General features: G+C 35.6%; 1 protein-coding gene across 1 annotated transcript; it reads left to right on the top strand.

Annotated features, from left to right (window-relative positions):
- The first annotated feature begins 23,553 nt into the window (after positions 1-23,553).
- On the top strand, positions 23,554-63,893 carry LOC131044033 (WAT1-related protein At2g39510-like). Its single transcript, XM_059217665.1, has 8 exons — positions 23,554-23,771; positions 23,841-23,903; positions 23,992-24,108; positions 24,545-24,782; positions 24,859-25,020; positions 25,438-25,589; positions 25,694-25,769; positions 63,681-63,893. The coding sequence occupies exons 1-8, from the start codon at positions 23,554-23,556 to the stop codon at positions 63,891-63,893; spliced, it is 1,239 nt and encodes a 412-aa protein (XP_059073648.1).
- Positions 63,894-72,089: the final 8,196 nt, after the last annotated feature.

Genomic DNA, 72,089 nt, shown 5'->3' with positions numbered 1-72,089 from the left:
AACCGATTGAAATGTGTTACCAAATTCATTGAACCTGGACACATATGTGGAAATGTGTTACAAGATCGAGGAACAGGGAACCGTTATCACATAGGAAATTGCACCTTAATATTTTGTATGATTTTGAGGACATCTATCCAATGAAATAATTTGTATGGTTATTCATTCGATGAATCATGTTTGTAAGATAGAAGCATGAATAGATCACCGTCATAAGAGATCTATTTATACAACATGAAATGAGGATCAAAAAGTATGAAGCAAGACATGTGTGATAGATAAGCTGAAAGGCAAAATCATGAGAAAGCACAATGTGTTGTGACTGTTATGACTGATAGAGATATTCAGAGGTCACCGAGAAATATTTCAGAGAACAGTTAAGGAACAGAGTAAACAAAAGGGTTTACCGAGTTGATTTATCAATTACCGACGTATGCTATGAGCAAGGTAATTTCATATTGAGCACATAGAATCTGCTATAACATTTCAGATGTGAAGTTGCAAATATTTTGTAAAGATTTTGATTGTATTATTTTGAGTTGTAAGAGAAACCTTTAACAGGGTAAAAGACTCTAACAAAGTCTATAAATTGTAAAGCCTTTAACCAGTACATCATTTAGTATAAGTGTTGTAAAATCCTTTAGTAAGGTAGATCTAAAGATCTTGATACTCCTAACAGGGTAAGCTATCAGAAATAGCTAAACATGTAGCTCTAACCGAGCAACCTTTATTATTACAGTAGTGAAGTTGTGGGTGCCATCCCCACTGTAGTTTTTCTCTCTAACAAAGAGTTTCTGCGTAACCAAAATATATGTGTTATGGAGTGAAACATGTATGAATGTTATTTATATGTTTTAGCTTTATATTATGTTTCAGCAATATTCATTTTATGCTTAACAGTAAAGTTTTTGTTGAGGAAAAGGTTTTAAAGTACTGATTCACCCCTCCCCTCTCAGTACATTAGCTTTCCATATTGGACCTAACAATTGGTATTAGAGCTTCAATCTTGGAAAAGGGTTGAACTGCCTAAAGAGAAAGATCTTATCAATGGAAGGCTACAAACAATCTCGAAGAATTGTGAATCTTCAAAATGAATTGGATCATGCTAATCAAGTGATTACAAACATGCAGAAACAAATGCAAAGATCACTGAAAGTTAGAAGAAGATTGTCTGATGATTTGCAGGACTCACAAGAGCTGGTGGAACAAATTGAGACATCATTTGAGAATAGTATATCTGAAGAGACTGAAGAAATGATTGGAGAACTGAAAGAAAAGAACAAAACATTGAATGAACAGCTAAAAGAAATGAAAAGAGATCATGAGTATTTTAGCACATAGATGATTGAAAATCTTGATGCATTGAGAACAACTGAGGATAACATAAGAGATATGGAAAGGGAAAAACAATAGCTAGAAGCATTGGTGTCTGAAAAGAATGATGAAATCACAAGGATGACTGGAATTCAAAGTAATTTGTCTGATCAATTGGGTTATGCACATCATGAAGTAAATATAAAGGAAAATGAGAATCAAGCATTGAAACTTGAACTATCAAGATTGACTAATGAACTTGAAGCAGAAAAGAAGTCAAAAGAAAAACTAAAGAAAAGTTATGAAGCATCAAGGATGTTGGATGAGCAACTAACTACAAGAAGACCCAACAAAGATGCAGGACACGGTTACAAAGGAAAAGACTCTACCGAGAAAGGAATCCACATCACCGAGAGAGGAGAATCATCAAAATAAGCTAGAAACAAGAAGAACATCAAAGGAAAGAAGCCTATTTGCAACTACTGTGGAAAACAAGGACATATTGCCAACATGTGTTAAATCAGAAAAGGTAAGCAACCGAATGTCACTAGGTCTAATGGTTATTGTTACAATTGCAATAAGTATGGTCACACATCTAATCGACGTAGGACAAAGTTTGTTAGCAATTATCAGAAGGAAAAATTCAAGGGGTTTTGTAAAAACTGCAATAGATATGGACACAGTACCAAGAAGTGTTGGTTTAAGCAGAAGAACTATATGTGGTCTACACACCGAGAAAATACTAGAAGCTATCGAACTTACACAAATCCTAACCGACAGTATACTACAGTACCATGGGATTACAATACAAGGATATGGTGTGAATGTTGTGGAAGATATGGACATATAAGTGCCAACTGCTTTATAAGGTTTGGAATGAACAACCGAAGATCATGGAGAAATCCTGGTATGACATGTTTTCATTGTCACAAAGTTGGACACTTGGCCAGAGATTGCAGAGCAACCTAGAGGAGATATTGAGGAAATGAGAAGCAAATTACAGATGATTTGGAAAAAGAAGGAAAATGTGTCAACTAATGAAGAAAGCACCTTACCTACCGAGTTAGGTGCATCTATTTCAAATTAATCGGTAAAGGTATGAAGGGACTGCATTCTCTCAAGGTTATATCTTAACAGTTCCTATTTTATCATGTACTTAATTCCAAAATCTGCATAGCTAAGATGCAATAGCAAGTTTGAAATTTGATCTAGTCTTTTGGAGTACTAGAGAAGTTGGTAAATGCAGGAAGCCTGTCTAGTCGGTAAAAGCATAAAAAGGAAGGTAATTGGTTTAAAGGAACTGAGTGCATTTAATGTTTTTTGACCTAACTACACGAAACCTGATAAGGTAAAATGTGTACTTAAAGCCTTTTGTGTGGTCATTTTACACTTACCAAGTTTTCAGAAAGCAGAGCTAAGCGATTCAAAGGCGATCAAACTCCTCCTGAGCAAATTTCAAGGTATTTATTCATCAATCTCAATGCATTTTTCAAGCAAGTCAATGGATCATATTAGTTGAGAATACCTGCTTTATATTTACTAAGTGGAGAGCGGTTGTTGGTTAAGTTTCAAACCCTAAACTTTTTTTCGTTAGTAATTATCCAAAGTTTGAAATGGCTCCAAAGATTTAGAAACCTATTGTTGTTGAAACCATTGAGAAGCCCTCACTAAAATATTCCTTACCTCCCAAAGTAGCATCCGAACCCGATGATAAAACAACATTTTCTCTCATTCCGGATAGGGTTCTATTGGTTGAGGATGTCAGATTCTACACTAAGTGTCATGTTGAGGAACTAGGTCATATTGAGATAAAGGACACGTATGATGAATTATACACCGATGGAAATCTGGATAGCAAATATGAGCATATCAAAGTCAAGGGATTGACCAAAGCCCTAACCTACCCGCGAGTCTTCAAACCCCAATGGGTTAAATTTGTTTTGAGCAGAGTTCATGATGACTTTATGTGGTTAGAGAAGCAACCATTCAAAATCACTAGGGAAATCATCCACTTAATCACCAGATACCCCATATTCGACCATTCTCGAGGTCAGAAAATGATTTCACGGAAAGAATTGATCACTTTAACCAGAGTTGAATCTGATTGCAGAGGTCTAAAATTGAATAATGTTACAGATGCAGAGCTGAAGTTTGCAGTTAGAGTCATAGGTTATTGTTTCTTTCAGTCGGCAAGGGAAAATAGTGTACCATGTGCAGCTATTGATTTAGCATACAAAATTGTGAAAAAGGGTATGAAGATTGACCTATGCAAAGTGTTGTTGAAAAATCTTTTTGAAAATATCAACACCATAAGGAAGCCGAAGAAGAACAACTCAGCAAACACGCTAAAGTTTGGGTCACTCTTAGTATGCATGTTTTTCTATTTTTAGAAATTCTTACCATCAGTCGGTAACATAGTTTGGGAGCTACACCGACCAATCACCCATCAAATAAATGACTTCATCAATTAGCTAGGTGATAACTTCAATGAGATAATGGATGATTACTTTAGCAAATTTCAAGAAAAGATGCATAATAGGCACAAAATACCACCCCAGTTAGTGGAGAAATACAAGGATAATATATGTTTTGAAGTGGACACCAACTACTGTTATGTCAATGCAATAGAACCAAGAACTCAATCCTTCTCGCCTATGGGTTATGAGACTGATTCTGACATTACACAATAGCAGATAGATGCCTTTCTTGTACTTCCAAGGCATGCTACCAAGATCAGGTACAATACCTATGAAGAGGTCAAAGAAAAAGTTAAGATGAGCTTTGTAGTTCCTAAGGCTACAAGGAAAGCAACCAAAATGATCAAAGTATTAACGGAGAAATTTGGAGAAGGTTCTTCCTCCACTCCTATCAAGAGCGATCAAGTCATCACTGAGGAGGAATCTGAAGCCCAAGAAGCAGCAATTACATTGAGCACCGAGTTGCCAAAAGGCAAAATTTTGAAAAGGAAGAAACAGGATACATCACAAGTATCACTTACTCCTCTAGTGAAGCGCCCCAATACTAGATCATCTGCAGTGTCACCAAGTAAGAAGCAGAAAAATGTTGCAATGCCTAAGGTAACAAAAACTTATAAGAAGTCTACTCAGAGACTTATTTTGAATAAAGATTCAAGTGACACCGAATATGAAGACGTAAGTAAATTTCAGATTGTTAAGAGCACAAAGAAAGATGTACATAGCATTGATAATTTTTCATGCAAATCTGAAACAATGTGGTGGATTTGGAGCATTCAGATATGTAAAATATGAATCCAGAACTGATGTAGAAAAGAGGCAAATTGAAGAAGTTGTAATTTGCACACTTCTTAAATTCTGATTAGTCCCTTTGGAGGTAACTAATTCTCTTCCAAAAGCATTGTACTTACACATTGATAACAGGTGGAAATATGTTATGGACTCAGAAAAGCAGATGAGAGAAAGAAGTCTAGTACATCTCTTTCCAAACATGTCGGTATATGAGATAAGTGAACATCTGAAAAACTACCAGACAAACTTCCTAGTCAAGCAAAGAGCCTTGAAACTAATGAATGGCCTTTATCTTGAAGTAGAGAAAGAGACAAAAGAAAAATGGCAAGAAATTTTTTGAATCGAGAGTGCTGATGAACAAGGTGAAGTTGAAATAGTTGATATCACTGAGCAAGATCCTGGTGGTACTATACAACTTGATGAGGGTATCATGGTTACTGAGGTACAAGAACAAGAAATGATAGAAGAAAATGCTTATGCCAAACTGGTATCAAGTGAATCAGTTTTGGAACAAGTTAAGTCCTATGCTCCGGTAACCCAACAAGTGATCACCGAGCAACCTCAGGACACTGATCAAGGCAAAGAGGGTCAATAGTATACAAAAGGAGAAGCTACTTCTCAGGCCATCGAGGAACAAACTTCTCAAGCACCTGCATGCACTAAAACTATTGCTACTGAGACCCCAAGCATCGAATCACCGAAGGACTCATCTGAGGCTAAAGAAACTAACAAAAGTGTTGCCTCTACTGAGCAACCTACTGAGGGTGAACAAGCCTCCCAAGCCATTGTACTGGTTCAACCAATGAAAGCCTCATCATCTAAAGAGAAGAAAATGAAGAAGCATAGTTTCAAGCTAGATCTGTCAAAGTCGATTGTGTTGCCAAATGTAGACATTTCAAAACTGAAAGGGCAAGCACTCATTGAATTCGGGGAACTATGAAAAGCCAAAGCAGAACAAGAGAGACAAATGGCTATACAGAAGAAAAACGGAGTACTTCAGAAGGTTAAAGCATTATTAACAAAAATGCTACTTGAAGCTACCATGACAAAATATGCAGCCATCCATACTCAACTGGATGAACTCCTCACTAAAATAGAAGCATCTAGAGTAGACGCATCTGAATACCTGAGAAAATTGAAGGACAAAGAGCTCACTACCAAAATGAATGAAGAGGTACAAAAAGCCATTGCTATCAGTAAAGTTAAGCTAGCTGAACTCATTGTTGAGTTGTCCCCTCAACTCAAACATATTCTTTATTTATTTCAAAAGATCTGTACATTTTATTTATTCATTAAAGATATCAAGAATAAAACCGAAGTTATTGAAAAAGAGATCACCGATCTCTCAAATAAATTGACCACCAAGTCCAATTCTATTCAGAATTTCTATACCAACTTACAATCTCTCATGGCTCAATAGTTGGAACTTTGGAATGAAGAGCACAAAATAAGAATGGATGTCATGACTCTTCCAACCTTATTCATTCCACACTAGTCCTCTGTCCAAGAGCAGATTAACTGAGCTACCTATTTATCAACTCAATAAGAGGGAAGCACTTTAGATGGTCTGATTTCACTGTTAACTGATATTACAGCTCAGAATTCCCTAATGGACAGTGTCAAGAGTGCCCTTACCAATGATCTCACCGATGCTCAAACTAAGTACAAATCTATTTTTGATCAATTACCTCCACTGAATGGTAACTATTTTTGATGTTTGTCAAAAAGGGGGAGTATAGTGTATACAAGAGGAAGTATGCTGAGCAGATCAGAGTATCCGGATGTACAGGTAATTTTGACAGGGGGAGCAGTGAATACAGAATAGTAAAGCTACATGCAAAATCAAAGTTATGTATAGTATATTGATAAGGGGAGTATATCTGAGTATACTATTTATTGACAATTGTATATACTATCAGTTTAGTCCAATTTTGTAAGTATATAGATTTTTGAGTTATGACTTTGAAAAGAGTTTTGTCAAACATACCAAACTAATGTCAAAACGGGAGATTGTTACTATATACTAAGTTGTCATTAGTTTTATGTCCAAAGTCATCCTATATACTCTAGTCAGTTAATACTACCGAAATACTCAGTCGGTAAGCACTAAAGAAGTTGGTTATAGAAGAAAGAAGTCACAGAGTTTAGTATACACCAAGTTGTCTACCGAGTAATGCTCTATGTCTACCGAGCAGCAAAGATGGTATACCGAGTTAATATGAACTGAGTGAAATGTGTTACCAGATTCATTGAACCTGGACACATATGTGGAAACATGTTACAAGATCAAGGAACAGGGAACCATTATCACATAGGAAATTGCACCTTAATATTTTGTATGATTTTGAGGACATCTATCCAATGAAATAATTTGTATGGTCATTCATTCGATGAATCATGTTTGTAAGATTGAAGCATGAACAGATCACCATCATAGGAGATCTATTTATACAGCATGAAATGAGGATCAAAAAGTATGAAGAAAGACATGTGTGATAGATAAGCTGAAAGGCAAAATCATGAGAAAGAACAATGTGTTGTGACTATTACGACTGACAGAGATATTTAGAGGTCACCGAGAAAGATTTCAAAGAACAGTTAAGGAACAGAGTAAATAGAAGGGTTTACTGAGTTGATTTATCAATTACCGAGGTATTCTATGAGCAAGGTAATTTCATATTGAGCACATAGAATTTTCTATAACATTTCAGATATGAAGTTGCAAATATTTTGTAAAGATTTTGATTGTATTATTTGAGTTGTAAGAGAAACCTTTAACAAGGTAAAAGACTCTAACAAAGTCTATAAATTGTAAAGCCTTTCACCAGGTACAACATTTAGTATAAGTGTTGTAAAATCCTTTAGCAAGGTAGATCTAAAGATCTTGATACTACTAATAGGGTAAGCTATCAGAAATAGCTAAACATGTAGCTCTAACCGAGCAACCTTTATTATTGCAGTAGTGAAGTTGTGGGTGTCATCCCCACCGCAGTTTCTCTCTCTAACAAAGAGTTTCTATGTAACCAAAATATATGTGTTATGGAGTGAAACATGTATGAATGTTATTTATATGTTTTAGCAATATTCAGTTTATGCTTAACAGTAAAGTTTCTGTTGAGAAAAATGGTTTGAAGTACTGATTCACCCCTCCCCTCTCAGTACATTAGCTTTCCATGTTGGACCTAACACATGGACCTAAATCAAATCTCCAAATATGCAACACCACCAAAAATCAAGCCAAGATCAATTGCAACACGCTACACCACCAGGAAAACCGCATAACATGAAGAACATCACCGGATCAACAAAAACACCAAGAACTCGCACAACGATCAATGTGGATCATTAAAAAAAGGACATAATTAGGAAACACTAGCAAGGACGTTGTATTCATCTGTAACAACTGCACCAACACCACTTATCAAATCTTCATCGATCAACATCTAAACATCAAGAACACTCGAGCAACAACAACTATCACAACAAAAAGATAACTTGCAGAGCACCAAATCACAAACCATCTAAAATGAGGATACACAAGATCATCCCAAATGATCTCCCAAAGACACAATTCAAGATATGATCACATCGGAATATACCAAAGGAAATACTGAACTCTACAAGGCACTGATAAGAAAAACAAAGTAAAAAACCGGATCATATGATATGATCAATTAAGCTTCCCAGATCACCAAAACCAATACAAAAGAATATAGTGATACTAGAAATACTCCATACACCAAATCATACACCCAATAAACCAATTTGCAATCACCAGAACTATAATATGTTAAAATCAATGACAACAACATATCCTAGCAGCAACAATGTCCAACAATCTCCCCCTTTGGCATTGATGGAAACATATGAATGTGAAAAACAATTAATGCAAAGAAAGAAAATAAATCTAGCAAAATCCCCCTAAAATTAAGCAGATAAAACAATTTTTCACTGGCTTCTCTACCCCTTTGACAACAATGCCAAAGACAAAAAATATATTATGCTTCTCTCCCCAAAACACATCCTCTAAGAACGAAAATCTCCCCCTTAGGATAAACTCACAATTGATCACCTAAAACACTCATTGACTACTCCGACAGATTAGCAACATCAACTCATCAATCCAGATAGAAAGATAAGGCTTTGAATTCTACTGGATTGATATAACTCAATGCATCTAGTTCTCATTAGGAGGGGTGGATACCCCTAACTTGTCTCTCAAATAGACAAATGTATCTGCAAGAAAAGGCTTAGTGAAAATATCAACAATTTGTTCCTTTGTAGACACATATTCTAGCTTCACTTATTCTTTGCTGATTTTTTCTCTCAAGTAATGATATTTGATTTACACATGTTTGGTCTTTGAATGTTGCACCAAATTTTTTAATATGTTGATAGCACTGGAATTATCACAATATATGATAGTAGGCTCATCATAGATAACTCTGATATCCTTCAACATTTTCTTCATCCAAACCACCTGAGTGCAGCTACCAACAACAACAATATACTCAACTTTAGCAGTAGATAAGGATACTAAATCTTGTTTCTTACTAGCCCATGAAACCAATTTCTTACCCAAAAAGAAAGCACCACTAGAGGTACTCTCCTGGTCATCAACATCACCAGCCCAATCAAAATTAGTGTAAGCACATAACATGAAATCATCATTCCTCAGATACCACAAACCATAATCCATAGTTCCCTTTAAATATATGAATATTCTCTTTATAGCAGTGACATGACTTTTTTTCGCGTCAACTTGGTATCTAGTACCCATGCACACAACATGCATAATGTCCATCCTAGTTTGAGTAAGATATAGCAGTCAACCAACCATAGATCTCTACAAACTCTGATTAGCTTTCAGAGATTCATCATTCTTAGATAGTTTACAGCCAGTCACCATAGGAGTTCCAACTGGTTTGGAGTCATCTAACCCAAACTTCTTCAACAATTCCTTCACATATTTAGTTTGGGATATAAAAATATGTTTTTCAGTCTCTGAAATTTGCAAACCTGAGAAAAAATTCATCTCACCTATCATAGACATCTCAAATTCTTTCTACATATCATCGAAAAACTTCATGTTCAATTTATCATCTCCTCTAAAGATAATATCATCAACAAAGACTTCAACAATCAAGATGTTATCATTCTCAATCTTAAAATATAGACTACTATTAGCAACCCCTTTATTAAATCCTAATTTCAACAAATACTTATCTAATCTAGCATACCAGGCTCTAGGGGTTTGTTTCAATCCATAAAGAGCTTTCTTTAGCTTACATACCATGTCTCCATCACTAGATAATGAAAATCCATCACGTTACTCAATGTAGACTTCTTCCTCAAGATCACCATTCAGAAAGGCTGACTTAACATCCATCTAATACACCTTAAAATCTTTATAGGCAGCATATGCAAGCAATAGTCTAACAACTTCAAGTCTGGCTACCGGAGCAAAAGTCTCCTCATAATCAATTCCTTCTTTCCGTGAATATCCTTTGCATACCAGTCTTACTTTATTCCTGACAACTTCACCAACTTCATTTAATTTATCCCGGAATACCCATTTAGTACCAATAACATTCTTATCTTTAGGTCTAGGAACAAGCTCCCATGTGTTATTCTTTCTCATCTGATCTAATTCTTCTTCCATAGCTCTCATCCAATTTTCATCTTTGCAAGCCTCAACAACATCTTTAGGTTCAATTTTAGAAATCAAACATACCTTTTTAGCAGCTAGCCTTCTTCTAGTCATCACACCTTTTCTTTTATCTCCAATAATTTGATTTTCAGAATGATTCAATCTTACATACCTCAATGTCTTTTTATTGTTCTTATTTTTCAATTTCTTGCACCTCTCCATCGACAGCAACAACATCCAGATTAATTGTCTCTATCAGATCATTCTGCTTCAATTCTTTAGTTTGAATAGGATTTAGAACAACATGTTGACCATCATCATATCCACAAGCTTTGATTTCTTTTCCAATGTTATCATCCACCTTCACATTTGCACTTTCTACTATCTTTCTCGGTCTCTTATTGTAGCACCAGTAGGCTTTGCTCTTAGTTTAATATCCCAAGAAAATTCATTCATCACTTTTTGCATCAAACTTTCCTATGTCGTCATCTCTCTTGATATAACATTTGCTACCAAATACTTTGAAATATCTCATAGTAGGAACATGACCAAACCATAGCTCATAAGGAGTCTTACCGGTATCACCTTTAATATGAACTCAGTTGAATGTATAAACAACAGTGCTAATGGCTTCTCTCCAATATATCTGAGGAACATTCCCTTCAATCAACATAGTCCTAGCAAAATCCAAAACAGTCATGTTCTTCCTTTTAATAACTCCATTTTGTTGAGGGGTTCTAGGAGCATATAATTGTCTTCTAATCCCATGCTTCTCATAGAATAAATCAAACTCACTGGAACAAAATTCTCCACCTCTGTTTGATCTCAGACATTTTATCTTCAATCCAGACTCAGTCTCAACCTTTGCTTTGAATATCTTGAATTTGTCTAATGCTTCTGATTTCTCCTTAAGAAAGACAACCCACATCATCCTGGAATAATCATCAATTAGCAACATAAAATATCTATCAGTCTACACACTTCTAACATTTGTAGGTCCACACAGATCAGTATGCACAAGATCTAGCAATCCATCAGATGTATACTACTTGCTCTTGAAAGAAATTCTTGTTTTCTTACCCAATTGACATTCCTTACATACCGAATTAGTAGGCTTAACAATCGTAGGAAGATCTCTAACAACTTGAGCAGAACTGATCTTAATAATTGAATGAAAATTAACATGACACATTCTCCTATCCCATAACCAACTTTCATCAATCTAAGTAATCAAACAACTTTTCTCACCAGCATTCAAATGAAAAATATTACCTTCAGTCTTAGTTCCAGATGCAATCTCTATACCAGAGGCATTTAGGATCTTACATTTACCATTTGTGAATTTCAAATCATAATCTTTTCCAACAATATGTCCAACACTTAAAATATTATGCTTCAAACCTTCAACATACAAAACATCATCAGTATTATTCTTACCGTCAAAGGAAATAGAACCTCTACCACGGAACACACAGGCTTTGTCACCTCCAAATATCACTATTCCACCTTCATACCTTTCCATACTCACAAATTTGCTTTTATCACCGGTCATATGATGTGAACAACCATTGTCAGTTACCCATTCATCTTTTTCTTTAGCTTTAGTAGCCAAAGCTTTTTCCTCAATAGTGCAGCTAGTGTCCAATCAATAGGCACATCTTGTTTAATGGCAAGAAATACAACTTCATCTCCTTTTGATTCTTCATATGTAACACCTTCATCAACAACCTAATAGAAATTCTTCTAATGCTTATTCTTCCGGTTAGACTTGTAAGGCTTATCATACTTCTCATATCTATCATTTCTATCATGCTTATCAAATTTATCATGCCTATCATACTTAGCCATTCTCTCCAGGAACCTAGAGGCAAAATGTCCTACCTTATTGCAAGAGAAACATTTCAAGGGTAGTTTTCCATCATACTTACCAACTCCTTTAAGCAATCTTCAAGTAATCAATGCTTCAAGCTCATCCAGTTCTCTTTCTTGCTCTTCCATCTCTCTTCTTTCTCTTTCATATCTGGATATTTTGCATTCTTCAGGTTCATACTTATGCTTTCTAAATATAGATGCTCTAAATGTTATCTCATAATTTCCATGTGATTCACTAAATTCACTCAACTCAAATGCAACAATATTTCCAACCAACATATCTCTTGTTATAGTAGTCACACTCCAGATCTCATCAATATCAGCTACCTTATGTTTATAAGAAAGAGGCAAAGATATCAGCATCTTAGCAATAATTTCATCTTCTTCAAGGGTTCCATCGACACATTTGATACCTAGGACAAGGTCATTCACATTAGCGATAAAGGTATTTATGTTATCATCTTCTCTCATCTTCACCATCTCATATTTCCCTTTCAAACTCTGCAACTTAGCAACTTTCACTTACATTTATCTCCTTCATACAGGGTCTCAAGCTTCGCCCAAATCTCATGTGTGGTCTGAAGCCCCATTACATTTTTCATCTTAAAATTAGTCAGGGCACTTAGAAATGCTTCCTTTGCTCTAATGTTATGTTCAACTTCCTTGATCTCATCAGCAGTAACCAGTCCATTAAGAGGAACATAATAGGAATTCTTAGTAATCTTCTAGTAATATTCTCCAAGACATCTCAAGTGCACTTCCATCTAATTCTTCCATATAGAATAGTTACTTCCATAAAAAATTAGACTCTCCTTCTTAAAGATAACACCTCTAGTTCTAGTTGCCATCCCAGATCTCCTCAAGCAGTTAAGCTTCTTCTGGAGGATCTAGCTCTAATGCCAATTGTTAGGCAACAATGAAGAAGGAAAACTGAGAGGGGGGGAGGTTGAATCGGTTTTCACTGAATCTACAAACATAGTCAGAAATATAGATCTGATAAATTGTAGCAATAACAAAGATAAGAAAATTGAAAGTACAACACACAACACCAAGATTTTGACATGGAAAACCCAGTTAAGGGGAAAACCACGGTGGGAACCTACCCACAATAAGATGATACTCTACAATACTAGTATGTGTAAATATTACAATGGGGAATGCACATGCATTTAGGCTCACTGCTCAAAGATAATGACTCGTAAGGCTACAACCCTTAAGGAAGTCTCACTGACTTACAAAATGATTTGGGCTACAATCCAGAAGGAATGAACTGCAATAATAGCATCTATACATGCCTGATGACAGTTTCAGTTAAGCATAATTATCTTCTATGCAACACCAATCTCTGGTCAATCACAATGTCAAAGGATGAATCACTTGTTCACACATACACAATTCTCTAATAATGCAGACACAACCTCAACACCTAAATTACATGACAACATCACATATTTATATAATTCATCAACCTTGATAATAAGGTCAGCTAAACCCTCAACTCACAATTACAAAATTACATCAGACGATACAAAGATAGACCACCAGACCAATATAATGATAGAAATGACATAACATGGACCTAAATCAAATCTCCAAACACACAACACCACCAAAAATCACGCCAAGATCAATCGTAACATGCCACACCACCAGGAAAACCACATAACACGAAGAACATCACCAGATCAGCAAAAACACCAAGAACTCACACAATGATCAATGTAGATCATCAAAATAAATTGGACACAATTAGGAAACACCAACAAGAACGTTGTAATCATTTGTAATAGCTGTACTAACACCACTTATCAAATCTTCATCGATCAACATCTGAACATCAAGAACACTCAGACAACAACAACTATCACAAAAAAAAGATAACTTGTGGAGCACCAAATCACAAACCATCTGAAATGAGGATAAAAAAGATCATCCCAAACGATATTCCAAAGACATAGCTCAAGATATGATCACATCAGAATATACTAGAGGAAATACTGAACTCAGCAAGGCACATATCAGAAAAACAAACTGCAAAACAGATCATATGATATGATCAATTAAGCTTCTCAGATCACCAAAACCAATACAAAGGAATATAGTGATACTATAAATACTCCATACACCAGAACATACACCCAATAAACTAATCTGCAATTACTGAAATAAGAATATGTTGATATCAATGACAACAACATATCCTAGCAGCAACAATGTCCAACATTTATATCTATCAAAACTTTTCCATTTTCAAGAAATGATTTGTCTTTCCATAACGGTTTTGAAAATGAACCTCTTGAACATGATTTTCAGATAAAATAAAAATTAACAGGACTAACATAACCTTATCATAGATAACTATTGTCTCTACACCTCCTCCTCCTTAGGTACCGAGTTCTGACTAGCTATTTGTTTCTCGATCATTTCTGCTTCCATCTCCTCTTCTATAAGGACCCAGAGTACTGCTGAAAATTCATCTTCATCTTCTATGAGTTATTAGGAAAGGTCAGTTAGGTCAAAGAGAATATCATCCTGCATGTGTTCGACATCAGGATGTATGAGGGGACCTTTCCTTTTAAGCACCATTTTCTTCTTGATGTCTCAAGAACTAATTATCGAGATTCCTTCAAGCAACTATTTCTTCATGTAGGAGTCGTTTGTGATTTTTGGCTTGCTCGACAATATTTCTCAATAAGGCAATAGTCTTTCTATACCTGACAAAATTGGTCTGTTTCTTCCATGCAAGAACATGCAATGTTTCCTTGTTGGTTTTCCGCCCAATTCAAGTCTGGATTATCAAATAGAAATTCGTCATGAGGTAAGACCATTATGACAGGGGGAGTCTCATGATGACATGTTACTTCAGTCAACTTTCAAAAGGAATGCATTTATTTCAATTTGCAGAGAATAACAACATCAGGAATTGTCACTCGTACCACCACCCTTGCATGCCTTTAACCATTTGATCTCATTAATAATGATGGTACTTTACAAATCTCCATTGGTTTGCCTTTTTGGAAATTGTGCATGGCGGTGGATGGTTTAGAGGATAATAGGAAGATAGTTGAAAATCCCTGATACTTTGATATTAGCTTATGAGAGGATATCGAATATCGGGAAGGAGAGAAAATAACACTTTGTGGTCTTCTGGATATCACCTGATAAGCATCGACTCCTTCGATAACATTGGTCCTTCCTTCAATATTGTAACATTGGGTTAAAAGAGAACTTGACACTCCTAACACAAACTTCTAATATGCTAAGGTTTGACCGATAAGGTTTTATCCGATGAGTGGGAACTGATAAGGATGGTCGATTTAAAAAGGGACAGGAAGTAGGAAATGTAAGGTTTGTTGCTTACCACCCAACGAGTGCTAACTCTTCACTTTATCGTGATATCGGGTGAAACCTAAAGTCAGGAAAGACAAACATAGTTCCAATGTGGCAAGAATTCTCTGATATATCAACAACGATAAGTAAGAAAAGGCCTCCCATGGATGAGCAAATCTTGAAAAACAAGATAGGGGATAACAATAAGAATGCGTGAAAACACTCTAGATTTATCGGTTATAGTTGAAATGTAGGTTTGCCTCTTGAATACTGATCTAGGCTTCTCCACAACATCAATAACCATAGGTGTAGCAATTTTAACTTTTTGAAGCTTAGGGTCACAAAAAAAAAAATGAAAATGCCTAGAAATCTGATCGTTAGGGTATGCATGCAACAACAATTTAAAAACCTTCTTCACTCTTCAACTCTTTTTCACTCTTGAATGCATATAATGAGATAAAAAATTATCAAGTATCCCTTTAATAACCTTGTCATATACCCTAGTAGATCCATATTAAATACATTTGGGTTTCTGGTAGCTTTAAATCATTCTGTCATTTCAAAGCTCCATAAAACATTCAACAAACCTCTACAAAGAAAGTTTCTCCACTGGATATTTGGCCAAATGACATAATATCATTAGCTACACATATCCATATCACTATTAACCAATATGATAAAGATTTCAACATCTTCTCTTTACAAGGGGCCTAAAAAATTTACATAGTAATTTATAATTCCCTCTTAACCAATACCTTTTCTCTTTAGTTTCTAGAAGAACCATTTCCACCATCTTGAGGTATAGATCCATCCTTCACCTCACTTCCTTCCTTCTTAATATGAACCAAATCAACCTTCTTCTAAGGAGTAGAAGATCTCAAATTATTTTCCTTACAAAACTTAGCAATATGTCTTGGTTTATTGTAGCTATAGCATGTGATACCATGCTGCTAACCATTTACACCTCTTCTCATATTAGATCTACACTCAATAGCCTTGTGACAAAACTTGTTGCATGTATAACAATAACCATAGAAGGATTGGGCATTCATAGCATCATTCTTATTCATGAAACCATTTCTCATCACTTTACTTTGGCATTCATTATCTTTATGACCAAATTTTTTGCAAGCATAAAACTGGACATTAAATGGTTGAAATTTTAGAGTATTGTACCTTGGAATCCTAAATGAATTCATGCATATTCTACTCCTACATTCAACAACCTTATGTCTAATCTTATTGCAAGAAAAACAATTACCATTGAAGGATTGGGAGTACTTCGTTTGACTAGTTTGATTAAGGGATAGCTTTTGAAGTTCTTCTTCTTGTTCCAAACTTGAGTGAAATTGTTCTTATCTCCTTTTATCTTCTTAGATTCATCTTGTGACTTTTCTTTTTCTTTCTCATTCTTGTCATCAATCTTAGAACTCTACCCCTTGATGAATCAATGATGAACAGTTAGTACCAAACTGGTACTAAGAGGGGGGTGAATCAATACTGGCAAAAACACTTTTCCTTCAACCAGTTTGATTGAAAAACACTGCACTTGACTTGCAAGCAATAACACCGGTCTAAACTAGATTACTACTGGTTAAACACAGTGAAAATGTGAAAGACATAAACCGGTAACTCTTAGCTTTCCACACAATCTAACATCTTATTTCTACTTCACCCATATGCATACACTAGTAATACATCAACAGAAATGTAAAGACTTACTGGTTCAACATGCTTTATAGCTTGATAGAGAATAAAAAAGAATCACATGAAAAGCATCACACATAACACATATTTTTCACGTGGAAACCCAACTAGGAAAAACCACGGTGGGGATGAATACCCACAAGCTATTCTTTGAACCCTTTTGAAGTCCGCTCTGTTAGGAGCCTAGTCCGGTTAAAGAATTTACAATAGGTTTTGTTAGGAACCAATCCTGCTAGGGATCACCTGGTTAAGGGATGGCTAAAATACTTGGTTAAGGGTTAAACCCTGTTAAAGGTTACCTTGTTAGAGGATTTTAAGAACTCAATGATTTTGAGTCACCCTGTTAAAGGATTTACAGCAAGTCGGTTAAAGCTACCCTGTTAAGGGATTTTCCAACTGTTGAAGTGGTTAGAGGTCAATAGGCATTACAATGATCTGGTAATAATACTTCAATGCCAATGCAGATCCACTTTAGTTCCTTCCTTCTGCAATCACACTCTGCAGGTATCTATTGTCTTATCTGGTCTGGCAAGAATCATGTATCTCTGTACTTAGATACACACAACATTTTCCAACAACCTCAACATGAAAATCAACATCGACCTTATAGGAAACAGATAGGTTGGTGGCATAAACCCTAAACCCTAAACATTTAGGTTAAGCAATTTAGTCGGTTCAATCCTAACCGTTGAACATATTGCATTGATTACAACAGTCTTGAACAGATCTCAAGACGTTCTCCAACGTTTGTTCTTCACCGCTTCTTGGAGGTTGATAACCCATCATGTGTTCTCCACCATTTACAGAGACTTCACACATTCCCAAGGTAGATAGGATCAATCTCCTTCATGCAAGATCCTTCACATGCACAAGGATGACATGGCAACACAATCTGTTCTTCATTACAATGCTAACTCATCACATGATGTCATCGGTTGAATCACACAGACTTGGAATACTTCAATCGGAAACCCTGAAGCTAAGACTACCAATGGGTAGTCATACCATATGAAACCTTGATACAAAACATTCCATATACCGGTTCACTTGGATAGACATACCGCTTCACTTTTTCACATATACCGGTTCACAACATCATACCGTTTCTCTTGCAAGTTGCTTACTTCAATATACCGGTTCACTCTTCAACATATTGACATCAATGACAACATACAATATCATCATGTCATCATACTCTACACATATGCCAACACCCCTTCTCAAAACCAAGACAACCCTTGTCCTTTTGTGATTTATGATAATTGAGTATCACATCAAGGAGGTTGCTTCCACTTTTGAGTTTCAAACATTTATGTATTTGATATTTTGCATCTTCTAATTATTTTATCAAAGTAACAATCTCTTCCTAATGCTTCGTGCATTTAATAGATTTGTCATGTATCTTGGTCTCCAAATATTTAGCAATCTTCTTGCCTTATTCAACTTGAATTTTTAATTTACTATGCCATTCTCCACCTTCTTGAGTTTACCATCACATTCTTTTCTTTCTTCATTCTTATTTTTCATCTTGATAATGACAATGTCATCTACTATCATTTTAAGTTTTCTTTTACACTCCTTTGCTTCGTCAATTTAAGCCTTTAGTTTGTCAATCATCTTTTTTACCTTATTAAATTTGGTATTTGCATTATTCACACTCTTCCCTTGCAACATCTAGGTCATCAAGAGAAGAACCAAGTTATCCTTCAAAATATACTTCACAATCATTTGGATAAATATCCCAAATTTCACTAGGTTCCATTGCTTCTAAATCTGCTTCTAAAATAATTTCACTAATTTGTACTCTATATTAAAATTTAGGATCTACCTTAGTTGTTAGACTATAATCTTAGTAACCTTACTTTGAGACCAATTCTTGAACACACCTAGATGCTGAGAGGGGGGGCGAATCAACATTAACTAAAGCTTAAACATTTATTAAAAATTTAACCACTAAATCAAATCTTTTGAAAGAAAGAATAGGAACTAAACATGCACCACAAAAGAACACCAAGATTTTTATGAGGAAAATTTAATGAGGGAATACCTACAGTGAGAGTTAACTCACACTATATGAAATTGATATTACACTATTTGTTTTAGGGCTCACTACCTAAGGAGGCTCACTGCTCTTGGAAAGGACTTGCAAAGCAAGATACAATGAAACAAGGACCTACTGAAGAGACTCTCTATTTGATAGTAAGATACATGAAGATTACAATGAAAATATGAATATGAATTTCTATAGAAGAAGCATCTAACATGTGTTGATGTTGCAACTCCCCTATGTAGCAAAATTACTTTTTCATATTGATTTCACACGTGCTTCATATTAAATTGATACAACATTAAATCATTCCACACATTTCACCACATTACCAAATCCTCAAATGATTTATCCTTCCTTATTAGGTTAGCTCCAATAGGACCTAGCAAATGAAATGTGTGTCCCAATATAGGGTGACATCAAATAAATGTATCATCAATAATATTAGCTTGTAGATCAACCCAAGGAATTTATAAACCCCAAACACATATCAAATTTCCTTCAAAGCTGATAAGATAGGTCAGGATCAACCACAAATGAAGGAACTCACTATGTCAGCCCAAATATCAATAACATTGTTAAAAATGTTAACAATTTGCCTTTCCACTGTTGAGGAGAAACCAAAACCATCTAATGGACAAAGATTAAAGCAATTTAGACAATAAAAAACCTTTCTTAAATCATCTCTAGAAGAAATCAATCATCAAGTTTCGACAAAATTGGAGAAACAAATTGGACCTGGACATAAACAAGACAAACTGAGTAGACTATGACACTTCAATATATAAGATATATCATTGAAAAAGACCAATGCATCTGAAACTCACATTTACTAAATACATATACAATATTAAACATGTTCCCAAATCCATGCAAGCATACCAATCATTGTGGAGGAATGTAGAGCATTTTAGTGAGTCAACTGAGACACATTGCATTGTTAAAGTATAATATAGAGTATAGACACTTATAACATTTTCTGTAGAAGTTGGTATGACTTGAAATCTACAAATTAGACTTGTTACACACTACCAAGCATAAATCTAGAACCACACAACCAAAACATGTAATAGAGTAGATTACAAACAAAAATACCAATTGATAGACTTAGGAAAAAATACATTGTTAATTCCTAAGACAAATTTTCTCAACAGGATAGGCATGAATCCAATCTCAAATATCATGTAGCCACTAGCAAATACAATTACATCCCATAACCAAAGAATAAAATATAAGCAACAACATGTTACCATATACTTACCATACATTCATACTACTATTTTTTCATGGATATGTATTTGATGAACTTCCATTCTATCTTTAGTCATGTTGATTACACATCAACCCATCTCTCTCACATATCTTTGTCAAGCATGCTGATCCCAAACATTTTTCAGCCTCTTCAACAATAAATCCTCTTGTATGCAAGTATACGAGATTGACATCAATGACAACACATATTGCCAACATGATTTTTAGTGACTCTTTCTCCTTGTCAATTGATCAAGATATCATATTTTTTAAACTTGGATTTAGTTTATTTAAAGTAAATTATATAATATTGTCAATGCTTGAAGGAATTCTTTTTAATAAAATTCTTTGACATCTCTTCATTAATGTAGATTTTATGTCAACAAGTTGATCAAGGAGGGAATGCAATATACAAATTGAATAATACTATCACCCTCTTTCATCTTCAAATCATTTATTTTTAATAAACATCATAGCACCTAGAGATGATGAACCAAATAAAGAATTTATATCCTCCCGTATTTTCTTTCAAGTGTTTGTTAAATCAATATGACACAAATATGCATCAAGTAATCTGAGACCAATCATAGCTATGGATTTACAATATTTTGCTACCCATTTTACAATTTCATCTACATCTTATGGTTTTCTAATAGTTCCATTAACAATATCCCACAATTTTTTTCGATTATTAAAACTAGTTGCATATTAATTCAGTTGTACTTTAAGAAAATTATGCCCTTGAAATTTAACAAGACCATATGATTTATCCATTAAAATAACCTCATCACTCCAATAGGAAATTGTATAGTTTTGAAACTATGAAAAGCATATAACAATTCCTACTAACAATTTGAGTGCGACAAATATCAAAGAATTTGTATGACTTTTTTTCCATCCTAGAAAAATCTACTATCCATCCTAATCTTATCACTCAAAAGTAATTGTCTTTCCATCCAATTGAACGTGTTACCTCTCTCACCAATAATTGATTGCTTTATCAATAAAAATAAAAATTTGTGAGTGTATTTGAACAACTTAAATAATTTACTATCTAGAATGACCCGCATACTCTCCAAAACTATAGAAATAATTTTAAATGCATCAACAAAATGATGGTGTTTCTTGTGTGGTCCCTTTTAACACTAAAAATGTGATTTGCAATTTACACACTTGAAAAAATGATATGATATTCTCTTTACATTCAAATTGGACACACAATTTAGTATTATTTTCTTTTCATATATAGGCAATGTAATAATTTAGCAAATAATATTTTAATCCAAGCCTTTACCATTACACGTGTGTCATTATCACCACTTCACAAGAAAAAATGATCAACATGGATGAAGTACTCAATGTTGTGCTTTTATTTCATCCTTTAATGGCCAGTGAATATAGCTTCTCACATAATTTTAAACCTCTAAGCTACTCTTTGAACATCATGCCTTTGTCATTCATCATTTCACAAGTACAAAACTAATGGCATGAATCATACATAGATAATATGCAAATGATAATAAAATACATTTAATATTTTGAGATGACACAACCAAATTTATTATATAACCTTATTTTTCTCATGTATAACCTCTTGTAAAACTAACCTCCCAAAAAAATTAACTAACAATTATTTTATTTTTTATTTATCCAACTAATAGACTAACTATATACTAATGATATAACATAAATCAACAAAATGCCACATGATATTGTTGATCATAGAAATAACTCCTTGACATCCATGCATTCTCATAAAAACTATTTGAAATTGGGTGTTATTATCAGAACAAAATGAAAAATCATTGTTAATAAATGATCTCATTAAAATAAATGTCTTCAAAGAATGTCTCATAATCTTTTTATGTCCTTATGCCAAGGAATGTAATCCTTATATAATTATTCCATACCTTAATGAACTAGTGGCTCAATATGGAATATGGTTCTAGTAGGTGTCTCAAAGTGATTCATTAGAGTTTGTAGGAAAAATATATCAAAACCTATTAAATAGTAATTTTTTTTGTCACATGATCATCTTTGAAACTACTAAATCAATCATGCAAGTGTGAATCTAAACTAGATACATAGTTCTAATCAATCATGCAAGTGTGTGATTCATTAGTGTTACAGAAAACAAGAGTTTGTAGGAAAAATATATCAAAACCTATTAAATAGTAATTTTTTTTGTCACATGATCATCTTTGAAACTACTAAATCAATCATGCAAGTGTGAATCTAAACTAGATACATAATTCTAATCAATCATGCAAGTGTGAACCTGAACTAGATACATGATTCTAATCTCTATTAATTTATAGATATTTTCTTTTAACTTGACTTGATGATCTCAATACTATCTTCACATTAACTTTATTTGTGTATTGAAAATTTAACCTCTAACAAAGATAATTACTTATTTATATAACCTTAAAAGAATGTTGAATCAACAACCTTAAAAAGATCTAAAACAACCTTAAAATAATCAAAGACAAACAATCCTTAAAACACTCCCAATCCACTCATCTCAATTATTCTTTGGTCATTGAATCAAGACGCAACTATCTATTAATAATAGATGACATAATTCTAGGTTAGTTAAATTTGGTATGAGAGAAACGTATAGTTAAGGAATTACATAATGTTAGCTATTGACAACGCTGGTTGCCCATCACCATCTTCGTTTCAAGAAAACCCTAAAGGATTTCATATTCTCTTTACAGAGGAAAGAGACCCAAAACAACTTGGCACCTGAGGAAAGAGACCCTAAACAACTTACAAACCATCTCTTCTTTTTCAGTGACGTATGCTCTTACGCACTAATGCAATTCATATGCTTTTATATCAAAACTTTTTCCAATTTTAGTCTAAATAATTCTTCTCCTTCTCTCAGAGCTGAAGAGAATCGTTGGACGCGTGGTAAATATGCACAATTCCTGGCATAAAAGTGAAACCAAATGTGAACGAATGGATATAACAAGCACTTGGCAGTTCATACATTTATATCTTCTGCTTATGTAAGATTTAGCAGTATTGTTTTGGAGAGCTATTAAAGCTGGTTCATTAATAGGAGAGAAATTAAAACACTGAGAAGTCTGTCGTATGATTAGACAAGAATAATGGCTCAACTTGGAAAGTGTTGGTGTGAGGATTTATCACTGTTCTTTGAAAAATCAAAGCCTAGCTTGGCCATGATATCTGTTCAGATTGGGTTTGCAGGGTTGAATATATTATCAAAATTTGCACTGACCCAGGGAATGTCACACTTTGTCTTGGTATTCTACAGGCATTTAGTTGCTACAATAGTTACAGCTCCTCTGGCTTATTTCTTTGAAAGGTAAGGAAAAAGCTGAAAAATAGTTTCTCTAGTTTTTTTTTTTTTTAAATTCTTTTGGGTTTGTGGCAGGAAGACAAGGCCCAAGTTAACATACAGGATCTTCTGTGAAATTTTCATCAGTAGTTTGTTTGGGTATGGATTCTTTTTTTTTGGTTGATTGTTTTGAGTGTTTGATTTATTGGTTTGTTTAATTTTTTTAGAATGGTTTGTTTATTTGTAGGATTACATTGAATCAAAACTTTTACTATGCTGGATTGAAGCACACAACCGCTACATTTGCATCTGCACTTCTCAATCTAATACCTATCATAACTTTTCTTCTGGCTGTTATTTTCCGGTAAGATTTTTGACATTGTTTTTGATATTAATAAGCAGCAAAACAAGGGTGTTGGCTCTTACACAAACAGTCCATAGGCAGCATTAACAGTAACAACACATTAGCACAAAACTAGCAGTGGTTAAAGTACGAAAGAGTATAAAGTCTTAACATTGTTATAATTTATATACATGACTTCATTTTTTAGGCTATATAGTTTTAACGTTTTCAATTTATTGCAGCAAGGAAAAAGTAGACACTAGGAATCAGCTTAATTTGTGTAAGGTTTTTAACATTGTTATTAATATTGATGACTTCATTTTTAGGCTATATATAGTTTTAACATTTTCAATTTATTATAGCACAGAAAAAGTAGACATTAGGAATTAAGTTGGCCAAGCAAAAAGACTTGAAAACTTAGTTTGCATATAGTTTTAACACTTTCAATTTATTGTAGGATGGAAAAAGTAGACATTAAAAGTCGAGTTGATCAAGCAAAGATAGTTGGAAGCTTAATTTGTGTGAGTGGAGCCATGAGTATGACATTCTATAAAGGAAGAATAGTACAGTTGTGGCCATCACCCTTCCATTTGAGTGAACAGAATGGACGAAATGGTAAAGCTGAAGAATTGACTAAAGGCTTCTTGTTGGTGCTAACCAGTTGTATCTGCTTTTCAGCATGGTTTATTTTGCAGGTAATTTATTTTTGTACGACAATGCAAAAGGTTACATGTCTTGATCTAATTTTGTGTTTGCAATTGTTCAATGCAGACAAGTATTTCTAAGAAATATCCAGCTCAATACTCCAGCACTACCATAATGTGTTTTCTAGTCACCATACAATCTGCAATTGTAACACTAATCTTTGAAGGAGTTCATCATGAAGTTTGGGCTTTAGATTGGAATGTCAAGCTTCTTACAGCAATCTATTCTGTACGTTTTTACTTTTTATTTTATTTTAGATATATTCACATATAATTATCTAAATGTATTTTCTAACTATTTGATATTTTAGTAATTGCTTTTAAAAAATGATGTTGTTTTGTAGAATTTTTTAATATTTAGATTCTTTTAAATGTGATTTTATTTGTAACTATTTTCTATATCAAATTATTTTAAAAATAAATGATTTATAATACATACTCAAGAAAATTATAGGAAAAAAATAATATAATGATTATTATGATATATTCTTTTTGTTTTGTCTAATGCTATAATTTTTATCCCCTTTTCTCACATAGTTAAAGTTTATTGTTAGTATTTAAAATATTATTTTAATTTTTTTTTTAAATGTTTGTCTTAATATTATATTATTTGATTACAAATTCAATATTGTGTTAAATGGTGTAGGGAGTTGTATCTTCAGGAATGACCCTTTGTTTGATGGCATGGTGCATAAAGAAAAGAGGACCTGTTTTTACAACTATGTTCAACCCATTAGCATTAATAATGGTGGCCATTGTAGGCTCTATATTTCTTGATGAGAAGCTTCGTTTAGGAAGGTAATTTTCATACTTTATATTTATGATTTATTATTTTATTAAGAAGTTTTTTGTTTCTATTTTATTTAGCATCCATAATTGTATTACCTTTTTCTTGCATGCAGTTTCGTTGGTGGGATTGTGATTATTATAGGTTTGTATCTTGTGCTTTGGGGAAAAGCAAAGGAAATGAGAAAGATTGTAATGATGCCAAATACATCACTTCCAATCTCTAGCAACAAGGAATCAAATAACATGCAACAAGATGAGGAAGTTATGAACATCCAATAAAGTGAAGGTGGTCACAAGATGGAATTAGGAGAAGTAATGAAGAATAAATAATCAATTAATTCTAAGCATGTCCTAAAGGAGATAGTAACAAATGCTCAATTTAAAAGTATACCAATATAATGAGAAAAATAATTTCTAATATCTTAAATTCATTAAATGATTGTTTTGGTAGCGAATAAATTAGAGATTTATTTTGTAAGAATTAAAATTCCTTTTTTTCCTTAATTATAAATTATGATCTTAAATATAATAGGTTTTGACGTTCAATTAAAAGCATTTTAACACATAGAAGGGATGTGGATGGAAGAAACTCGTGCCTTTTTCCTTTTACTCAAGATTTTGATTTACTATACGAACAATCTACTCCATTGGACTTAATCACAATAATAACTAGTTATGCCTTTACTAGCATCATGTTTCTATTAAACTAGTGTCAAAATTGACTTGTAAGGTATGGGTTCCAAGTGGAAGTAGGGAGACAGTGAATTATCATAATATATATGGGTTTCAATGAAAGTTGTTATTTTTGAAAGAAATATTCAACTGCATATAAATAAAATAAAGTAGATAAAACACTAGGTGTTATCCACTTTCAAGATAAATTTATTTTGCTAACTTGTCCACATTTTTGTGCATGAACATTTTTTAACTGATAATCTTTCAGCTACATCTTAGATATTATGTCCCAATAAATATTCAATTCTTGATCGAGCTATAAAAATTCAATAAATTATGAGCTAAAAAACAAACTTTATGCATTAGATATAGCCCCACCACACATTCAACATTTTACTGGTATGGAAATTGAACACTCAAATTTATCTGTTGAGACAATCCCACCACAAATTCAACATTTAATTGGAAATAAGATTTAAAAAATATATTATATCATTGATATAAATAGGTTTTATCTTTACACCTCAATTGGTATGATTGGCTAAGCATAGCAAGACAAAAAAACTAGAAACCCCAAAGTCTTAAAAACAAGGTCCACCATAAGTGTGATACTTTATTAACATATATAGGAGAGGACCCGATAGCTAGGAAAGGTCAACTTGTCATAACATTATTTTTAAAGTTAATGACTAATAATTGAACTGTTTTTAACTTAATAATTAGACAAAAAATATTCCTTTTCTCAAGTCACTTCAACTTGTAATGCGAGTGGGTGATGAAATTTCTATGCAGGTGAACAATATTTCTCCTCCTCCTCGGCTCTTCTTTGATCAAATCAATGAAGTCCACGGTTCACCGATTGAAGACCTGATATTGGCCTTCACTGCACTCAATATCGGTGATGGTTTTTTTTGAGATTACAAGGATTGGAGAAGTAATCCTTGAAACCCACCCCGGGTTCAAGGACCAGCTCATCATTGTTGGTTATGGGCTCTTGGTGTTTGCAACATATGGAGATGTAATTTTGAAGATCTATTCTAGATTGGGGCCTTCCGATTCAACTCATCAAGTCATTGCAATACCAATATGGGAGTCATTTTGTATTTCAGCTTTGTATAACTGGTTTTGTGAACATATCCAGTTACATATGCATTCTGGTATTTAATGCTCCGATAACATAACCATTTTTTTGTTTACTTTTTCCTCTGTGGTCTGATACTCCCATCTTCTATCTAGTATCGTCAGTGTTCTGATTTCACATCTTCACCAGTAGCAAGTGATAGTTATTTTGGTACATTCAGTATCAGTTTTGGTGGTGATGATTTTTTTGTACCGGTAAAGGAGTCTCTGCGGTAACCAAATTCAGTTTTGGTGGTTGTGATAATTTTGTACCGATATTATATTTTTAAAATAATTCAATCGAATGTGTTCCTCTTTCTGCGCTTTCAAATACTCGAATATGCTCTTTGGTCACTGGTGATGGTAGGTCAACAATGCTTAGGTATCCACTCACAACTTTATCATGATCATTGATAATCGATTGTCAGGGTCGATTCTAGGATTTCTCTTAGTTTATCCTGTTCCACTATTCTCATATGTGGCCTTTATGAGGTATGCAGGGGTTCCTTATAGCTCCGTTTTTTCTTTCTCCTTTGTATTTGAGCAAGGATATAGGGTTTTCTTCCTGTTTCTTTCCCTATTGAGCTCTTGAATCAGTTTTCTTATATATATATATATATATATATATATATATATATATTTGTGCCTTGCCACTTTCGCCAAAAAAAACAAACTTGTGAACATTCCAAATCATTGGTAAAGTTTGTAATTGATATGCATAATTTACTCACTTTATTAACATATCAGATAGGACCACATAGCTAGGAAGGGTCAACTTGTCATAACATTATTTTTTAAAGTTAATGACTAATAATTGAACAATTTTTAACTTAATAATTAGACAAAAATTATTCCTTTTCACAAGTCACTTCAACTTCTGAACATTTCAAATCATTGGTGAAGCTTGTAATTGATATGCATAATTTATTCTCATTGTGATATTATATATTGGTAATTAGTACTTTATGTGAAACTTTGTCACAATACCAAAGTCACTAATTTTTTTGCATTTGGCACAAAAAAATAGACTCGACTAATAAAGAAATGATCTAATGGACTACATAAACATATTACTCTCACAACAAAATCATCTTAAAGGATAATTAATATATAATTCATATGAGAATTGTTTCTTCGCATTAACATTGAAAATTTGAAAGAAAAGCACAATTTTATTCTTTACATTTAGCTAATATATTGGTTGTTGGCTGAACTTTGCTATACTAAATGTCAAAAGGAGATGAGACTAGCTAATCATCAAAAGGATAATAGAGTTCCCAAATTCCAATGGAAGATAATATTGCTTGAAAATGATGATAAGGTGTCTCTACTAGATTTTTACATAAGGAGTAAGATGTTCTTAGTGCGAGTTACAACTTTAATAAGTTTTAGTGTGAAGTGTAACTATGGTAATAATCATAGTTGGACCGTATCTTGAGTGCAAACCATTAGACAAATGGAATTTTATTTTCTATACATGTTACACTAAGAATAAATCTAGCATATGGATTCTAATGGATGGAATCCAGCAATTATTACCTATTAACTTTTTTATAATGCTCCCTTAAGGGACTTGATTATTTTTTTCTTACAACACATAATTTTTGGGTTGGAGAAGGAAACATGCGTCATATAATGTAATTTATGGAGAGTAATATAGCAATATGCATACCTAAATGTAACAAATATGCATTAAATTATGTTCAAATGAGATTATGTTAGATTCATCTCAATATAAATATACAGGAAAATACTTCCCAATAATAAATATATTTTATTATCATAGCCTATTCATTTGTCTTAAAATTAACTAAATAACTATTGAAATTTTGATTCGACTCAAATAATTTTCTATTTATTTTTTGAAATCATAGGACATAGTAATCGACTAGATGTTGGTGTAAATAATGACTTTATCAAACTAGATATCTATTAGCATACCTAGAGATAGACCTATTCACAATTATTAAGTATCTATATATCTACTTTTATTCTTTTATCTCTATTAGGATTTAATCTTTACTCGGTAAAGTTAATTTTCTTTTATTTGTTACTTGTAGGAATATTCCTAAGGAATCCCAGCTACAAGTTCTTTGTCTTATTTGAGATCTCACAACTCATTGTATTTATATTCAAAATATGTAGCATATTAGATTTCATCTTTATGAGGATTGTGACACTTTGCACACACATAGGATGCTAGATGACATGCTTAGACTTGGGAATTACATTTGCAACTCCACTCTCACCTCTATATAGTGTATCATTTTCACGCCTCTCTCTCTCTCTCTCTCTCTCTCTCTCTCTCTCTCTCTCTCTCTCTCTCTCTCTCTCTCTCTCTCTCTCTCTCTCTCTCTCTCTCTCTCTCTCTCTCTCTCTCTCTCTCTCTCTATTTGCAAATTATTTAGTCTTTATGACATCTACATAATATTGGGGGTTTTTTCTTTTCTTTTTCCTCCTTACAAATCTTGCATCTCCTTCTTGGATATTGGTGTGCTTGCTCTTAGTTCTAGCTTCTCACTTAATGGTAACATGTACCTTCAAATAATTGCTCATTGATTAGTTTATTTCTATTACTTTATGTTATTTTCCTTTCAGTCCCACTTCATATATTTCAAACATGTGTCCTCACTTAGTGAGACAACTAATGCATACACACTTGTCACATTCTCATACACTTTTCAAGTGAGCTCACAAGTGTTCCTTATTTCCAGAGGGGTAATTAGTCATTGTATACTGCCTTCTCACCTCATGATCCTTGCCTATATATGTAAGGATTTCTAATTACATTACTCACACTCTCATTCTATATGATATATATTGTTATTTTTGCTAATTTGTTTTTACTTGTAGAAAGTTGATTTGTGCATTTTGATTTAGACATTTCTATTTAGCTAGGACTAGGATAGGAGCCCAAAGAATCCTACTAGAGTGGCTTGAGGGGTGTTCGTAATAAGACACATCTTTAAACCAAAGAAGGGATGGTCCTATAAGGGGATAGTAGCTCTATGGTAGAGTACTCTAACAACAAATGAAAGGTCCTAGGTTTGAGTCCTAGCTAGTCAATGCAAGCACAACATGGTATCAAATTTATGATTGTACATTCCTTCTCACATCTAATTAATTATGTGCATAACTCTATCATACCGTTTCATGGAGTCAAAATGTCATCTCCATTAAATCCGAAATTGGTGAAAAATGATAACTTTATTTTTTGTCATTTTTTTGGTCTTGTACCCTCTACCATGTAATCCAACATTGTACAAAATTTCATAATGTGTAAAATTCTAGGTGAAGAAGCAAAATTACTTAAATTGCAAAGGGTCAAATGGACCCTACCCATTATCGTAATAATCATAGATTTTATCTATTTGGGAAATCCCTTTCTTTGTGGTAAGATATTTAGTGGTATAGGTAGAGTCCAAGAAGTCTTTCAAATGTAGGTCATTGTACAAGTATACTCCACCCTTTGTCATACAATTGCAATAGCTAAATGTCACCATACTATGAATCCACCTTTTGTTGGCCTCAAAGTATTCATAAGAGGAGGTAAAATTCCTTCTTGGAATAAAAGTATCATCCATTATTTGAATTTTCTATAACCTTTATAGCTCCCTTCATAGTCTAGCCATGAACTCATCAAGAGGTGTGTTAAAAGAAAAAGCATTCCTCTACTGGGTTCTCTTTATTTCAATGTGGTACTTTCTTGTGTTGTTTTCCATCTGTACACTTTGGGTAGACCTATGTATCACTCACAACATCATTAAAATTTAAATTTTGCACAAGTATCAAGATAAGAAACTACTCATTCTCCTTTTGAAACCCACCAAACTTGCATGTTTATCCACATATCTATATTTGTTAGTAATTTATACACCAAATGTCATTTTGTCAAGTCCATCACTTTTTACACACTAACTATAGTTTCGATATTTTTTGAGTCAAATTTTGTGAATCGTTGACCATGTGACTATTGGCATATGGACACCCCAATAAGACATTGTATGTGATTGAAGGTTTTGTCATTGATGGCAACCTCACAATCCTATGGCACCGGCAAGACATCATACCGGCAAAGCATTACATAGGCAAGATAGTGCACCGACATCAACAAGATCACTCTACACCGGCACCGACACTGGCACAGAAGAAAATATGTATACCGGCATAGAGGCCAACAATATTTTTGTTATGTAATAATTTGTTTGTTATTGTAAGCCGACTTAGCAAATTATAAAATGACTCTTGTATATAAAGGAGATCATTGTAGACATTTAGAGAGGTAATGCAGTGAGCATAAAGAAATTATTAGGCAGACCTAATGTGCAAATTATAGGTCAAGGGTATATGTAAAGAACAGAGCAAGAATTGGTACTAAATCTGGCATTGGAGATGCTATTGTAAAGCAGTACAAGTCATTGGATTAGTATAATCCTTATTGTAAGTCAATGTGACTTCTCATTGAGCAGTGAGCTCTAGGAAATTGGCCTTCTTGCATGTGCAGGCCCCTATTGTAAGTAATATTCTCTTATTGGCCAGTGAGTGAATATTGTGGGTCACAAATCCCACCGAGGTTTTTCCCACACCAGGTTTCCTCATCAAACATCTTGTGTTATGGTGTTCTTTTCATGTGGATGTTTCTAATTCTGTTTACTGCATTAATTCTTGCATACCGATATACTATTATTTTATGTTCTGCATGTTTTAACTTAAGAAATTCTTATCATCAGTTAGATACTGATTCACCCCCCCCCCCTCTCAGTATCTGTGGGAATCCTAACAATTGGTATCAGAGCCTGGTCCTCTATTTTCATAAGCCTAATAGCTTGAGGAAGATCTTGACACTGGTAAAGATGGAAAATCTGATGCAGCAACTTGAAGGAGCTCTTACTGACTATGATGTAGAGAAGTTGAAAAACATCAAATTAGAAGATGATTTAAGAGCAGCTCAGGATATCATTCAGGCACTTCAAGAAAATCTTACCGTTGCAAGAAATAAGAGAAGAGAACTTTGTGAAAAATTGCAAAATGAGAATGATGAAAAGGAATCACTTAATGATATGATAAGCAAGCTGAAACAAGAGAATATGACAACAAAAAATGAAATGCAGGATATAACTATGAGATTTTGCAAAGAGATTGAGGATAGGAAGAAGAATGAAGAAGAATTGACCAGAAGACTAAGTGATGCAGCAAATGAGAACACAAGACTTAGCTATGAAAATGACATGTTGAAGACAGATCTGATGCATACTCAGAATGACTCAAATGAACTGATGAGACAAAAAGAAATCTTGGAAAGGGAAATGAAAACTGCAAATCAACATAAAGAAAAATTCAAGAAAACCTCAGAGGAACTTGGCACCTTACTGAAGAATCAAAAACCTAAAGGTGACACTTCTGGAATTGGCTTTGAAGTTGGTGAAAGCTCTAGTACTGCAAATACTCAGGATCACAGCAAACAGGTAAGACCACCTAATGCTTACAAATTCAATGGAAGATGCTTTAACTATAATAAGTATGGTCATAGAGAAAATGAGTGTAGATCTAAGAATTATGAAAATATCAATACACCCACCGGTCAATGTTCAAAATGCAACAAAGTTGGTCACAACTCTTAAAACTACAGAATGAATGTGAGATGTTATGTTTGTGGAAGATTTGGATATTTATCAAATCAATGCAGAACACAAACCGACATAGGTTATGGGAAAGCTATTCAGAAAAATAATGTAACTTGTTATGCATGTAACAAGATTGGGCATATTGCTAAATTTTGTAGAAGTAAAGGTACACCGATAGACAACAAAAGTGCTAGCTTGAAAGGTAAAGAAAAGGTTGAAGAGGTTAAGCAAGAATTCTCAAAGCAATGGATTAGAAAAGCTGATCTAAATATTGGGAATACTCCTCCACTGGTAGAACCAACAAATGCTCCACCGACAAGACAGAGTGATGCTTCACCGGTAGGACAAAGCAGTGCTCCACCGGTAGGAAGTTCTTCATCCAATTGAGGAAAATTTCCTTGAGGGTTTGGCAATCTAATGACACATGTGCTATTATTCCCTTGGTTAGAGATAAGAAGTTGAAAATTACTTATTGCCGGTAGACAATGTTAAGTGAATACTTAATCGGCATGCAATTAATGTGGTAGATGGCGAAAAGACATTATAAAAACAAGGTTTTGACTCCATTTCATTTCACCATGATTTCAAACTTTCAGAGAGCGCGAAGATTATGAGCTAAGGAATTTCAAGCAAGAAGCAAGCACACTCCAAGCATTCATCCATCCAAGATAGAAAAAGGTATTTAATCATGGCATCCACCTCTGCAATTGAATACATAGAAAACCCTACTATTGTGGAAGTAATTAAAATACCTAGGCCCATATTTCAGTTAGTCCCTGAGATAGAAAAGAAGGATGATACCTTAGGTGCATTTTCTCAAATCCCTAAAGGTGTTGTATATGCTGAAGACCCTAGAATGTACATCCACTGCAACATTGAAGAGTTAGGAGATGAGGAAATCAAAACCATGTGATGCTCTGCAAAAAGGATTAGAAAATCTGTTTGATGGCAACACACACAAGAGCACAAGAAACAAACGTTAGTGTTAGCAACAAAAGATTATCCTAAACAGGCATATCAAGAGAGATATGAAGCATGAAATAGAAAGCATATAAACATAGAATGAAATAGCTAATCAAGATGCTCATAGTTGCTCCTCCCTTGTTCCTCTCCTCTCCAAGTCCCAAATGAGTGTAGCTCTCAGCTTTTAGCACTAGCCATGGATGCCATATGGAGATTCAAGATGGTTGAATATGATAAGCAAATACTATACAAGAGTAGATAGTGATGCTATGAAAAAGCTCTATGCTAATGCCAGTATAACAACAATACTCTAAAATGCTTTTTTTTGCTTGAGGAGAAGGGTTCTATTTATAGAAGAAATGGGGAAATGAAGGGTTAAGATTGAATGGTTTAATCAAGGGCCAAGTTTGAAAGTTGGGGATCCATGTGCACAATTGGCACCAATAAAATGGTGACAAGTGTCAACATAGGATTGGGTTGAGAGAAGAGGTTGGAGGCATTAAAGGCCTGAGAAGACCTCATGGTTATCTAGAAGGTAAGGGTCAAGTATAAATTAAGATTACCCATTGGATTAAGAGTTAATCCAAGGATAAACCTTTGTGCAAATGTTTAAGAGATAATCATGGTCAAAGCATTAATGGCCTGATGAGACCTTTGGGTTGGGTAGAGGTTGAGTCAAAACAAATGTTTTAACCATGTGGGAGGGTTTGGGTTAACCATTAATAGTTTTTGAAGACTTTGTGGATTAAGTGGTTGAAGGTTGGAAGCTTTCAAAGGTTATCCAAGACTTTTAGGCTTTTAGTGGTTGAAGGTTGAAAGCTTTCAAAGGTTATCCAAGACTTTGAGGGTTAATTTGTTGAACACACAAAGCATTAATTGCTTTTCAAAGACTTTGGAGTCTTTGAGAAGTGACTCCAATTTGCTTAGGAATGTGACAATATTTAGGGGATGGATTAGGCTAATTAGGAAGGGTTTAGAAGAATCTAGAAGGGGTTTAGGCATACAAGTGGATTTTGTAGGAAAATGCAAGTGGGAGAAATTTTGGTATTTTCAATTAAAATAAAATCATTTATTTCAATTAAATGGTGTAAGTTGAATTTGGATAAATATTTAAATAAATATTAATTTATTTAAATGAGAAAAATGAAGATAAAGCATTAAAATGCTTGAAGACTTTGAGGGAAACCATTAAAGGCTTGAAGACTTTAAGGAAAACCATTAAAGTCTTAAGAAGATTATAGAAGGAAGCCATCAAGTTTGAAGACTTTAAAGCCATCAAGTTTGAATACTTTAAGGGAAACCATTAAAGGTTTCAAGTGGGTGAGGATAAATAGGATTTTAAATAAATAATTTATTTAAAATAGTTGTGCAACTTGCTTTTGTAGGAAAATACAAGTGGGTGGAGGATAAAGGTGATTTAAATAAATTATTTATTTAAAATAATTGTGCAACTTGCTTTTGTAGGAAAATACAAGTGGGTGGAGGATAAAGGTGATTTAAATAAATTATTTATTTAAAATAATTGTGCAACTTGCTTTTGTAGGAAAATACAAGTGGGTGGAGGATAAAGGTGATTTAAATAAATGATTTATTTATTTAAATGTGAGAGGTGGGATTTTGGGGGTTTTAAATAAATATTAATTTATTTAAATGTGAGAGAAGATTTAATTAAATAAATATGATTTATTTATTTAATTAATGGTCTGAATTTGGTTAAGTGAATTAAATCAAATAAATTGAATAATTTATTTAATTAATAGGAGAAGAGGGTTAAGATGAATTAATTAAATATTAATTTAATTAATTATTAATTGATGGTTAAATAATCAAATAAATACTAAGTATTCATTTAATTAAGTGGACAGATTTATGTGACTACATTTGCCCCTCTTTGAGATGGTGCGGTTTATCGCGTCGTTTCAAAGAAAGAAAAATAGGTGTGAAGAAATGCCCCATAAAATGTAAATTTAATGGGTGGTATGCCCCCTCGAGGGATGGGCCAAATTTTGTTTTGAAAAATCGGGCGATCTCTCGAAAAAGAATGCAAAGTGGAGGGGAGGTAGAATAGAAGAAATTAGAACTAATGATGAAAGAATGGGAGAAAATGGAGTGAATATGAAGAAACAACAAGCCAGCGAGTACCCTGAGGTCATGCAAGAGATACATAGCAGATGTAGTGTGGGGTTTTGATTGATGCTATACAATTGATCAAAATTGGTTGGACAATCTGGTGCAATCGGTTTAATTGCCCCGGTCAAGTCAAAGCGTGACAGTTGATGTCAGTTGGTCGCTTGAACATGATAAAGTCTGAGGAAGTGAATCAAAGTGACCTGATGGTGACTTAGACAATTGATGTAATTGCCCGATGAAGTCAAGGTATATGAAGCAAAATACTCGTTGAGACGTAGACAATTGATGTAATTGTCCGTTGGATTGTGTTTGATTGGTTGATCAATTGATAGTGTGTGCGTGTGATGGATGGTTGTGGGGAATCATGGCAACCCCGTTGAGACTAGGTCATTATGATAAATGCCTGATGTAGTCTAGGATTACCATAATCGATTACCTGTTGAGACCCGAAGATACGTGATCAGAGTATCTATTGATAGTCTAGGTGTGTGGGAGTCGATGTATCTGTGTAGACAGAGTAACTGGCTTAATTTTGTGGATGAATGAGGATGGGAAGCGATGAAGGGATTAGGATGATGTTGATGATCAAGATAGGGAGGGTGAGGGGGGATTTGATGTTAGATAGAAGATATGGAGGACTAGGATCAAGTCCTATGGAAGAAGATGAGTAAAATAGAGTATGCATTATTATGACTATGTATGCATGATATGCAGCTATTATGAATGTATGGATGGGTGGAATGCAACGAAATGCAATATATACAGATGAGATGGAATGACGATCCATGGTGCTTTATTTTTCATCATTGAGCTTTAAAATGTTGTAAGAAAATACAAGCAACTTGACATAAAGATTCAAGATGACCAAAGTATTTCTTACATGGATTTTGATATAGCAAGTTAATACAAGCAACTTGATATAATGGATCAAGTTGACCTGAGTATTGCTTGCGGAACAGATAAGGATTATCTCCTTTCATGCATGACTTGGAACGTCCTCCTTGATCTTAGGCTGATCATATCCTGAGACAAGTGCATACCGTAATAAGAGATAAAACCTTTATCCAGTTTGGATGAGGTAGGAGGAACCAAAGAAAGAGAATTGTACCTGCAAACAAACAATATATACATAAAGAATAAAGAATATGGATCCTTGGTAATGGTTCATGCTCATATGGTCGAGGTATATGCTGTAGTCAGCAAGCCGTAATGATCTATGACTGCATTTTGCATAAGATCATGTAGCTTGGTGAACTTCCCACGTAGACACCATTAGTACATGCCCCAGTACTTCATCGGAAGTAATGCGCAAACGATACAAAACAATGCTGAAAGATCCTAATACAGATAAACAAACGATTGTACTCACAAATCAACCAAGTATTTGATAGCTTAACATAATTTTCTTGTCAAAGAAAATGTCATCTTGTCTTTGTTTTGATAAGGAAGGATGCATCCTTGTTTAAAGACAGTTTCTGATTTTGTTGGATGTGGATTGTGTGGTCGATTGATAAATGGTCATTATGTGAGTACTGTGTTAATGTTGGTTTTGCATCTGCTCGAATGAATATGTACAAGGTGTTGCCATGTTTTTGTGTGATTTTCGATGGGTTTTTTCGATGTTTTTGGATTTTGTGAATCATTTTTGAATGTTTTTGGATTTTGTATTGTTTTTGAATGTTTTTGATATTTTCTGGGACATTTTTTAATGTTTTTGATATTTTTGATGATTGTCTGAATGAAGAGTGTAATGACACATAAGACAATGTAGAATCCACTTCCATCAATAGGTTAAGGGTATTGCCCCCAGTTTTTAGACCTGACTATGAAAAGGTGGGATGCTAGACGCATGGAGTACTTTCTTAATTGCAGATCAAATAACAAGTCATGGTTGGGATGGATGGATGTGTGTGTGCATGAATGTGATCGCAACAAGTCTGAAAGATACTGGAACCATTGCCTTTACGAGTGGCGCCTGTTTGCCAGGTTTTCACCATCGTACTTACCCAAGGTGCCACCGGAGTGGTTGTTCACCGTTTGGATGTATGATTTTTCTTTACTTTTTTTTGTTTTGAATGGTTTTGTATTTTCTTTAGGACATCTTCTGAATGTTTTTGATATTTTCTGATATGTAGGGGAGCCTGATGCTCTGTATACCTTAGGTATAAAACCGTTTGAGGTGCATGCTATTGATTGGATCTGCGAGCGGTTCTCCGTCTGATGTAGCCAACTGATATGCCCCGGACCCGAATACAGCAGTGACAACATATGGGCCCAACCAGTTTGATTCAAACTTGCCTTGATGTTCTCTGTTTGGTTGGTTGCGAGGATTTTCTCGAAGAACAAGATCACCTACCTCAAATGTACGAGATCTAACTCGGTGATTGTAGCTTCTACTCATGCGCTGCTGATAGGCTTTGAGGTGATTGTATGCAGCTTGTCGCTTCTCATCTAGTAACTCTAAGTCCTGAAGACGACATACTCTGTATGCTTCATCATCGATGAGATTATGCAAGGAAACCCGTAGTGATGGTATCTCGACCTCAATAGGTAAGATAGCTTCAGCACCATAGACCAATGAATAAGGAGTTGCACCTGTAGGGGTCCGGATGCTAGTTCAATATGCCCATAGTGCTGGATTCAGTTGAACATGCCAATCACGGCCGACATCATTGACTGTCTTCTTTAGGATCCTCAATATGTTTTTATTGGATGCTTCGGCCTGACCATTGCCTTGTGGGTAATAGGGAGTGGAAAAGCGGTGTTGGATATGAAATTTCTCACAAAGCTCACGAACATCCTGATTTTTGAAAGGAAGACCGTTATCTGTGACAATGGACATGGGCACACCATACCGGAAGATGATGTAATTGAGGATGAATGAGGCGATCTGCTTGCCGGTGACTTGGGTAAGTGGAACAGCTTCGATCCACTTGGTGAAATATTCGGTGGCGGTAATAATGAATTTATGGCCATTGGATGAAGATGGATGGATTTTACCCACAAGATCAAGACCCCATCGACAAAAAGGCCATGGTGTTGTGATTGGTTGCAGTTCTTGAGCTGGTGCATGTATTAGGTCGCCATGAACTTGACATTTTTTGCACTTCCTGACAAAGTAGTAGGAATCCTTTTCCATAGATGGCCAATAGTATCCAGCTCGCATGAGTTTCTTGGCTAGTGACGGACCACTTGAGTGAGTCCCGCAAATTCCTTCATGTACCTCTTCCAAAGCCTTTGTTATCTCACCTTGTTCCAGACATTGAAGGAGAGTACCATCAAGACCGCGTCGGTATAGGGTTTCGGCAATAATGGTATATCGAGTAGTTTGGCGAATGAAGGTTTTACGTTGGTTATTTGATTGGTTGGGAGGAAGGGTGTGATCGCGGAGATAGGTGTAGAACTCACCATACCATGGGGATTCAGAACCAACAAGGTGACATATCATTTCGGATTCAGGGATATCATAAGCGGGAATCCAAAGTTGTTCTACCAAGAACTCGTAGCGTGTTGAATTCTGTGGAAGATCTAGTAGAGATGCGATGGTAGCCATAGCGTCAGCAGCTCGATTCTGATCTCTTGGTATCTGCTCAAAAGTGATAGTAGTAAATGATGTCTTTAAATTGTCCACCATTTGCTTGTATGGCATGAGTTTATCATCCTTGGTCTGATATTCATCTGTTGCTTGTCGAATGACTAGTTGGGAATCGCCATATACTTGCAGTTCTTGTAATTTCCATTGTATGGCTAGCCTGAGTCCTGTGATCAAGGCCTCATACTCTGCTATGTTGTTTGTGCATGGAAATGTGAGCCTATAAGACTTCGGGATGCTATCACCTTGAGATGTGATAAACAGAATGCTTGCTCCCGAGCCGTGCCTAGTGTATGAACCATCAAAATATAGTTTCCATGGTTGTGTTGTTGTGATCATGAATATCTCTTCATCTGGAAAATTGGAAATGAGGGGATGATCGCCTATGAGTGGTGCATCGGCCAACTGATCTGCAATGACCTGCCCTTTGATAGCTTTACAGTCCACATACTCGATGTCAAATTCACTTAGAATCATTACCCATTTGGCCAAGCGACCTGTCAATGCTGCTTTGCTAAGTAAATACTTGAGTGGATCAATCTTTGCAATGAGTTGCACCTTGTGTGTTAACAGATAGTGCCTCAGTTTAGTGGCTGCCAAGATTACTGCTAGGCAAGCTCGCTCAATAGGTGTGTAATTGAGTTCATAGCCCACCAGTGTGCGAGAGATGTAGTAAATAGCACACTCTTTTCCTTCTGCATTATGTTGTGCCAGTAGTACACCCAATGCTGTACTTGTTGCCGAGATATAGAGTAACAATGGTCTACTTGGATCTGGTGGCATCAGCAATGGTGGATTCATGAGATAGTCTTTAAGTGTTTGAAATGCTTGCTGGCATCGAGCATCCCACTGAAAGTAGATGTTCTTGTGTAGCAGATGTGTAAATGGGTGACACTTATCAGCCAATTGTGCAATGAATCTTCGGATGGATTGAAGCCGTCCTTGTAGTGTCCTTAGCTGACTGATATTGTTTGGAGGTGGTATGTCCATGATTGCTTTTACCTTTGCTGGGTCGACCTCAATACCTTTGCTTGAGACAATGTATCCTAGAAGCTTCCCAGAGGTTACTCCAAAGACACATTTCTTTGGGTTGAGTCGAACATGGTATTGTTCCAGTCTATCAAAGATTTTATCTAAGATGTGGAGATGCCCTTCTCTAGTGAGTGATTTTGCTAGTAAATCATCCACATAATCTTCCATCATAGTATGCATCATGTCATGGAAGATGGTGGTCATTGCTCTTTGATAGGTCGCTCCTGCATTCTTTAGACCAAAAGGCATTACATTCCAGCAGTATGTGCCCCATGGACATGTGAAGGCTATCTTATGTTGATCTTCGGGTGCGATCTTTATCTGATTGTAGCCGGAAAAGCCATCCATGAGTGAAAGCATGGCATGTCCTGCTGTCAAATCCACTATGATGTCGATATTTGGTAGGGGAAAGTCATCCTTAGGACATGCCTTATTCAGATCTCTGAAGTCTGTACAAATGCGGATGCCCCCTTTTGGTTTGCCAACTGGTACAATGTTGGAGATCCATTCTGCATAATCAATTGGTCTAATGAAACCGACATCCAGGAGTTTCTTGAGTTCTGTTTTGACTAGCACGGCAATCTGAGGATGCATCTTACGAAGCTTCTGCTTGACAGGTTTGGCTCCTTTTGCTACTGTGAGATGATGCATGACTAAATCAAGATCAAGCCCAGGCATGTCTGCATATGACCATGCAAAGTTGATCTGACGCTGTTGGAAGAACTCTATAAATTGAGGCTGTTCCTCTGGAGTGAGAAGAGATGCCAGATGTATGAAATGAGGGTTTTCAGGAGTCCCCACATTGTATTCTTTAGTCTCCTTAATGAGAATCGTCGATCGTTCCTGTTGTGTACTAGCAGGGAGAATGTCAAACCCTTCATCCTCAAGTGCCTCAGAGAGGTTTTCACCGTTGGATACGCTCTTTCTTTTTACTTTTGTTGGATCAAACAGTGCCACAGTGTGGTTTTCACTGGAAGATCCATGTTTTAATGTTATATTTTTGCAGCTGAAGGGTTTTGCATCTGCCCCGAAGTATGCTGCGCTATTAAGTTCAATGGCGAATCCAGCTTTGTGATCCCCGCTTGGTAGATTATCCCTTAATTCCAAAAAGTCAATGATAGCCTCATCGTTTTGGAAGAGGTCAAGACATGGGGGATTTGGTTGGTTCCATTCGATGAGTTCAGGGTGGATAATGGGCATTACTTCATCGATTAAGTTAAGTGCGGGAGATGTATCAGTGAGGGTTAAGACAGTGTGGTGAAGGTCGTTGATGGTACTCTCCCTATCAGAATCCGGCATAGGATGAGACGTAGGGTCTGTGGAAGATGTTTCCAGCTCAGGTACCCAAGTGGTCTTTATCTGTGCTTCTCCGTAAACAGGAATGTCTTTGTGGGGCGGAGGTGGTGATGTGTCTTCCTCATCTAAAGTGTTAAGCTATACAGAATCAAATTCCCACTCATGTGAGTCGGTCTCTGAATCACTTTCCAGCATCCGATTGCTATACCATACTGGGATGTCTTTGGAGTTGAACACGGCAGGTGTGATTGGTTTATGTACCTTTGAGGTGATCGGTGCTGCAGGAACTGTGATGGGGTTTAAAGGTTTTGTCACTGGAAGTATCGACAGGGTTGATTTAGTGGCTTCTATTGGAACGGCTGGTGCCATAGATGCTACTACGGGTTCCAATATAGTTGCTGCTATGAATGGTTTTATTGATGTGATGGGTGCTGCAGATGGGAGTATTGGTTCGATTGGTGGGATGTTTGGTATTATAGATGGTGGTGTTGGGTTTGTGAGCCTCGATGGGGCAGTGGGGATATGGCTTGATGGTGCTTTGATTATGAAAGGTGTCCTCTTTGCAGTAGGTGGGCAAAATGGTTTGCTGGTTTTGCCTTTGAATCTGAGTTTAGGAAGGACTTCTTTTTCAAAGCCTAGGCCTGTATTACCTTTGGGCTTGAACTCTGGCAGTAGTGGTTCATGTCGTCCTTGTTTGCAGGATCCCAAAGCACTCTGGCCATCATACCCCATTCTTTGCATAATGAGGAGGCCTTTACCATACTGTTCTGTAGGAAGTGTAACTTGCGGTTTTTCAGTGGTGATGGGATCTTTATAGATCCATTCCGGTATGTCCTCATCTTGTGTCTCTTCCTCTTGACTCTTTCCAAGGATGAAAGGCGTCAAGGCACATGCAGGCATGATTAGTGGTTGCTGGAGTAACTGTTGTGGTTTACCATGTGTTCTAGGAGAAGTGGGCATTTGTCCCACACAAAAGAGTTGACTTAAGTTATATTCCCCGGGACCTTCCTCTGTGACTTTCATTTTAAGCTTTTCTTGCTTGGGTATAGGGGTGTTTGAACTGGCAAGAGAGGCGGGATTTACATATGATGTGGAGGAAATGGCTTCCCTATTATTAGGAACAGTAATTTCTGGTTGATGGCTGATATTATGGCAAAATGCAAAGGGATTTGCATCGCCCAGGATTGTGATCTCTGCACCGTTATGTGGGAACTTGATACATTGATGGTAGGTAGATGGAACGGCTTGCATGGCATGTATCCAAGGTCTCCCTAATAATAGATTATATGGCAGAGGAAGGTCCAGAACCTGACAAATTATGTGTTTTACCACAGGGCCCACTCGGATTGGTAGGACCACAGCTCCTTTAGATGAACTCTCTGCATCATCATAGGCTTTGATGTTGATCTTCTTGTGAGGATCCACTGATTCTATTGCATATCCCAATGCTGTGACCAATTGCAGTGTACAAATGTTTAGGCCTGCTCCATTATCTATCAAGACTCGCTTGATCCTGTGTTGGTTGATAAAGCCTTCAATGTGTAGGGAAGCATTATGAGGTTGTTGGAAAGAAGAGTTGTCACTTTCGGAAAAAGTGAGACAAGGTGATGACTTTAGATTTCCAACCATGGCTTGAAACTGGTCCGTATTCAGGTTTGCAGGGACTGACGCCTCTTGGAGTGCTTGATCCAAGATAGTTTTATGAGATGGTGATAGGCGTAATAGCTCTAAAATGGATATGAGCACAGGGGTTTTATCTAATTGTTCCACAAGGTTATATTGCTTTGGGGCGGAGGTGGTGCCTTGTGGAGCTGCCTTGATGGTGACTTTGCCGCGACGTGTAACAACATTGCAATTTGAGGTGGGATTTTTGAAGGTTATAGTTGCAATTTGTTCACTGGCATCATACAGGTGATTTACAGTGTAGTTATACGCAGCCTGCGTATAATCAGTGGTATCAGTACCTCGCTTGGAAGTGGAAGGACCCCTTTGATCTTGTGATGGAAGTGGATTTTTGAACATCAGATGATCATTATTGGTTGTTTTTGGGTCATGTCCTTCAATCTCAATTTCTCCTCGATCAATGAGATCCTGAATGAGATCTTTCAATCGGTGACAATTACTTGTCTTGTGTCCTCTTCCTTGATGGAACTCACAGTATTCAGTATCTCTCCACCCTGCCGGTTTGACCTGAGGTTCATAGTTGGATAGCTTAGGTGGAGTGATCAAATTCTGAGAAATGAGTTGTCGCATCACTGTTTCAATGGGTTCCCCTAAGGGAGTATATGTGCATTTTTGTTTTTGCTGACGAGGTCTTGGTTCATCTTGAGATGTGATGCGACCTTGATTAGGAGGAACATTTGTGTTATTTTGAGGTGGAGGATTTTGTCCTGCAAACCGAACCACAGGTTGTGCATTTTGGATAGTTCGAGCATCCACAACTCCATCGTTGACGATATTCTTATTCTTGTTCCAGAAGTTCGGTTTATCACTATTGAAGCGCGGGCGAGGACCATCTTTGGGTTCATTAAAGATTTTGATGAGTCCTTTTTTGATGAGTGCCCTTTCACATTTTATACCCTTGGTGATCATATCGTTAAAAGAGTCTGTGTCTTTGACATCCAGGTGAAATTCCATTTCTTCGTTTAAGTTGGAAATGAAAATTTCCACTAGTTCTCGTTCAGGTAACTGAAGAGAATGTCTGCTAGACATTTGGCGCCATCGTTGCAGGAATACTGAGAATAATTCACTTGGTTTTTGTTTGGTGTTGCATAGATCAGCCATGGTGATGTCGCGTTCAATATTATAAGAGTAATGAGATAGGAACTTCTGGATGAGTTCCTCAAATGTTCTAATGCCACCTGGAAGTCGGGAAAACCATGATGTGGTTGTTCCTCCCAAGCTTTGGGGAAAAAGGCGCATTAGGTATGTGTCCTCATAAGCTACTTCAAGACAAGCAGAATGAAATTCTCGGACATGATCACGGGGATCCCCCTTTCCTCTATATTTTTCAAATTTGGGTGTTTCAAACCTGCGTGGAAAGGGTGGCATATAAAGATTCCTATCAAACGGATAGGGACAGATGTCGTTAAGTGAAAATTGATTGGTCTTAACACCACTATGAAGTTGTTGGGCGAGATTCGCGACTTGTTGCCGCAACATCTCCATTTCATTTGGAGGAGGAGGTGGTGGGTTACCTCGAGGGATGTTATATCTGATGTGATCTCTACCTCTTTCCTCCTCATGGCGACTTTGTCTTTCTAATGCATGTCTTAATTGGGCAAGATCAAAGTCAGAGGGGAGTTTGGCTCCTTCTTGAGCGAGTTTTAAGAAGTGAGCATCCGCATTACTCCTGAGTATTTCGTCAAATAGTCTGTTCAAGAGAGGGTTATGCTGGGCCCTCTCTATTGTTGCAGGAGTGGGAGTACTTGGGTTTTCATCATTCACATTTCCTCCAAGTGCTTCTTGAAATTCATTGAGGTTGTCCTCTTCTTCCTCAATTTCTATTTCTCGTTGCCTTGATCGGGATCGGGTTTGAGCCGTTTTGTTTACAAGTTTGGTTTTGAAGTTGATTGAAGATGATGATGAGTTGTTGATGAAATGAAAGATTGATGGTTGGTGATTTGTGTTTGTATGTAGATCTCTAGCACTTTGAGATAGATGTAACCGAAATTCCTTCTTTGAATTGCTTGCTTGTTTTGATAGATTTTGGATGTGATAAGGTGTAGAGAAATCTGAGATGTGTTACAGATTTAGACTACCTAGCAATGAGAGGATTCACTCATGAACTAGTTTTAACCTGCGTAGATGTGTCTCTTAGGATGAGTTTATCCTAGATGTAGAAACAATCTAAAAAGTGATGTGATGTTTTTGATTCAAGCAATATCTAAAAGAGAACTTGGGACAAGAACCTCTTAATGTTTTGAGAGTTTTGGGATGAATTGATGATGGAATAATGATGTATGAATGAGATGATGGATGTTTTGTTTTCAACTTCAATAAAAACTTTGTGTTACAAATGGAACAAACTCTACTTCTTCCCTTTCAGGCGTTGGTGGCATTTCTCGAGCTGTGTTGTAGGTGATACAGATGTTTGGGAAGAATTTGGGATTAATCTTTCCTCCTTGGTTTTTGTGATAACTCAGAGCTCTATATTGCATAAAAGCTCTGCGGTTCAATGATTCAGAATCAAATTCGTTTGTTTTTCCTTGAAGGTAGAGACGCATGTGACGCAGAAAGACTCTATGTGAGACAAAGATTTGTCTATTTATATAGAAGAATTTCCTCCTTTTGATCAAAGCCTTTGAGCTCAATGGTTTTCTTTTCAAGTTAATATTCTGATGACGCTTCTTCTTTCGCAAGATGTGAAGAATGGTCATAAAATTTGACTCTTTGTTGTTTGTACCTTGTTTTTGATGTTTTTGGTTGTTTTTGAAAGATGTTTGGTTGGATGAATACTTTGTTTTTGGGATTGATTTTCTGATTTGATGTTTCTTTGACAAGAAAACAAAGCAAGCACACAAACACCAAAATGTTGCCTCAAAGGCACAAATGAGTATGGGTCTAGATCAACCCAATCTTTGGACTTGTATATGACCCTTCCTTTAGATGTATTTTAAGGTGTATTTCCAAAGCCTGAAGTTGGCTCAATTTGCACTTGGTCTTTAAAATGAACACACTTCAAACACTTTTTATCCCTAAGGTCAAATGGCCAGTTGTGATAAATTTAGCCCACATCTTGATATTTCTTCGACTTTGGTACTACATACCTTATGAATCCCGCCGTGGCAGGTAAGGATGTGATATACTAAGTCTTGCACGAGCATAACAAATAAATGATCCCTATGATGGGGGAGTCACCACTTTTATCAAGCCACAAGTGACTTTTCAAAAAGCTATGTTTCTACTCAAGGAAATATGTATGGTGAGTATCTTGGGAGCAAAACCATCTATGCTCTTGCACTAAATTATATCTCAAATATCCTCAATCAATAGAACGGGTGGGCTACTACTTTAAAGGTGTTTAGTCATGTTCGATGTTTTTGGACATAAGTTCATTCTGCAGTGACTCACTTAAGAGCCTTGTAACTGGTGGTGGGGCCCATTTGTCCTTTCGGCCAGTTACACTGTAGGAACAGCTATACCCAAGGCTACAGCTTTCACTCACACCTGATTTCTATAGCGGCTCGAAGGATTTACCGCTCAAGGTCGTTCCCAAGAGTATCGATCCCTTGGCAGGCCTCTCTTAAAAAGATAAAATGTGAGTGTTACTAACACTTTTCTCTTGCACCTAGGACCACGAAAGCCAAGGGAGAGGATAGTGTGTGTTAGAAGTAGGACCACTCGACCAACTCTTTGCACAAGTGTGCCAAGCACGAAAAACACTTGTTCTTTTTAATCTATCATTGCAATGTGATCTAACTATTTGGAGATGTTGCTCCAACAATCATGGTGTTCTTTTTAATTTTCAAAGGCAATTGTTTGAGTAAACTAGAATTTGAAAATCCTGGTCAACTTAATGAAAAACACGTTTGCATGAAGTAAAATTGCTTTGAAAATGAGACAAGTTGATTGTGAATTTTATTTGCACCAAAAATGGAAGTGTGGATTGTGCAAGAAATAAAATTTGCCTTGTTGATTTTAAGCACCAAAACGAAGTTTGTTTCCTAACTTGCAAAAAAAAAAAAAAAAGAAGTTGTTTTTGTATAAGTTTGTGGTTCTTTTTACCTTGGAACAATGAAATTCTTTTTAAGAGCCCCAAACAAATGTGTGATTCTTTTTTTAAAAGCCCAAATTTGAAATGTGAAGTTAATTTTAAACCAAAATAAAAAGTGAATTCATTTTTAAAACCAACTTCAAAAAACAAGTTAGTAAAAAATATAAATCTACTTTTTAATCTAATTTAAATCTGCACAAAAGAGAAAAATAGTTAGTAAAATCCGCCTATTTGGTGGGCTTCTACAAGCCTAATTTTTTTTTTTTTTTTTGGTTACAAGGTGATTTGTACAACGTTTTGTTACAATAGCGCTAGTCTGCGTTTGAACAGAGGCACTATTTAACACAAACGCACTAAAAGAAAGGGAAAGACAGAGAAGGGAAAAGCACTGAAACAGAGTGAATAGCGCCAAAATAATGTCAAACGCACCAAAACAGTGTCAAAAGCGCAACCTGTGTGACATTTTCAACATTCAAACATGTTATTGGTTAAAAAAAAAAAAGTTGATCTTTTTGGTGTTTGGATTCACGTCGGGTTCACCAAATGATGCTCTGCAAAAAGGATTAGAAAATCTGTTTGATGGCAACACACACAAGATCACAAGAAACAAACGTTAGTGTTAGCAACAAAAGATTATCCTAAACAGGCATATCAAGAGAGATATGAAGCATGAAATAGAAAGCATATAAACATAGAATGAAATAGCTAATCAAGATGCTCATAGTTGCTCCTCCCTTGTTCCTCTCCTCTCCAAGTCCCAAATGAGTGTAGCTCTCAGCTTTTAGCACTAGCCATGGATGCCATATGGAGATTCAAGATGGTTGAATATGATAAGCAAATACTATACAAGAGTAGATAGTGATGCTATGAAAAAGCTCTATGCTAATGCCAGTATAACAACAATATTCTAAAATGCTTTTTTTTGCTTGAGGAGAAGGGTTCTATTTATAGAAGAAATGGGGAAATGAAGGGTTAAGATTGAATGGTTTAATCAAGGGCCAAGTTTGAAAGTTGGGGATCCATGTGCACAATTGGCACCAATAAAATGGTGACAAGTGTCAACATAGGATTGGGTTGAGAGAAGAGGTTGGAGGCATTAAAGGCCTGAGAAGACCTCATGGTTATCTAGAAGGTAAGGGTCAAGTCTAAATTAAGATTACCCATTGGATTAAGAGTTAATCCAAGGATAAACCTTTATGCAAATGTTTAAGAGATAATCATGGTCAAAGCATTAATGGCCTGATGAGACCTTTGGGTTGGGTAGAGGTTGAGTCAAAACAAATGTTTTAACCATGTGGGAGGGTTTGGGTTAACCATTAATGGTTTTTGAAGACTTTGTGGATTAAGTGGTTGAAGGTTGGAAGCTTTCAAAGGTTATCCAAGACTTTTAGGCTTTTAGTGGTTGAAGGTTGAAAGCTTTCAAAGGTTATCCAAGACTTTGAGGGTTAATTTGTTGAACACACAAAGCATTAATTGCTTTTCAAAGACTTTGGAGTCTTTGAGAAGTGACTCCAATTTGCTTAGGAATGTGACAATATTTAGGGGATGGATTAGGCTAATTAGGAAGGGTTTAGAAGAATCTAGAAGGGGTTTAGGCATACAAGTGGATTTTGTAGGAAAATGCAAGTGGGAGAAATTTTGGTATTTTCAATTAAAATAAAATCATTTATTTCAATTAAATGGTGTAAGTTGAATTTGGATAAATATTTAAATAAATATTAATTTATTTAAATGAGAAAAATGAAGATAAAGCATTAAAATGCTTGAAGACTTTGAGGGAAACCATTAAAGGCTTGAAGACTTTAAGGAAAACCATTAAAGTCTTAAGAAGATTATAGAAGGAAGCCATCAAGTTTGAAGACTTTAAAGCCATCAAGTTTGAATACTTTAAGGGAAACCATTAAAGGTTTCAAGTGGGTGAGGATAAATAGGATTTTAAATAAATAATTTATTTAAAATAGTTGTGCAACTTGCTTTTGTAGGAAAATACAAGTGGGTGGAGGATAAAGGTGATTTAAATAAATTATTTATTTAAAATAATTGTGCAACTTGCTTTTGTAGGAAAATACAAGTGGGTGGAGGATAAAGGTGATTTAAATAAATTATTTATTTAAAATAATTGTGCAACTTGCTTTTGTAGGAAAATACAAGTGGGTGGAGGATAAAGGTGATTTAAATAAATGATTTATTTATTTAAATGTGAGAGGTGGGATTTTGGGGGTTTTAAATAAATATTAATTTATTTAAATGTGAGAGAAGATTTAATTAAATAAATATGATTTACTTATTTAATTAATGGTCTGAATTTGGTTAAGTGAATTAAATCAAATAAATTGAATAATTTATTTAATTAATAGGAGAAGAGGGTTAAGATGAATTAATTAAATATTAATTTAATTAATTATTAATTGATGGTTAAATAATCAAATAAATACTAAGTATTCATTTAATTAAGTGGACAGATTTATGTGACTACACCATGTATAAAACCGAGATATGTGATGATACCGGCAATGTTAAAGCTGAACACAAGGTTATTGAAACCCTAGGATTCACAGAAATCCTTAGCATTCTTGAATTTCCTAAGGATGTGATTAGGATAGTGTTAAGTAGAGTTCATGGAGAATTTTTCTGGTTAGATGCAATTCATAAGATCACCAAGGAAGTGGTAAAAGCTGTCATAGGGTTACCGACCACCGGTAAAAGACCACACAAAAACAAGAAAGTTTCCAATGACCTAGTAATAGACCTAACAGGTGCAACATTTGATAAGAGATCTCTAAGGGTTAATGATGTAAAAGATAACAATGTGAGATTCATAAGTATGATATTAGGTTACAAAGCCACTCATGCTAATAGACTTAACTCAGTTTCAAGTTTATGCATTAAGAGTGCTTATGATATGGTAACAAACAATGCAAAAATTGACATCTGTGAATGGTTAAAAGATGAACTGATAGACAACCTTGGAAAGATAAAGAAGGATAAGAAAGGAACTTTCAGATTTGGAAATCTGTTAGTATGCCTAATGCTTCACATAACAAAATAGGTTCTCGGTATAGGATATAAAGAACTAGGATATGACATATCGGTAGGAAAACAATTGACAGAATTGTTTAATACCATGGGTGAGAACAAGGAGAACAATATTCATGACTTTTTCCAAGCATTGAAGACAAAAATGAAGAAAAGAATAAGGTTATCTCAGAAAATAGTAGATAAATACAAAGGTGATATATGCTTTGTTATTAAGAAAGATGAAATATGAATAGTAGAACAATATTGATATATGAATAGTAGAACAATATTCATGACTTTTTCCAAGCATTGAAGACAAAAATGAAGAAAAGAATAAGGTTATCTCAGAAAATAGTAGATAAATACAAAGATGATATATGCTTTGTTATTAAGAAAGATGAAATATGGATGGAAGTAGTCATCCCAAGGACAATTTGGGTAACTGAGATGGGCTATGAGACAAATGATCACATAGTTGAAACTTATGCTAAAGCACTTCCAGAAGCCCCCAAAGAACCTAAGGAAGAAGTATTTGGTAGTGCTGAGACCATAGAAAGCCAAATACAATCTAAGAAAAGAGTGAAGAAGGTAGAGGCATTTGTGAGGAAAGGATCCAAACAAGCAAAGGCCATTAAGGAAGATGTATTAAAGAAAACCGACATAACAGAAGATGAGTTGGTAGCTCCACAACCTGAAGCTCATCTATCACTGGTAGGTACTTTTTCAGAAGGTGACATGCCAGCAACTTTTAAAAGAGTTGTTAGGAAAAGAGATCCCTCACCGGCAACCACTCCTTCACCTAGAAGGACAAGGCAGAAGCAACAAGCAGTGAGATCTTCGGTTAGAAAGGTCACACCTAAGAAGAAGCTAACCCCTAAGAAAAAGAAAAAGACAAAAACTAACTTGGCACCTCTAGACATAGTGTTAAATGAAATCACAGAGGAAGGAAAACTGAAAAAACATAGAGAAAATTTATGACACTCTATCTGCTGATGAGAAAGGGTAAGTTGAGGAAAGTGTAATATTGCATATGGACATGTGCAAAAAGTTTTTGATGGAAGTAGTCAATGAAATTCCTGACGATTTGTACAAAAGGCTTGAGGCCAGAAGGCAAGCAGTGATTGAATTAGATAAGAAAATAAAAATAGAAAAACTACTTGTTGTGTATTCGGTAAACTCTCCCAAAGAAATTGATAATTTGATTGCTCAGGCAAACCAGACAGTATTCTCCACTACACACTGGCATATTTCACTGATGGCTAGAAGAGTTACTGAAGTAACAAAGGAAATAGAAGATGGTTGGGATATATTCCTAGTTGAAAAGGAAAAACAAGAAGAATACAAGAACCTGAAGCTTATTAAAGTATATCAGAAGGATAGGGACAAAGGGAAAGGCAAAGTTGGTGGACCTCCAAGCATAAAGGTTAAAGACAACCAACCCCCACCTATGAAAATCACAACCACTGAAGACCAACCGGCAATAGAAAGTATGGATGTAGAGGATAGCAATCCAAATCCTAAAGTCCTATACACTGTAAATGTTGATACCCAAAAGATCAACATAACAGTTGATAAAGATACAACTGACAAGCTAGATATGGCTAAAGAGCCTCCAGTAACATGAGAAACAGAGAAACTGGCAGAGGATATAGGGAAAAAGATAGAATCTGAGGCACATACAGAGAAATCAATAGAGCTAAAGGCTCCAGAATAGGTTCACAAGGAAACAGTGCCACCGGTAAGCAGTGAAGCAGGGAAACGAGTGCTAAAAGAAATGCAAAAACAAACTGACCTACCAAAGGTCAATACAAGCATGGTTATTTCCACCGGCACTCAAACTCTTGGATCATCATCAACATTCAAGTCAACTAATGTGACTGAGGTGTTATTAGATTCTATAAAGAAAATAACTGACTGCAGTTCACAGGCTTATAAAGCAATAGATGATTCAATACCAATTTTGAAGATAATTGCTCCTGATTGTAACATAGACAATAAAGACTCTTTATGACAATTGGACACATTATGTAAATACATTTCTGGAAATATTGAGAAAATAAAGGAAGAATCAGTAAAGGACAAGGTAGAAAAAGAGAAACAGAAATTCTTTGATGAAGAAATAAAGAAGTGTAATAGAGACTTTGACACACTTCTACCGGAACTATGTAGTTTGTTGAAAGAGTATAAAAATCTGTATAAAGATACATGTAAAACAAACTTTTTGACTGTAGATATTGACAAGAAAATAAGCAAGACACAGGATGAGATAAATAAGCTTGCAGACAATTTTGTCAACTCACCGGATTCATTATCAGTCTTTGAAGAGAAGTTAGCAAATTTTGAGGAAGAATTGCTCAAACTAGAAAGAGAGAAAGAAAGAATAATAAACAAAGCAAAACACTTGAGATCTAAATTGAGTCCAAGATTGGACTATTTAGCATCTCTGCGGAAGGAAATCTCAGAGGCATTAGCACAGGGAAGCAAAACACTGATAGAGCATTTGCAGCATCTCACCGGTACTGTGAAGAGGACTGAAACAACAATAAAAGATAGTAAAAATTTTATGGATAGTATAAACTTAATTTTGGGTGATCTTTTTTAGATAATAACTACCCAACTATAGGGTTGAGGATATGGATAGATGAAACTACAAACTCTACTAACATCTTGACAATATTTGTCATTGATGCCAAAGAGGGAGTAGTAGGATGAGAAAGTTCAAAGACAGGAATCATATGCTCAGGGGGAGCCCCTCATATTTTTGGTAAACATTTTTGGTAAATTTTTGGACTACACATTTTTGGACACTTTTTGAAATTTCTCATGAGTGTTGCCATCAATGCCAAAGGGGGAGATTGTTGGCATATGGACACTCCAATGAGACATTGTATGTGATTGAAGGTTTTGTCATTGATGGCAACCTTGCAATCCTATGGCACCGACAAGACATCATACTGGCAAAGCATTACATAGGCAAGACAATGCACCGGCATCAACAAGATCACTCTACACCAGCACCAGCACCGGCATAGAAGAAAATTTGTATACCGGCATAGAGGCCGACAAGATTTTTGTTATGTAATAATTTATTTATTATTGTAAGCTGACTTGGCAAATTATAAAATGACTCTTGTATATAAAGGAGAACATTGTAGACATTTAGAGAGGTAATGCAGTGAGCATAAAGAAATTATTAGGCAGACCTAATGTGCGAATTATAGGTCAAGGGTATATGTAAAGAACAGAGCAAGAACCAGCACTGAATCTAGCATTGGAGATGCTATTGTAAAGTAGTACAAGTCATTGGATTAGTATAATCCTTATTGTAAGTCAGTGTGACTTCTCATTAAGCAGTGAGCTCTAGGCAGTTGGCCTTCCTGCATGTGTAGGCCCCTATTGTAAGTAATATTCTCTTATTGGCCAGTGTTTGAATATTGTGGGTCACAAATCCCACTGAGGTTTTTCCCACACCGGGTTTCCTCGTCAAACATCTTGTGTTATGGTGTTCTTTTCATGTGGATGTTTCTGATTATATTTATTGCATTAATTCTTGCATACCGGTATACTGTTATTTTATGTTCTGCATGTTTTAACTTAAGAAGTTCTTATCACCGATTAGATACTGATTCACCCCCCCTCTTAGTATCTCTGGGAATCCTAACAGTGACATCTATGTCATGTATGCCTCTCTTCTCACTAGAACTTAACCCTTGACTTGATCAAGCTTGACAAAGATTTGTAGCTTATGTTTCTCCACTCTCGCACGTATCATGTAATGGTTATTTTTTTCCTTTAACTTGGCCTTTTTGATGGATAGTTGTATTTGTCAATTATTTTCCAAATTTTACTAAATGAGCAACCAATATATACTAAATATTATGTTAAATTTTACAACCAATACCCATGATTCTAGTTCACTACCCAAAGGTCTCCCACACATGGATACAACTATGGGCTCACAACAGTTAATGTCTTTAGTGACTCCTCTATCAAGCAAGACAACTAGAAAACTTTATAACTCTTTTTAATATATTTTTGATTAATCAAGCAAGGAAAAGGGCCCTAATCCCATACAAATTTAAGACAATAAACAACACATCAGAGAATCTAGCACAAAATAAATGACATCACACAACTAGAAGCACAAAGAAAAACCCCTACTACATACCCATTAGAGGGTAATGAAAAACACAGATATCCAAAGACAACAACCCTCTAGGAGAGCATATCAACCAACATCAACAACATATAATTCCATAATCCATCATAGTATCACTCAAGTTATGACCTAAATTAAATTTACTAATAGTACTACTATAAAAAATCCAAAGTCTTAGAAGGCATGTAGGCATGTAGGCCTTACAGTTCAAATTTTAAAAATTATAAAACGTAAAGATACTATAGCTATCATTCTTAAGCCATAACATTCTTCTAAACCTATGAGAGCCACAAAAACCAATAAGCTTAAACATCAAAATAGCTAAAATATCAATACCCTATCATGAACCACAACCACTACATTTGGTCCTTTCATGCGTCTTGATCCTTCTCTATGTCTAGTCAAGCCTACACCTATTGTTTCCCTACTCCTAATTGTTTCTTCACTTTCCATTTTAACTTGCTCTGCCTTGAGAAAAAGACCATAGCCACTTCTCTCATTATCCCATCTATAATAAAATAGAGCAAGCTTATAGCTCTACCTATTTGGGATTTGTTTTTATGGAACTCCTCAGCTCTGGTTTCTAGGTCCTTCACATGAACTTGTAAGATGGCAATAATACCCTTCAAATCAACAATTATTTTTACAATCTTCACGAGGGAAGAGTCCTAAGCCTTTAACCCCATGAAAATCCCCAATATTGATTGGAGAAGGGGTTCTCTAGTTTTGCATCTCAGTTTTGATTTTAGGTTCATTAGTAGTAGTCATATAGTCTTCACTCTCATCCTCCAACTCCTCTTCTTTATCCAAATAGTCTTCATCTTTTGATTCCTTTGAGGAATTATCTTCTTTCGGGGCATACTCCTCATCAAAAACATGTTATTGTTCCTTCATAACATTTATGCTTTTATCAGCCTTCTCAATAAGATGCATAGAGAATTGTTCTCCCAAGCTTATATCCTATGTATTTCCTTCCTCCTTAAGATCCTCTTCATTATCTACTCCTTTCTCATCAAGATTGATGGTAATACCTTTGTTGGTAGGTCCTTTACTATAAATTTTCCTAACTTTTGAGGAACTAGGCTTAGGATCACAGGATTTGTATTTTTTAAGGGGTGTTTTTGTTAGATAGTTTAATTAACCAGAAGACAACTGAGAGCGGGGGGTGAATCAGTTGTCACAAATTACTAGAACCTTAAGCAATTAAAACTTTAATACTAGAACCCAAAACACTAATAATGGAATGCTTAAACCAAATACCAGAATAGTAGTTAAACCAATTAAGCATGAATAATAATCATAGAATAAACATCATCCACATAACACCAAGATTTATACGTGGAAAACCTAGTAAAGGGAAAAACCATAGTGGTAATCCTACCCACAGTCAGATAGTACTTTTGCAATAAGTATCTAAATTACAATTGAGGGGCTTGCATTTGAAGGAAGGCCAAAAGCCTAGAGTGCACTGCTCATCACAAAAGGAGTCTCACTGACTACATAGAAATCCAGACTACAATATGGAAGAAGTGTTTGAACTGCAAAGATAACATCTCCTATGCCTGAGTACAGTTCCAGTTAAGCTCAATACCGGAGGACTAAATCCTCTTACATAAACCCAATTCGATCTCTAATTATTGACCGAATCCTCTGCTTGAATGATATTACATTATTTGCACATTACATATCCTCACATATGATCTACATAGAGATCTTACATCAATATATACAAACCCTCGACCATAAACAATCAAGTCAGCCACCAGACAGTAAACCAATTACATAATTACAAAACATGTCGACCTTAGACCAAACAAATAATATCCAACACATAATACATCCCGCAAACACATCGAGAGGTTCAATCCACGCATTGCATTAAGCTGATCCATAACCTAGATCAACTGGGACCACTATAGGTCCACACACTAAAGAAATGAAGCAATGATCTCCATCTGCCAAGTCTCAAACATAATCACCAACAACATCCTGAATCTTGACTAGAAGCTACACCAACACCATTTATGCATATCATCAAAGATCTTCAGCAAAAGCTCTGTCGGTGAAACCCTCACCAGAACCACAAGCCAAGCTTCCAAGAAAACAAGATAGCATCCGATCACCAGACCAAAACCAACTTACTGAATATGAACATGAGTATCATGATTAAGACAATCCCATCACTAAATCATACCAAAGCCTACCGGATCATGCCAGATCCAAACCTACCAGAAACCACTCAACCTACCGGGACCAGAAGGGTGTCGGTAAAGCATCCAAACAACTAGTGTTGACATCAATGAAAAAACATCAATGCAACACATAATCAATACATCCAAATGGCCAACATTCTCCCCCTTTGAAATTGAGCAACGCTAGATGTGAAAAACATCTAAGTACCAAGAAATGCCAAACAAGTCTCCCCTAATGGAAGACAACCAACAATCTCTCGCTCAAAGATATAGCAATGAAGTTCTGAAATAAAGACCAAACTCCCCTGTGAATGATATCATTGTAAAGCTCTGAATTATACATATATCTCTCCCCCTAATGTATACAACTCGTTAAGTTTTTCTTTTTCACATCAATATCTCTCCCCCTTTGACATCAATACCAGAAATCTAACAAAAATATCAAAGCAAAAATATAAACCATTGAATCACAAAGCGAACTACTCCCCCTAAGCAGTAGCATCCCCACATCAGTGTCAGAATGAAAAATATCTCTAATAATGCATACCGGACTAATGCCAAACTGCATCAATCAAGTCTCTACAGGAGGGGCAGAAACCCTTAATCTATCTCTAAAGTATTCAAATGATTCTTTAGGCAAATGTTTAGTGAAAATATCTGCAATCTACTCTTTGGTGTTCACATAAACCAATCTAACTTCATTTTCTTCCACCATTTCCTTCAAAAATTTGTACTTGATAGATATGTGCTTTGACTTAGAATGAAATACTAGATTCTTTGATATATCAATAGCAGCAGAGTTATCACAATGAATAACTACCAGTCCATCACAATCCACCTTTATATCCTTCATCATTTGTTTCATCCATACAAAATTGTGTAGTTAGTAGTAGCTGCAACATACTCAGCTTCAACAGTAGATAAATAAGTGCATGATTGCTTCTTGTTGATCCATGAAACCAACTTCTTTCCAAGAAAGAAAGCTCCACTGAAGTACTTTTCTTGTCATCAACATCTTCAGCCCAATCTGCATCTGTATATGCACATAATGTAAATTCATCATCCTTAGGGTACCACAAACCATATTCAAATGTACCTTGTAAGTATCTAAAAATCCTTTTCACCACACTCTCATGATTTTCTCTAGGATCACTCTAAAATCTTGATACAATACAAACATCATTTATTATATCAGGTCTAGTTCGAGTCAAATAAAGTAGACCTCCAATTATAGATTTGTATCTTGTAGGATTTACCAGTATAGAAACATCTTTTCTTGTCAATTTCTCACTTGTAACCATAGGAGTACTTATCAATTTAGAATCTCCCATACCAAATTTCTTCAACAATTCCTTAGCATAATTAGTTTGACAGATGAAAAAACCTTTATCAGTTTGAGTAATCTGCAAACCTAAGAAAAATTTCATATCCCCAATCATAGATATTTCAAATTCTTTCTCCATATTCTTAGAAAAATCGATGCATAGCTTATCTTCACCTCCAAAAATAATGTCATCAACAAATACTTCAATAATCAGTATATCATCATCAGTGACCTTATAATATAAATTACCATCAGAATTACCCTTAGTAAAACCAAGCTTCAAAAGATATTTATCCAGCCTTGCATACCAAGCTCTAAGTGCTTGTTTCAATCCATATAAAGTTTTCCTTAACATGAAAACCATGTTTGTATCATCTGATAGTGAAAAACCATAAGGTTGCTCAATATAAACTTCCTCATCAAGATCTCCATTCAAAATTGCACACTTAACATCCATCTGATAAACCTTGTAATTCTTATTAGCAGCATAAGCAAGAAATAATCTCAACTTCAATCCTAGCTACAGGTGCAAAAGTCTCTCCATAATCAATTCCTTCCTTCTGAGAATATCCTTTACAAACCAATCTAGCCTTATTCCTTACAAATTGACCATCCTCATTCAATTTATTCCTAAAAACCCATTTAGTTCCAATAACATTCTTATTTTTAGGTTGGGGAACCAAAGTCCATGTGTTATTTTTCTCAATCTGATCTAATTCTTCTTCCATAAATTTCAACCAATATTCATCTTTACATGCCTCAATGACAAATGCCAGTTCAACTTGAGAAATTAAACATACCTTGTTAGTTGCCAGTCTTCTTCTTGTCATTACTCCATTTTTCTTATCCCTAATGATCTAATCTTATAAATGATTCAATCTACATACTTAGGAGCCTTCTGACCCTCTATTCCTCTTCCCGGTTCTTCAATTACTACAGAATTTTCTGATACTTCCAGAGTAACTAGTTCAACACTCTGTTCTAGTAAAGGTGCTATCAGTTCAAATATAATAATTTCCACCACGGGTTCCTTCTCATAAACTCTAATTTGACCTCTATTCAGCTCATCCACTTTGACATTAGCACTTTCCACAATTCTCTGCAATCTCTTGTTATAATATCTATATGCCTTGCTTTCATTAGAATAACCAAGAAATATCCCTTCATCACATCTAGGATCAAATTTTCCAATGATATCATCTCTCCTGATATAACATTTACTACCAAATATTCTGCAATAATTAACTGTAGGTGTATTGCCAAACCATAATTCATAAGGTGTCTTACCGGTTTCTCCTTTGATATATACTATGTTGAATGTATAAATCGTTGTGCTTACTTCTTCTCTCCAGTACATATGAGGTAGACTAGCTTCCATCATCATTGTTCTAGCAGCATCCAAGATAGTTATGTTCTTCCTTTCCACAACTCCATTCTGCTGAGGTGTCTGGGGAGCAGAAAATTGTCTTCTTATACCATGTTTTTCACAAAAGTTATTCAACTCACTGGAAGTGAATTCTCCACCATGATCTGACCTCAAACATTTAATCTTCAATCATGTCTTAGTTTCCACTTTAGCCTTAAAGATCTTAAACTTTTTAAATGCTTCATATTTTTCCTTTAGAAAAGTAATCCACATCATTCTAGAATAATCATCAATGATTAGCATGAAATATCTATCACCTTGAAAACTTTTAACTCTAGCAGGGCCACATAAATCGGTATGAATAGGATCAAGAACATCATTAGATTTATCTTGTATACTCCTAAAAGAGGTTCTGACTTATATCCCCATTTGACATTCTTCACATATCGGATTATAGGGCTTCATAATCTTAGGTATATCTCTAACTGCCTTAGTGGAACTGATCTTCACAATGCAATCAAAATTCACATGACATGGCCTTTTATGCCATAGCCAACTCTCATCAGTTTGTGTAATCAAACATGTCTTCTAACCAAAATTCAAATGAAATATATTACCTTTTGTCTATGTACCGGTTACAATCTCCAAACTAGATTTGTTAATGATTTTTCATTTTCCATCCTTGAACTGTAATTGAAATCCCTTATCTACCAATTGTCCTACACTCAAAATATTATGCCTTAAACCTTCAACATAATAAATATTGCCAATATTTTTCTTACCATCCAATGATATAGTTCCTTTTCCTTTGATCATACATGCTTTGTCATCTCCAAATCTAACCAGGCCACCATCAAATTCTTGCAAAGATAGAAACTTCCCTTTTTCTCTAGTCATATGATGTGAACAACCACTATCAATTTCTCATTCATCCTTGTCTTCAATTTTAGCAGCAAGTGCCTTCTCTTTAGGTACATTCTCTTCTAGTGCCGAAACATCTTGCTTGATAGCCAGGACCACTCATTCTTTCCCATTGCCGGAACCACTAGCAAAGTCTTCTATCAATTCATCATCAAAATCAGTAATGCCTTCCTCATCCGCTATGTAGAATGATTTGTCTCTATTTTTTATGTACTTATACTTGTTCTGGTATCCAAGGTTAGGCTTAAAAGATCTTCTAACTCTTTCTTCAAATCTTGAATTCCTTTCAGGACATCTAGATGCAAAATGACCAATCTATTACTACTTATCAAGTTTCCATTAGTTTCATGTCAAAGTTATACTATATACTCTAGTCAGTTACTACTACCGAAATATTCAGTCGGTATGCACAGTCTAGTCGGCTATAGAAGAAAGTAGTCTCAGAGCATAGTTTACACTGAGCTATCTACCGAGTATCATACCATGTCTACCGAGCAACAAAGATGACACACTGAGTTGATATACATCGAGTTAAACATGTTACCAGATTCATTGAACTTGGACATACATATGAAAATGTGTAACAAGATCGAGGAACATCTAACCATTATCACATTGGAAATTGCACTTAAAGATTGTGTATGATTTTGAGGTCATCTAACCAATGAAATATCTTGCATGGTTATTCATTCGATAAATCACATTTGTAAGACCGAAGCAATGAATGGATCACCGACATAAGAGATATATTTATACAACATAAGTTAAGAATTAACCAGGTGTGTGCACGAGTGTAAGAAGTCTGTTATAGAGATACAGAAGGTTTTCAGAGAACAATTAAAGAACAGAGTAAATAGAAGGGTTTACCGAGTTACTATATGGGTTACCAAGGTATGCTATAAGCAAGGTAATCATATTCTAAGCACATAGAATCTGCTATAACATTCTAGATGTAAAGTTGCAGATATTTGTAATGATTTTATTGTAATATTTTGAAGTTGTAAGAGAAACCTTTAATAGGGTAAAAGACTCTAATCAAGTCTATAAATTGTAAAGCCTCTAACCTGGTGCAACATTCAGTTTTAAGTGTTGTAAAATCCTTTATCAAGCTAGATCTAATAGATCTTATTACTCCTAACAGGGTAAGCTATCAGAAATAGCTAAACATGTAGCTCTAATCGAGCACTCTTTATTATTGCAGTAGTGAAGTTGTGGGTGCCATCCCCACCACAGTTTTTCTCTCTAACCAAGAGTTTTTGCATAACCAAAATATATGTGTTATGGAGTGAATCATGTATGTTTGTTATCTATTTGTTTTAGCTTTATATTATGTTACTACACTATTTGGTTTATGCATAACAGTAAAGTTCTTATTGAAGAAAAGTTTTGAAGTACTGATTCACCCCTCCCCTCTCAGTACATTAGCTTTCCATATTGGGCCTAACAATTGGTATCATAGCTTAAATCTTGGAAAAAGGTTTAACTACCTAAAGAGAAAGATCTTATCAATGGAAGGCTATAAACAATCTCGGAGGATTGTGTATCTGCAAGAAGAATTGGATCATGCTAATCAAGTGATTGTAGACATGCAAAGGAAAATGCAAAGATCTCTGAAAGTAAGAAGAAGATTATCTAATGATTTGCAGGACTCTCAAGAGTTAGTGGAACAAATTGAGACATCATCTGAGAACAGTATTGTTATCTAAAATTTCATTACCCATGTAATTTTAGCCAAAGGATGCATATTTATCAAATGATTGCATTTACAAAAGGTACATTGCAGTGTTTAAAAAGAAAAAAGGGCGTATTTTTCATTTGTATTGAACAATGATAGATTACAAATTGAGTTCATGCATCTGAAGCATATTTATATACACTGAGTTTCTTAAAACCTCACACAAGCCGTGAGCTTAGCATTTCTATCTTTCCTACATATCCAAAATAGAAAAAGATAGAATCAAATAATGAGTGTGAGGATAACCAGTCATTGCCTTGGGTTGCTTTGACTGGTTATTGGCTGCCCCGTTGCCCTTATGAATTTTTTCTTGATCTTCAGACTTTGAAAAACCCCTACTTTCCTGCACAAAAGAGAAGAGGTGTTAGATCCAACAGATCTAAGCAATGAAAGATTATCCTACAACATATCATTTATCATAGCCTATCATATTTCTGTTTAAAAAGAAAAAAGGGCGGGAAAGATAAAGACACAAATCACTACTTCAAGAAAAAGAAATGTTTATGCTAATGTGTTTGTTTCATGTGCAGATAATTAGTTACTCTAATTGGCATGTGCCCCTGACCGAGGCTCCCTTCGGGTATGAGCCCGACATACCCTTTAGAGTAACTAATCTCAGATTATCAAAGTGGAATGATGACGAAACCAACTGAAGTATTAAAGGGACATGTTTGTTTTAAATATGAAACCTTTTACTTTACTATCCATGATATGCATAAAAAGAAAATCTTAATGAATAAACTATTTTAAGGGACATATTATTTCAATGTGAAACCTTACAGTATTTAAAAGGGTCAATACCACACCGTGAAGATAAACAATTCAATGCAACAAGTTGGTAAAGAAACAGAGCATCTGAGTTTTAAATGCATGTTCAAACAGTGAACTTCAATGAAATTAGAATCAACTGGTAATGAAACGAGTGTCATGAGCCCGTGCTCGAACTTCATTTCTACATAAGATCAATCCCAGCATGTGCCAAAGTCAGAAATTTAATAAGGATAAAACACAATCTCATCAAAAGCTGCAACAAATGCTGAAGGTCAAGCATTACTTGAACTCAAAGAAGGACTAAATGAATCTATAGAATTACTTGGAACTTGGGATCGAAATTTAGTAGAACCCTGCACTAGTTGGTCTCACATCACCTACGGTGGAGGACATGTTACAGCTGTGCTGGAACTGTTCGATAAAATGCCTTTTAAAAGATGCGGTATCATGGAATGTGATGATTCCAGAATATAGACAAAATGGCAACAGGAAAAGATGTACGAGATTCACATTTGAAAAGTGAAATGTCTAATAACTACCATAAGGAGGAGACAGCGAAAGAAAATGAAGTTGCAAATCGGTTGCTTTGGGGATATGAGCTAAATGTTATTGGAACACAGATTTCGTGGCTGAGTTTTAGATGCTTGGTCGTTTTCACTTCTACAATTGTCTTCCATTAATTTGTTGATATATATATTTGGATTGTTTTATCCAACGTAGGGGCTGGTTCTTCTTCATGACCACTGTGATAAATTGGTGTATTGATGTTTATATGTGTTTTAGATTGATTTCTGTTTGTTCTTGTGAGTGAAATGAAGAGAGGTTTGGATTAGCAGGGAAGGTGAGTTAGATTAATGGAGGCTTCTGGTGTTGGTGTAGCTTCACCTCAGATAGAGGATTTGGGAGGCAATAAATTCAAGTTTTTGTGCAGCTATAGAGGTCAGATTTTGCCAAGGCCTGGTGATGGGAACCTTCATTATGTTGGAGGAGAAACAAGAGTTGTAGCTGTGAGCAAAAATGCCACCTTCCAAGATATTATGAACAAGCTGGAGAATATGTGCGGTGCGAAAGTGGTCACAAAGTACCAGCTGCCAATAGAGGATCTAGATCTATTGGTCTCTGCTATTTGTGATGAAGATTTACAGAACATGCAAGGAATACAAAAGAATCAGGAGCTTATATGATTATGTTTTACTAAAGATTGTTCCCTGGGTCTTACATTGGTGGCATTGTGTGTGAAGTTCTGGTTCCTAAAGAGCATGTGATATATGGCAGAGGCTACAAAGTTAATCAGAGTTTAAAACAAATAAAATTTGGGCCAATATTCCCCCACGTGATTGAGACATTAATACCATACTGTCTCTTTCATTCAAGTTATATTGTGATAGCTGTCAATCAGTGTGATGGCATGATAGACTGTGTACAGGTGAATAAATGAAGAAAATGACTGTAGGAGAAATGGAGATTTTGGTTGGTGATGGCATTTATTGACATATACCAACCACAACCTTGAATGTAAAACCATGATATGCCTTGTACCTTGCCTATTTTGTTTTTTACAAAATTTGATCCTTGAGCTTTGAAACTTGCCAATTTGGTTTTCTGTATATGGTATTCCGTCCGCTTTATTCTAGGTATGGTGGATTTGTGAGATAAAAGGATGTATGACAGTGAACACCAAAATGGGTGGCAAGATGATCAGAAGCACTGCATTCAGTACCAGTCAGTCTGACATGGTTATAAATGAACTTTATTTTTTGTAAATTTCTATTTTCCAATGAAGTCTATTCCTATAGTAGTCATGCCTATCAATAACAGGAAAATGGAGGAATAGTGTCATGGGGTCCATTGTTGGGTCTGTGATGGAAGAGCAAGAAGGCTTAGCAATGAGCAAAGAGCTGGAATTGCTTCCTATTTTCGTGTGTACACAGGAGGAGTTCTTGCTTCCGGAGGGTTGAGCTGGAAAGCGCATACAACACTGGTAAAACACTTCCGGTGGAAGGCTAGCGAAGAAACCCCTATTCATCATCAAGGCTAATGTGTTGTAGGCCAGTGCAAAATATGGTGCGTGCAATATGCTAAATGTGGAGAAGAACAAACACAGCGCGTCATTTTCCTGGTGGATGTGTATGCAAAATGTGAAAACAGACACAGCGCATTATTTTCCTGGCAAAATGTATGCAAAATGTAGTGTATGCTGAATGTGAGAAGAACAAACACAGCGCCTCATTTTTCTGTTAAATATGTATGCAAAATGTGAAATACAGACAGATCATCTCACGAAATGCAAAGATTGTAAGCTACGCACAAAATGGGTTTTTTTTAAAGGCTTTACACAGATTTGAGATCTTAAAAAAAAAAAAAAAAAGGAAAAAACCCTCTTGGTACTTCCAACAATGGTATATTAACAGGAAAACATTCAGAAGGAGTCATTTTTGTACCTATGAAAAACGCAATTTGCATTTAGAGTGAAGACTCAGAAAGCCCAGCAATCTTTGTCAATGGCGGCACCAAACCCTCCAGAACTTTCTTCACTGTTCGCACTTTGCAAAATGAAGAAAATGCGATGGGAGTGCAAAACTTTTAGGGTTATAAAAATCCTTTATCATTTTTCATATTCTCCCTTAAGTCCGCTGGGCTTTATTTTGTTCAATAGAATAAAAATTAAAACATATTTGATAAATAGATGTTTATTAATATATCAAATATGTTTTACTTTTATTATATTTTTGTTTTCATTTTTGGTCCAAAGCTGGTATTTATTTGTAAAAGGTATTTAATTACAATGCAATTATAAATTGTAATTGAATATTATTATTCGAAATATCAAAGGTTTATCCATATGCAAGAAAGAGACTAAGTCTTTGACTTAGTTTTGAAGGAGGAGTTAATTCAGGAGAGATAAGGCTCTCATTGAAGAAGTCTTTTCAGTTTGGAGACATAAGGAGAGCATATAGGATCACGCATAACCACTTGGGAAACATTCAAAAGGAGTTGAGATATTTTTGGAGACAGGAACGTTTTTATAGGAACATGAGGTTGTTTGAAACCAAATGGAGCAAATCTAGGGAGGTTGGAGCATTTTTAGGTAAAGGGTCGAAGTTGGACTTTTCCACCATTTTAAGGGGCTTTTATTACTTGGTTAAGTGTTTTGAGGCTGTTTCTAGTGATCTTTTGGGTTGATTATTTATTAAGGAAGACTTTTCCAGGTTTATAGCCCTCTTTGGTGTCTTCTAGACTCCTCTTTTTGAGGCACTTTTCTTGCATCCGACCCAAATCAGTTGGGGGTTTTTTGTACTTAGTGCCTAAAGACACTTCATTTGAGGGAGTTCAGATTTATGCAAGAATAGTGTTTTGAGAGACTTTTTTCTTGTCCTTAGCATTTTCTTTTGCACAGATTCTGTAACTCAGATTTGGAGATATGATATATGAAATAACATCTTTTGGAGCGATTTTCTATGGAATCAAACCTTGTTATCCTTCCAATTTTTTGTGTACAAGCATGATTGATGAAGCTAAATTTGTGAGTTATATTACTCCTTGTTTACTTGTCTCAGTCAGTACCTTAATATAGGAATGTATGTATGTTTGTAGGTCATAGTATGTGTTTTAAAGTTCAAAATTTTTGAGTGAAACATTATTATTTCCTCATTGGTTCATCTCAAGACCTTATTATGAAATACTTATGCAAATGTATAACAGGAAAGAAGTGTTTATCAATTAAAGTAGAATATTGCAGATTGAGATCAGTTTTTATTATTTGTCTCTCACATTTTGGTGTATCACCAGGTTCTAGTTAATTTTAGTTCAGTTTTAAGTACTATTTCTGTAATTTCTTACCCTTTACCCTGCAAAGTTAGTCCAATATTAGAGAGTATCAGGTGATTATCCAATAGGAACCGGCCTAGGAACCGGAGGTTTCATTTCAAGTTACGCATTGCCCACATGCAGAAGTGAATCCCATGTTAGGCCAGATTGCTAAACTTATAGTTTAGTGTGGTGCAAATTTGTGCCTTAACAGTTTTGGCACGCCCAGTGGGACCTTAAAGGAGGTTCATTTTCATATTTTATGCTTATTTTGATGCACTGTCAGCATAATAAAGACCTGTAAGAGGTTATAAATTTGTGTATCTGGCGACTCCCTGGTGAAAAGATCAAGTGAGCATAATTATTTTGCCTTATGAGAAGAATTGAAACTAGAAGTTCCAAAAACTTTGAATATTTGCAGCTTTCTTCACCAAAAAGACAAGGAAGATCAGCCAAAAGAACCATATATACAAAAAGAGGCAAGTCATTACCTCCTACAAGAGTTTATCAAAGAAAAGGTAAAGTTGTAAATAGGAATCGAAGAGATAGACATTCAGCCTCACCTACTTGTAGAGTTGCATCAGCAAGTACATCATTTCAGCTTGGTGCTATGGCCTTACCAAGAGCCTTCGCTTTCGTGCCTTTCGATCAAGGAAGCCCATTGAATTTTGCCCAGCATCATGACGTGCCTTTGGCAGCACTAAAAGGCTTACCAGATTTCACTGGAGAAGGCCAAACACTGGCAATAGACCACATCCGTGATGTGGCAAGTTTATGTAATGTGCACCACGTTACAGAAGAAGATGTTGCTGTGAAATTGTTAGCAGCATCCTTGAAAGGAAAAGCTTTAGAATGGTTCAGAACTTTGGCTGTGGGGTCAGTTAACTCGTGGGATGAGCTTGGGGATCTGTTAACCAAGTTTTTTGAAGACAAGTCTGATCACTTGTCCCTGGTGGAACAACTCACAACTATCAAGCGTGCTCCTCAGGAGCAGATGACAGATTTCAACTCTCGTTTTCAAAAAACATGGAAACGAATACCAGCAGCGGTAAGACCAAGTGCAGATCATGCATTTTTGTATTTTCTAAAAAGTTTGAATAGTGATATCTCAGTTATGATTCAATCAATGGGTGGTACTTCGCTGCCCCAAGCTTTTGGTATTGCTATTAGAGCAGAAAATAGCCTTATACAGGCTGGTAAGATAGCACCTAGGCCTCCAATGCCTTATTTTCCGGCTATTCAACCTGACATGCCAATTAATATACCACCTCTTGCCTCTTTGCCTGTTATACCAGCAATGCCTATTGCTGCTCCTCAAGAGACAACGAAAGCAGGCACATCAAATGAAATACATGAGATAAGGAGCAGCCAGCAAAAGATAGAAAATATTTTGCAGACTCTGTGAAATGAGTTGACAAGTCTTAAGAAGCATTACCAAGCTCCAAGGCCAACTTTTCAGCAACCAAGTCAAGGCTACAATCAGTAGTACCAGCAGAATAGACAGCCTTATCAGAATAATTACCAAGGTGCGAGGCAAAATATTAATCAAAGGTCTTATCAGCCTTATAATCCAGCACCTTTGAATGCTGCAAATGCAGTAAGAGACATTGTACCTGCTCAAAACAATTTAATATCAGAGGTAGACTGGTGTTATCCTTGCAACCAAGCTCATAATCAGTCTACATGCTCTAATGGCATGATAAATCAAGCTCTCATGGTACAAAATGCTGCAAGCTCACAACCGGACATACCTCCAGCTGCGCCTGAACAACAGCAGGATATGCATACTATGGAAACTGGTTTTCTTAACTGGCAAGATGATGAATTTAATGGCATGAATGGTGATTCACCGATTGCAGCCAATACTCAAGCTAAGAAAAGAGCTCTTGACATAGGCCAAACATCAGAGAAAGGTAAAGGACCTGCAACCGAAGAATCGTCATTCAAATCCACGCAAATACCAAGCATTCTGAAGAAAGTACCTGTTGCAGCAGCTAAGGAGCAGTTTCAAAAGGATGCAGATACGTCTGTTGTCAAGACACAACAGAAAGTACATTCAGTTGTACCTTACAGCATTGTGGACACCATGAAAAAGATGAATGTTACCATGAGCATGTGGGATTCTTTAGCTATTCCTGGACAAGTCAATAGTTTGAAGAAGGCATTGAACGAAGAAATCCCTCCTAAGGTGACATTTGCTGATGCTGGTAAGGAGGCTGTGTTGACTAATACTATTGTCCAAAATGATGAAAAGGGGAACAGCAATAAAGAAGCAACTTCAATCCAAGGTAAGAGCGTGAAACCTCCCCCGTTTTACGTTTCTCTTATTATTGGTGATAATTTGGTACACAACTGCATGGTGGATAGCAGAGCTACATGCTCTGTTATGCCTAAAAAGATAGCTGACCAACTTGGTCTAAAATATGATTTATTAGAGAAAGGCGTAGTACAGCTTGATGGTTCGGCTGTTAGGACTATAGGCTTTATCAAAGATGCTAGTTTAACCTTACATGCTTGTCCTAATTTCTCTATATCTCAAGATATTTATGTCATAGATCTGCCCCCATATTTTGCCCTTTGTTTGTCAAGAGAATTTACTGCCAAAATAGGAGGATATTTATCATCCGATTGGTCACACATGCTGTTCCGAACTAGATATGGAACCAAAGTGACTATCCAATCTGAATTGTTGTCTAAGAATCATATAGAGCCTTATATGCCTAACATCATTAATGCTAATTATATGATTTTTGAGCATGATGAGTATGCAGTTGTTCATGAGCCTGTAACTCAGGTAAGTGAAATACCGGATGTCCTGTTAGATGATTGGGCAGCAAAGAATGTTTTGGAAGATGAAACTAGCATCCTTGTGGATGCTGGTTTGGGAAATTATATGTTTCAAGAAGCTGGTTTAATTATGCCTAATCTGGTTAAAGGACAAGAAGCTAATATTGAATCCCAGAATGATGTTTGGGAGATGTTCTTTGACGAGTCGCGAAGCAGGAATGGTTCAGGAGGTGGGGTTATGCTTGTTTCACCTAAGGGTGAGAAATATTATGCAGCTTTCAAGTTTGGTTTTGCCTGTACCAATAATACAGCAGAGTATGAAGGGCTGATTCAAGGTTTAGAGTGGGCAAGAAAATGTGGAATTAAAAACCTGAAGGTGCATGGTGATAGTGAGCTAATTGTTAACCAAGTTAGAGGTTTGAATGCAGTAAAAAATGATACTTTAAAAGCATACAAGCTCAGGGTTTGGGATTCCATTGAAGTTTTTGATGCATTTAACATTATAGCTATTCCAAGAAGTAGAAATCAGCATGCTGATCGGTTAGCTGCAGTTGGAGCCCAATATGATATACCAAACAGTATAAAAGGGACCTGTGATCAGCAGCATATCAAGATTATTATCCGGCCCTCAATTCCGGATAATAATATTAATTGGCAAGTGTTTGAATCGGATGAACAAATTTTACAATTCCTACTGGAGGAAGATGTGTTCGCTGCCTCAAATCAGAACAGAATTCAACAACAATATGAGGATCAAGTCATTCAATTGAAGTCAAATAAATTGCCCAAGGGTCTTGTTACCTTGGAGTCAATTTTTAATTCAGATGATCAAGCTAAAAAGAATAAGACCAGTTTGATGGTTTCGCAAGAGCATTATGAAGAGTTGGAGGTTGCATCTGGGAAGAGCTTAAAGATAGGTAAAGTGAATTCCCCTACTGAAAAGGAGTCATATGTTCAGCTTTTTCAAGAGTTTGCAGACATTTTTGCATGGGAATATGGTGATTTGAAAGGTTTCAATCCTGAATTAGCACAACATACCATCGAGTTAGAACCAAATGCTAAGCCAGTGAGACAAAGGCAGCGTCCTATCAACCCAAAGATAGAGCCATTAATGCAAAAGGAGGTTTTTAGGCTGATTGAAAGTGGCATTATCTTTCCCATCAAACACACCAGCTGGGTGTCCAATCTTGTACCTGTTAGGAAAAAGAATGGAGAGCTTAGATTATGTGTCGATTTCAGAGATCTGAATAGAGCATCCTTGAAGGATAGGCATCCCCTTCCTTTAATGGAACAAATATTGCAGTATGTGGCTGGTTCGGAAAGATTCTCACTTCTAGATGGTTATTCAGGATATAACCAAATTCTAGTCAGAAATGAAGACCAGTATAAAACAGCTTTTACCACTAAATGGGGTACCATGGCCTACAAAAGAATGCCCTTTGGTTTATCCAATGCAGGGGCAACATTCCAGAAAGCCATGGATATGGCATTTAGTAATCTGATGTACCAGTTTGTTTTGGTTTATCTTGATGATATCACAGTTTATTCTAAGAAGGCCGTAGATCATCTTGGGCACTTAAGGCAGATTTTTGAGCCCTGCAAGGAGTTTGGTGTTTCACTCAACCCTAAGAAATGCATGTTTGCCGTTCATGAAGGAAACTTGTTGGGTTATGTTGTTTCTAAGCAAGGTGTCACAGTGGATCCGGAAAGAATAGCAGCAATCTTGGAGATACCCCTGCCGCATCATAAAAAGGGATTACAATCTTTCATTGGGAGGATTAATTTTGTTAGGCGTTTCTTGCCTAATATTGCAGATTTATTGAAACCACTTACAGCCATGCTGAAGAAGAATGTTGTTTTCCACTGGACAAAAGAAGCAAAGTTAAATTTTCAAACTATCAGGGAATCACTTGCAACAGCACCTGCTCTAGTAAATCCAGACTTTAGCAAAGATTTCATTTTGTATGCATATGGTGGTTATGAGGCTATTTCTACAATGCTGGTCCAGAAAAACATAGAAGGATTGGAACAGCCTATTGCATTTTTTAGCAAAGGATTGGAAGATTATGAGCAGAGGTATAGCTTTGTTGAAAAGCATGTCCTTGCTGTTGTAAAGAGCCTTAAAAAGTTTCGGCACTTGTTGTCTCATAACAGGGTACACCTGAAGGTTGCTCATCCAAGTGTAAAAGAGTTTCTCCTCAGTAAAGATCTCAGTGAGAAAAGAGCTGGTTGGATAACACGGGTTATGGAATACGACTTAGATATCCAGGTCACTAAATTGG

This window comes from Cryptomeria japonica, chromosome 3, assembly GCF_030272615.1.
Source record: "Cryptomeria japonica chromosome 3, Sugi_1.0, whole genome shotgun sequence".
Lineage (NCBI taxonomy): Eukaryota > Viridiplantae > Streptophyta > Pinopsida > Cupressales > Cupressaceae > Cryptomeria > Cryptomeria japonica.
The sequence above is the reverse complement of the archived record's forward strand: the minus strand, read 5'-3'. Positions and strand labels throughout refer to the sequence as shown.

Bases quoted from the DNA above. Each gene is read 5' to 3' on its own strand.
- LOC131044033 (XM_059217665.1), top strand. From the start codon at position 23,554: ATGGCTCAACTTGGAAAGTGTTGGTGTGAGGATTTATCACTGTTCTTT. The intron at 23,904-23,991 runs GTATGGATTCTT...GTTTATTTGTAG, and splicing joins TTCATCAGTAGTTTGTTTGG to GATTACATTGAATCAAAACT. The intron at 25,770-63,680 runs GTAATGATGCCA...TGATGATTCCAG, and splicing joins CAAAGGAAATGAGAAAGATT to AATATAGACAAAATGGCAAC.